This window comes from Erithacus rubecula (genome assembly GCF_903797595.1).
Source record: "Erithacus rubecula genome assembly, chromosome: 5".
NCBI classification, from domain to species: domain Eukaryota; kingdom Metazoa; phylum Chordata; class Aves; order Passeriformes; family Muscicapidae; genus Erithacus; species Erithacus rubecula.
In genome coordinates, this window is record NC_136687.1 from 22,850,005 (window position 1) to 22,921,936 (window position 71,932).

At 37.8% G+C, this 71,932-nt stretch overlaps 2 protein-coding genes across 9 annotated transcripts; one reads left to right on the top strand and one right to left on the bottom strand.

The window, feature by feature from the left end:
* The first annotated feature begins 503 nt into the window (after window positions 1–503).
* On the top strand, window positions 504–19,267 carry GUF1 (GTP binding elongation factor GUF1). 3 transcript variants are annotated; one of them, XM_079306716.1, is made up of 17 exons: window positions 504–667; window positions 2,174–2,285; window positions 3,144–3,292; window positions 3,488–3,568; window positions 3,907–3,984; window positions 4,638–4,721; window positions 5,164–5,228; window positions 7,010–7,213; window positions 8,680–8,819; window positions 9,946–10,069; window positions 10,444–10,576; window positions 11,933–12,076; window positions 12,831–12,964; window positions 14,771–14,872; window positions 16,867–16,986; window positions 17,854–17,890; window positions 18,912–19,267. In XM_079306716.1, the coding sequence occupies exons 1-17, from the start codon at window positions 533–535 to the stop codon at window positions 19,047–19,049; spliced, it is 1,980 nt and encodes a 659-aa protein (XP_079162842.1). In that variant the 5' UTR covers window positions 504–532; the 3' UTR covers window positions 19,050–19,267. The 3 variants fall into 3 exon arrangements, with proteins under 3 accessions (XP_079162842.1, XP_079162843.1, XP_079162844.1); XM_079306717.1 differs by lacking the exon at window positions 16,867–16,986; XM_079306718.1 differs by lacking the exons at window positions 504–667; window positions 2,174–2,285; window positions 3,144–3,292; ... (2 more) ...; window positions 4,638–4,721; window positions 5,164–5,228 and adding an exon at window positions 7,557–7,702 and having other exon boundaries at window positions 7,075–7,213.
* Window positions 19,268–22,232: 2,965 nt separating this feature from the next.
* On the bottom strand, window positions 22,233–29,999 carry GNPDA2 (glucosamine-6-phosphate deaminase 2). Of its 6 annotated transcripts, none has more exons than XM_079306923.1 (7): window positions 29,850–29,999; window positions 28,288–28,452; window positions 27,891–27,992; window positions 27,224–27,406; window positions 26,726–26,910; window positions 26,458–26,632; window positions 22,233–23,263 (listed from the first exon to the last, which is right to left on the bottom strand). In XM_079306923.1, the coding sequence occupies exons 2-7, from the start codon at window positions 28,409–28,411 to the stop codon at window positions 23,205–23,207; spliced, it is 828 nt and encodes a 275-aa protein (XP_079163049.1). In that variant the 5' UTR covers window positions 28,412–28,452; window positions 29,850–29,999; the 3' UTR covers window positions 22,233–23,204. The 6 variants fall into 6 exon arrangements, with proteins under 6 accessions (XP_079163049.1, XP_079163046.1, XP_079163045.1 ...); XM_079306920.1 differs by adding an exon at window positions 28,876–28,952 and having other exon boundaries at window positions 26,458–26,910; window positions 27,891–27,988; window positions 28,284–28,452; window positions 29,850–29,977; XM_079306919.1 differs by having other exon boundaries at window positions 26,458–26,910; window positions 27,891–27,988; window positions 28,284–28,452; window positions 29,850–29,993.
* Between the last annotated feature and the right edge of the window lie 41,933 nt (window positions 30,000–71,932).

Consider the following 71,932-nt stretch of genomic DNA (forward strand, 5'->3'; position numbering starts at 1 on the left):
TACAACTCAAATTCCATAGGATCATCCCAGCAGTGAACTGTGAGCAAATTCATTGCTGCACAATCCCAAGGTGATTTTACATAACTCATGCTGTTTGCACTGCTTTTTGAGACAAAATCCTTCTGGCTTAAAAAGGAGCATGAATTTCATACTGATACCCCAAAATTAAATCTCCTTTAAGTGACTTTGCCCTCAAAATTTACTATCCTACATTATTTGGCAGATTATTTGAAGCGCAGAGACTGTGAAGAGGACCATACGGAAAACGTATCTGAGAATACGGGTGATGACCCGTCTGCTTCCAGAGTTTAACACGGCACAGGCCCAGCCGCACGCCGCCTGCGCTGTCCTCCACCCGCATTGGGCGGCACCAGCGCCCCACGCCCCGCCCGGCCCGGCGGCGCTTCCGCCCCGTCACGGCGCGGCCCGCGCGTCCCTTCCTGGGCGCGGCCTGGGGCAGCGGCCCGTGGGCTGAGTGGGCTGAGGGGAACCGGGCGGGCCGGGCCGGGCTGGGCTGAGCTCCGCCAGCGCCATGGCCCTCGCCGGCCGGGCGGCGCTGCGCTGGGGGCCGCGGCTGCCGAGCCCCTGCCCCGCCGCCGGCCCGCTCTGCCGCCCGGCCTGGCTGCCCGCGGCGCGCTGCGAGCGGCACTACAGCTCCCGCGGCCAGGTGAGTGAGTGAGTGCCGGCACAATGGGATAGGGACACGCTGCTCCTTGGGAGAACTGCCTCGCTAAGGTGTAGGGCTTGGCTTGTTTCAGTGATCTCCGTTCTAGGGATCTTATAGCCTGGGGAGCGGGGCGCGCTGCTGGTAGAGGACACAAAAAATGCAGAATTCACGGGCCAGAAGGACATTTGACAGAACTCCCAGGGTAAGGAAGGAACTCAGCCAACCCGGCAGGTGTGCTGAAATGGGCTCTGACTGGGTAAAAAAGGTAATTATGGCAGGGGGGCATCACAGTCACACACCCAAGAAACCACCGACTCATGAGAAAGAGACCATGCATAACTAGCATAAGAAGTGAGGGAATCTTTTAACCAATAGAATATTGATTAATAACACAACTATGTAACTTCTAGGCAGTGAACATTAATGCCTTTGTTTGCTAAAATGTATAAATAGTATGAACTCTTGATAGTTGTTTGCTAGCTTTGTGGTTTTTTGACCCAGTGCCCCTTTCTGCTCAGAACAATAAATAAATCAAGTGCTTTGACTTTGTGTGTGAATCGGCATCTTGCACCCCGTGTGAACGAATCTGTGTTGGCACAGCACTCCTCCTGGAGTAGGGATTTCCTGCTGCCAGGTCCTTGTGTCCGTGTGATAAAAGCAGACCCTGCTTTTCCAAGCCAAGACACCTATGAGGGGTGGGCAGAAAACGCGGCTGAGAGTTGTGTACTGATGCTAGCCAAGAGCACAAGGCTCACTGATTCCCTGCTGGCCCAGAGCTGTGCCCAGAGCCCAAAGCAGAGATGTGAGATTCGTGTGTTGCTAACTTTGGTGGCCAGTTTTTCAGCAAAGTGTTGCTGATTGCTGTAAGAGGTCTCTTGGTCCCTGAAGCTCAAAGCTTTGAAAAGCAAGGAAGCCACTTCTATTCAAAATGTCTTATCACTGGGAATGAGCATGAATAACAAAAACAAAAGTTTATTAGTGTTGGGCCTTTTTGTGTCAGGCTAGTTTTCTTCATTTTTTTAAAATTTAGCTAAGGTGTTAACTGCAGCATTCTTTTCCACAGTCTGCTTGCTCCTTATGATATGGTCACTGCTACCATTACTCTTAGGTAGTGGCTCTGTATTCATACCATGCTTGTGAAGAAAGATGTCCTTAATGGTCCCCTGAATACAGTTTTCTTTATCCTTAAGTTTAGTAGTTTCACAAACATAAAACTGTAAAACAAAATTTTCCAGATCTCTGTTTATATAAGAACATAGTACCTTTCACACACTTTCCAGCATACTTTATGATTTTGTCAGAGATAAAAAAAAAATCCTTCTGTAAGACTGAAGTGAAATACTAGCATTTTAAACAATGGTGACAATTTAAGTTTTTGTATTTCTGTTCAACTTGTGCTTCTTCCAGAGAAAAATTAATTTAAGAAATTAGTTGTTATTTTAAAGGGGTCATATTGTATATAGAGACTGTAAGCATGATTTATGAAAAGAAATTCCTGTTTTCCAGGGAAAATTAGATATGTCGACGTATCCTGTTGAAAGCATAAGAAACTTCAGTATTATAGCTCATGTGGATCATGGCAAAAGTACACTAGCAGACAGATTGCTGGAAATTACTGGTAAGCATTCTCATACTGCCTTTTCTTGGCATAGAAGGAGGCATCTTAAGTTTCTGCACCTTTGATTGTTACAAAAATTTCTAATATTTTTATTCTTCTAGTGTTGCTTGTGCTTTTAGGCGGTTGTGTAGTGTTACAGATAGATGGTTGAGATCTGCCTACATGAAGGCATAAGGAAGTGTGTAATTCATTTAAAGAAGTATATGTTTTGGAAAGAGATTGAAAAGGAGTTTACTTGCTTGTTCAAGATGTCACTCCTGTCATTCCAGTTTATGGTGTTTACTGCTGGTGGTTGGGGTTGACAGAAGGGGTGGGACTGTCACGACCTGGGAGTTCTGGACTCATTTAAGGGTGAATGAAGCAAAACCAGGAAAGTTAGGGAAGCTTTGGTCAGTTATTTTTTATGATTACCTCCCATGTATCACAGTGATCACTGTTGTTTGATGCCTGTGATAGGATGGGATTTTGAATTCAGGTCTATCACTCTATGATAATGCTCATCTTGTACTTGAGAGTGGTCTGAGAGCTGTGGGCCACTCCTCTCCAATGACAGGAGGCAAAATTTCCTTAAATATCAGAATCATTTACAACTGAATGGAATGTTTGCTTCTTCTTAATCTCTTAGATGATGTTTTCTATCCAGCTTATTCAGGATAGTATTTTATGTAACTTCATTGTGTAAACTTTATTTGAAAAATGTAGAGAGTTGATGCACAGTTTTGCTTCTGATTGAAAATCTTACTTTAGCTTAATTGTATGGAAAAGCTTCATTTGTTCTTGGTTAACTCTTAGTTAATGGCAATTTCAAGATTTATGTAGTAAATTAGGTAATAAAGCTTTTTTTTTTCTTATTTTTAGGAACAATTTCTAAAACTGACCGCAATAAACAAGTGCTGGATAAACTTCAAGTGGAACGTGAAAGAGGAATTACAGTTAAAGCCCAGTCTGCATCTCTCTTTTACAATCATGAAGGAATAAACTACCTCTTAAATCTTATTGACACACCTGTAAGTTAAATATCAACAGTATTGAAATCACATAAATGTAAATGTCTTTGTAGTTAAAAGTAGGAGATTTATGGCTTCTTGTGTTTATTCAATTCCTCTTCTATAAGGATGTGAACATATATACAAATGAAAACAACATAGTACAGAAATCTTTGCAAAAATACCTGAAATTGTAAACACTTGTTTTCTCCCTAGGGCCACGTAGATTTCAGCTATGAAGTATCACGGTCACTATCTGCCTGTCAAGGTGTCATACTTGTAGTGGATGCAAATGAGGTGTAGTACTTGATTCTTGTTTTCTGTTTAGTGTTTCAGGATTTCCTTAAGCTAGAGGAAAACTAAGTTACAGGCTTTTTAGTTTTCCTGGCAGTGTTTTTGCCCCTGGTCTATCTCCATGAATGTATTATGTTGCAGAAAAAGAGTAATGGGATTTTAAAACAGTTGTATATAGTCAATTACCTTCTATTTATCCATCTCCTAGATGAAAGAGTTGATAGAAAAAGTAATAGATAGTAAAGTAATCTTAAATTGTGTAGTATGCCTAAAAATACTCCCCAAAACCACACCAAAACTGAGGAGGTTTCTATGTTAAACTTTACAATGTTATTTTCTAGGGTATTCAGGCTCAGACAGTGGCAAACTTCTATCTCGCCTTTGAAGCACAGCTTTCAATAATACCTGTCATAAATAAGGTAATAAAGTTTTTAATGTTTTCTATTAAATACTTGGGTTATTTAAATGTGTATAGTGCTAATGAGAAATGTAACCTTGAAGAGAAGTATATAACAAAGAAAGTTATTTATTATAATATTTACAGGATTTACATATAATACTACTAGAATGTAATAGGAATTTTCTGTGTTTGCTGTCTGTGTAAAATTTTACAGTAACTGCTGTGAAATTTTTAATTTCATGAAACACATTTAGGTATTTAAAAAATGTAGCACTTAAGGACATGCTTAGTGGTGGACTTTGGGTTTATGTTTGGAATTGGTGTTAAATATTGAGGAACATGAGTAGGAGTTCAGTATCTAAAAAGCAGAGTCAATTTTAAATGAAATTCCAAGTGTTATTTTCTATACAACTTTGAGAGCTGTGTTATTGGAATCACAAGATTAGTTACTGGTCAGCTTATGTTAATTGCTTCTTGTAAATTTATATTGTATTTAATATTTGTTCCTTTAAACAGTGTAGGTAATACTCCTGTAGAAAGGTGTTTTCCTAAAGACAGACAATATTTACTCATAAATATGTGAACATTCTTTGTTGTACTTTTGAAAACTACAGTACTGGATGATGTGGGAGATGTGATTGCTTGTGTATTTAGCAGTTTGTTGTTTTGCAGATTGACTTGAAAAATGCAGACCCTGAAAGAGTTGAAAAACAAATTGAGAAGCTTTTTGATATCCCTAGAGATGAATGTATAAGGGTGAGATCTCTAAGTTTTATAACATGGCTGATAATAAATCTACTTGGTAACTAATGAAATGATTAAGTGCTCTCTGTGTTTTTGTCTGATGTAAGAATTTCTTTAAAGCTTGTCTCCTGTAAGAGTGGAGAAAATTAACTTTCAGCTAAAAATTCTGGTATTTTTTGAGGAATGGAATCTGAGATTTTAAACAATTTCTCACTCTCAGTCCATAAATGATTTTTATTTCTATCATAACAATAATTTCCATTTACAAAAGAAAAAAACAGTATAATTTACAATCCAAGAAACATTTCTTAATAGTAGCATTCTAGAGTGTTCTTTTAAGTACTTTTATTGCCCATAGAATGGGTGGTGGTCAAAACTGTCTAAGTAAATGTGACACTGTTTAATTAATAAGTGTAAGACTTGTCTAATAAAATTGTTGTTGGATATGTTTTAGATTTCTGCTAAACAAGGAACAAATGTTGAAAAAGTTCTTCAAAAGGTTATTGAGAAGATCCCACCGTAAGTCTATATTTAATTATGTATCTAATTAACCTTTTAAGGTAATTAAGAAATCATGAGTTGCATTTATATAGTATTGGCAGCAGTTTTACACTTAATATGCATCTGATTTGGAGAAAATACTTTATAGGGAGATGTAGGAGAAACAGAAGGAAAATAGTGACTTGCACTTAAACAGGAGAAGTGAATTAGTCTCTAGCAAGGCCGAAAGGCAGAGGAACGTTTTCTTCACCTCTGTCTTTACCAGCACTGTTGTTGGGCTTTAGGCCTAGGGAGCAAAAATGCAGGTTGATGCAAAGACCCACTGTCAGCAAAGGAGTTGGTATGTGAACTATTGCAGGAGCCTGACCCCTACACATGCATGAGCCCTGGTAGTATCCACCTGGGGATTGTAGGAGAGCTGGTTGTGTCCTTGCAAGGTCTTCATAATTTTTGAGAAGTCATGGAGATTAGGGGACATCCCAGAAGACTGGAAGAATGCTAATGTCCAATTTACAAGGAGAGCTTAAAGGAGGATCCAGGAATATAGGCCCATCAGTCTTATTGCAGTCCCTGAAAATGATATGGAACAAATCCTCCTGGGGAATGTCACAAGTCAGATGAAGTAAGTGATTGGGAAAGGCGAGCGGGGATTTATTTGCTTGACAGACCTGATCGCCTTCTACAGCAGAGTAACCTGCTGTGTGGTGTGAGTGGTAGACATTGGCTACCTGGTTTTCTCTCTGCCTGGATCTTTAAGATTTTTTATAAGGTTTCTCACAGATTCCTGGAGAAACCACTGTGTTACAGTCTGGAGTGGTCTGTGTTGTGAGTGGGGAACTGTCTGACAGGCTGCACCCATAGGGTGGTGGTAAATAGCTCCTTTTCAGACTGGCCACAAGTAGGGTCTACTAGGGATCAATACTTGGCTCAATGCTGTTTCATATTATCATAAGTGATCTGGAAGTTGGGATGTGTACCTTAGTGAAGTTTGCCAGCAATACCAAACTGAGAGGGGAAGTAGACAATTCACAAATGGGCAGCCACTTTGCACTTCTATATAGGCTGGAAGAGTAGGCTAACAAGACCTTATGAAACTAAACAGAGGCAAAGGTTGTGCACCTGGGAATACATAATTAATGAGTGCAGCAGGGGCTGGAACCTAGCTAGTTAGGGAGCAGCACTGTGGACGTGGGCCCAGAGGTCTTTGCAGACAACAAAGTCAGTATGGGTGAACAGTGTGCTGCTGCAGCAAAGAAAGACAGCAGCATGCTGGGTTGCCTCAACAAGGATATCACCAGCAGAGATGAACTCATTATTCCTCTCCACTTAGTAGTGGTTGGGCCACACCTGAAATATTGTGTTCAGTTTTGGTCTCTGCTATGCAGAAAATGTGGTGAGACTGGAAGGGGCCACAGAAGGTCCACAGAGATGATCATAACACTGTCCTTTGAGGAAAGGCTGAGAGAACTGGACATGTTTGGACTTGAGAAAAGAAGGCTTAAGGGAGACCTTTTGCTGTGTTCTGATACTTAAACAGTAGCTACAAAGAGCCATTGGAATAATCTCTCCAGGAAAGTTGTGGATTCCCCAGCATTGGACACTCTGGTTTGTTTGAGCAGGGCACTGGGCCATATTATTAAGCCTGTGTTTTTGCCAAGGAAAGTTTCAGGTGATCCTTGAAAAATCCCTTCCAACCTGCTATGATTCTATGAAAGTGTTTGGGGTGGGCATGCTTGGTCATTCAATACTGAATGAAAACACACTGCATAATATATTGCTTTAAATTTTTTTGGTGACAGACCCCAGTGTAATACTGCTGATCCGTTGAAAGCCTTAGTATTTGACTCTACCTTTGACCACTACCGAGGTGTCATAGCTAACATTGCACTCTTTGGTGGGGAGATTGCAAAAGGACAGAAAATTGTGTCTGCACACACAAAGAAAAGATATGAAGTTAATGAAGTTGGAATTCTGACTCCAAATGAACAGCCAACACATAAGCTGTAAGTAAAAACTTCTTATGGTGAAACAAATTATATAATGGGGTAAGCAACAATATCCTGCATTTCTGTTTGATTTGTGCTTTGAGAGATAAAAACTGGGAGATGTCTAGGTTTTTGTTCTTGATCTTTGGTGGTGGGTTTTTTAATAATTATTATTTACAATTTAATGCTCTTTGTCATTTTTTATTTTGGGTATGCTGAGGCTGAAGGTTTTAGGGAATGCTTTTTGGGCATTGCTGTGGGAAGAATCCATTATCTTCTGTAGTACATGGAACATCTGGACAGCTAGGTGCTTAAAGTCTAGTGTTCGATATTCTTATTCAGCTGTCCAATTTATTTCTAGGAACTGCCTTGTTTGAGAGTGGAAGGGAATGGGGCTTCACCTTAGTTATTGCTGCAGCCTAATTGGAGGGTGGAAAACTTAAAATCCATGAATGCAACAGCTTCCAGAAACTGGCTTCTCAATGGCAGCAGAGGGAAGAAAATCAGGTACTTAGAAGCAGTGGAGAAGTTTTACCAGTTTGCATCCAAATACATGTTAATGACTTTACTGGGGGCATTCTTAGATTACATTACTGTGTCTGGTGGGTTGAATGGAGTCACCAACCCAGCCAGCCCCTTGCTCACTCCCCCAACCCTAGCAGCATGAAAATTGAGGAGGAAACTTGTGGATTGAGATAAAGACAGTTTAATAAATGAAGGAGTAAAAAAAAGAAATAAAAAGAAGTGATGCAAAGTCCATTATTCACCACCTTCCACAAGCAGACTGTTGTCCTGCTAGTGTACAAGTAAAAGCTACCTTGGAAAGACTACACTTCTTTTTTATTGCTAAGCATGATGTTTGTTCTGTGGTATGAAATGCCTTTTTGGCCATTTTGGGTCTGCTGTCCTGGCTGTGTCACCTCCCAGTCTCTTGCCCATCCCCAGTCTGTTTACTTGCAGGGCCTGTTCAGCAATACCTAAACATTTGAATGTTACCAACACTTGTTTTAGTCACAGTTCCAAAACACAGCTTCATACAGGGCAGTTTTGAAGTTACTTTATCCCACCCAAAACCAGTACACTGTATTTTACTCAATATTTGCCATGTATTCCCCTTCTATTATGCTAAGTGTTTGTCTAGTTTCATCCTGCTGGTATATGAAACTTGCTGTGATGGCAGCTAGGAACTGTTCTGGTTTCTTTGTCTTAAAAAGCTTCCTAAGGGTCTAGCTCCAGCTTTTAAACTGGGAGCAACACAGTATTCAAAATCCAGGATCATAAATGTACTGTTCAGCTATAACAGAACTAGTTGAGACCGTTCACAACTCAGAGGTGAAGCAACTTAAATCTCACTTCTGGGCTTTGGGTATGGGCTTTTAAGGGGTGATTTATTTGAATTTCTGGCTGAGCTAAATCAAGTAAGAAAATAGTAGAAATGCTGCTAATGCCAACAGTCATGTCCATATAATAACAATTTTATTTAGCTATGCAGGACAGGTGGGGTACCTGATTGCTGGAATGAAAGAAGTAACGGAAGCCCAAATAGGAGACACACTGTTTTTGTATAAACAGCCAGTGGAGCCTTTGCCTGGCTTTAAGTCAGCGAAGCCAATGGTTTTTGCAGGTGAGGAGTAAATCAATATAAAGTGGAGCTATGTTTTTTCAGTGACAAGAGTAAAAACTGGTAGATCTTTTAAAAGAAGATGCGTATATTAAGAGTTGGGAGGGTTAGAACTGTAGCTGAGGTGCATCACTTATGTAGATTTCTGGGTTTTCCCTGTGACTAAACAGGATTAGTAATACAAACAGTTATTTTTGCCTGTGATTATTGTTTCTAAGGCAAGTAAACTCTTAACAGCTGGAAAAGAAGGGTTGAAATAAAAAAGAAAGAGGGAATTCTTTGTCTTGATAATCAGGTTTCTGTAACTATTGTGTTGGGTTTTCTTCTTTTAAAACATAGCAGCTGTTTCATTTTTGTTAAACATGATAAGCTGCCAGAGCTAGTACTTACAATGATCCTGTAAAATGTTTGACTTTTTGAGCTTGAATAGTTCAATGAGCTGTTGCTACTAGCTTCAATAACTACTTCAAATGCTACAGAAGAAAAAAAAATAGAAAAAAATCTGTAAAGAATTTTCTAGATTTGTGAATCAGTGTGTAAAAGTCACTTGAACTGTCTTATGGAGACTAGGCAGCCACTCAGTGAGTGTCAAAAATTGTAATCTTTTAAATGATGTTTTTGTGTCTGTGTGTTGCTTCTTGGTGTAGATGACATTTTCTGAACATACAAGGATGTGAAAAGTGAAACAGTAGAACCTGTTTTGGGCAGTAGTTATACAAACAGCTGTTTTTAATTAATTTCAAAAGAACAGAGAAATATTTGCAACTTTGAAATGATGCTTTTTATTTTTTACTCACTCTTAGCTTTGAGGGAACATCTCACTGAAGTCTATACATTTGCACTGCAAAACAGTGGTTATACCTCAACTCCTCCATAAATGTGAAGGATTAAATGAGTACAGTGATCCTACCATTATGGTTTAGATGTTAATACTGAGGTAATCTAAAACATTTTTATGTTTTGATTAAATTTTTTTGAGGAATAAAGAATCCTGATGTTGTTTTTCACATTTAAAAACAGATGGAGCAGAAAGTAACTATTCCTGAATTTATTACAGTTAATGTAAGTGGCATATCTGAAAGCCATGTACACAGTAACTAAAGCTCTTCTATTTAATATGTTTTGGCAGGAATGTATCCAATAGATCAAACAGAATATAACAATCTCAAAAGTGCTTTGGAAAGGCTGACATTGAATGACTCCAGTGTAACTGTTCATCGTGACAGTAGCCTTGCCTTAGGAGCTGGATGGAGGTGAGGTTTTTGTGCTGCTTTCATTTTTGAAACTGTTCATAAGTTGAGAATACATCTTTAAGCAAACTGAAGGTAGAATAAAACATTTCAAATTTAGGAGCTGTGATTCAAATTAATAATAAAGATGAAAAACATTTGATTTTCTCATTTGATTTTCTCTGTTTGCACAGAGAATGAAAATTTTTGTGGTTAATAGTTTTTGTTCTCCAAGACTTACACTATTCAACTGTAGGGTTACTTGGTCCATTGGAGGTTGATTGTTTTGCCTGATATTGCCATACTAGCACTGTAAACATGCTGGAGGGTGGTAAAGACCACTGGGAAATTCCAGGGGATACACAAATCCTTTTACCAACAGGGTATTTATTTTCCAGATTAGGTTTCCTTGGTCTTCTACATATGGAAGTCTTTAATCAACGCTTGGAGCAAGAGTATAACATGTCTGTTATTTTGACTGCACCTACAGTTCCATATAAAGCTGTTCTTTCCTCAGCAAAGTTGATAAAGGTATGTTAAATTCATTTAAAAATTATGTAAATAGCAGTTTAAAGGTCTCCTATAATAAACATCTAGAGTCTCTTTTTAAATGTAGATTAGTACTGTATTTTATAGTAAGCATTAGAAATGCCAACATATTACTTAAATAGTTTTTAATTTTTTTAAAGGATGTTAACTGCTCTTTCCCCTTTTATTTCAAGCACTCTCTTTTTATGTCTTATACTTTTCCTTGCAAATGGGAGTATAGGACACCTGCCATGCTGTATTCTTTTAAGTGCTTACTGACTGAACTGCATTATAAGCAGGTGAAATAATCTTCCAGGCTTTATCCATCAGAAAACATGAACATTTCTTGGAATAGCTTGTAATGATACTGTAGATTGGCAGGGGCTGGTGTAGGAAAGTGAGATTTTTTGATCACAATTAAATGGGCATGTGCTAACTTCATTAAACTGAATGCAAATAGAATTACTGTGTTTGAGTTTTAGAGAAAGAAAGAGGTGGACTTAGAGCATCTGGTGACAGAGGAGACTGCAAGTTTACTGGCTGATTATTCTGTAAATTACTAGAAACTTATGTAAGAAAGGTTGTTGTACTTGCAAGGTGTGAAGTATAGACCTTTTATCTCTCTGGTTGTTTTGGATTCTTACTCAGGCAGTATAGTAGCTATGAATGAAATAGTCAACACCTTGGATGTCTCAGTGATTCTGGACTGTTTATGGGGGATTATTTTCAAACAGTACTGGAAATTGGGTCCCTGTCAGTGGAAGTGATGTAATCACTTGCTTTGGAGGAGAGGGAAGTTGCCATTTACACAATAAGCAGCATAACCTTCATTTTACCTCAGGTTGGACTGGAAAAAGTTGGTAATGAAAGTACTTACACAGGAATCAAAATCTTCATTTCTAAATCCACTTCAGCATGTGAGGGAGCCTGAACACAAAGTTCTACTTAGAGAACAAAGTTCCCACCACTGAACTCTAAAATGTTTAGAGCAGGTCTTATGTTGAAATTGTGTAATAGTAACTGAGAGGATCAGGACGAGAGGAAGAACCTCAATTTACAAGGGAGAGAGAGACCTGGAAAGATGGATAGAAAGGTTTTTTGCATTTCTATATTTCCCAAGTAAAAACCTAATTTCTGTACGATGATATTTAAGGATATACTGATAAGGGACTTCTGTATGTGTTACAGAAATCTCTTCTGAAATGATCCTTGTTTTAAATTTGGGTTGCATAATGCACCAATGTTTTCAGGCAATTGAAACATTTTTTAGTAATTTTTTCAATGCTATATGTGTCTCCTTTGCTGTTCATTTTACTTACTTCTAAAGTTACAATATCTGGTTTATTTGCTTGTTTTCAGGAGTATGGAAAAGATGAGATTACTATTATCAACCCTGCTCAGTTTCCTGATAAACTTTCAGTATCAGAATATTTGGAGCCAACTGTTCTTGGTACTATTGTAACACCTCATGAATATATTGGGAAAATAATTACTTTGTGTCAGGTTGGTGTATGGTTTTAATTTTGTCTTTTGCATTTTTAAGCTCTTCACCTCATAATTAAAGACACTAGACAGTATGATAGTAGATATTAATACTTAATGGTAACAAAAAGTCTGCAGCAGGGGTATAAGATGTATTGGTTTTTTTAGAAGTATATTCATGGAAATTCAACTTCTGCCAACACTTCTGACTATGTGTCCATGCATTTTTTCAGTATTTTGCTGAAAGTAAATTTAGGATAGTGATGGCCAAACACATTTGCCTAACTGTATTTGGAATACTTCTAATTGAAAAAGTTTTAACTGCTATGCATATTGTGTTTATATTATTTATTCACAATATTTTTCTTAGCTTATAACATTCCAAAATGCGTAATACAAAGCAGTATACTACTTGTATGTTGGTACAGTGAAGAATAAAATTTATCCAAAAGAATTATAAAATAACTTTAAGAACATGCTCCTGGGAGGAAAGAAGATGAGCCTGCAAGTCCTACTGTGGCAGCAGTAAGGATTTCAGAAATCAGCTTTTAGAGGGGAAAGGCTGGAGTTGTATGTCTAGTTAAGTAATAACCACTTCATTTGTTTCAGTGCTGCAATTTGTCCTGGGACTTCAGCAAACTACCAATAAGAAAGTGACTTTGGGGCTTAAATACAGGAATTCTCTAGTGTAGTTTGATTGCTGTTTATTTTAATTTGCTTTGTATTTTTTTGTAGAAAATTTCAAGGGAAACTAAAACGATTTTTATTTGTCTAGGATCGTAGGGCAGTCCAGAAGGATATGTTGTACATTGATGAAAACAGGGTTATGCTAAAATACCTCTTCCCACTGAATGAAATTGTGGTGGATTTTTATGATGCTCTTAAGTCTCTGTCTTCTGGCTATGCAAGGTAACTACCTCCCCTGCTCCCCCTTCTCCTTTCCCCACCCTGGACCCTGAAGAGGGGTGGCATAATGAAAACAGGCCTGAGGAACAGCTGTAAAAGGGCATGAATGAAGAATATTCCTTTATGATGGTGCTGCAAATCTAGTCTCTCTTCACATTGAATGGATTAGATTCACTGTGAAAATGGGTAGAAATAAGTGAAAAACATAAAAAGTGTGTTACTACTTAATAATCATTGTCTTTGGCAGTGTGTGTATCTTTCAAGGGCACCCTCTGGAGTGGCACTGGCTCATCTATATAAGACCTAAATGGTCTGTCCTTGTCTGAAGTGACACTGCCCAATTTTTTTTCAATAGAATCAATGAAACTGTACTTTCTGTATGAACTGTCTCTTGGTGGAAAAAGGAAAGTAACCACATTGATTACTTAAAGCTAGTAAAAACAATGTGATACTTAAAACAAACAGTACTTCACACACATGCTTTATTACATGAAAAAAGAAAATAATGTGTATTTTGAGACAAAATTTTCTGTTTTGGATGGCTCCTATGGATTCAGAGTCAAGTACAGTGCTCAGATGTTGGTGCAGAGTTTTTGTGAGTTTAATGGAAGGGAAAATGTTGCATGGCAATGAGCTTGTGCCCCAGGAGGCTCAATAGCTGTCACAAACCTGGTATGTTGAGATCATTAATGAGATGTATTACACAATAAGAACCTAATTGCATTATTTATTTTATGAACATAAAAATGAATTTTATTCAAGGACTAAATTTGCTTTACGTTTTCTTTAATTATGTCTTATAAACATAAGACATGTTTTGCCCAGGTTTATATATATGTATGTAGTAAAAGCCTAAGTGAAAGTGGAGAAGCAAGACAGAAGAAACAGAGGGATGGAAATTTTTAATTTCCTCTCTGGATCTACCTCCCCACTATATAAAACCTATCCTGTTATTTAAGGACTGATCTCATCAGCAAAATTCTGCTGGGTTTCCTTTGACTCAGGGGTGATTGCCAACGATGCTGCATTATCTCATTTCTTTATTTGTTTTCAGTTCCTAATTGACTCCTTAATATGGCTTGTGCATATGGTGCTCTTGGTAATCTTATTTCTGTTATATGGATCTGTTCACACGTGGGGTTTATTAAGTTAACTAAGATAGAAGTTGTTTGAAATAATGTCAAATGATTTTCCCCCTCTCTTCTGGTATTTCAGATTTGGTCCAATTACAATGGTATTGATGATATTCCACATTTATACTTACACACAAGATCGATCTATCTATCATCTATTGCATACATCACCTGTGCATCTCTTGCATTTTAAGAATTTTTTGTAAACTAACACACAGACAGCAAGGCCCACACCTACCAAAGGAGAAATCTGCTTTGGAAACTAAGTGAAAAACTTATTTGTCAGAGACAGTGATAATAGGGGGTCACATAAAATGTTTGTCAAATGAGAGGATGAAAAGAAGATAATCCTAGGTTAGTGTTTGATTCCTTTGACATTCAGGACATTGACTGTTCAAAAGCTGTGTTCTTTAGAGTTCTTTAAGACTGCATTAAGCATGTAGATTTCTAATTGCCCATTAAATTGGAAAGATGTCCTCAAAGTCAAGATGATGTCTTTCTGCATTGCAGTACATTTCTGTATGTACTAAGAAACTATTAAAACTGTACTCCCATTTTATTAAAAAGTTCAAGTATTTTATTAAGAAATGTGTCTGTGAAATTTATGGAACAAAGAATGCAAAATATAATTTGTACAATATCATGACTAATTTTTTATTTGCTTTTATTTTTTTAGTTTTGATTATGAAGATGCAGGTTATCAATCAGCAGACCTAATCAAAATGGATATTCTTGTGAATGGAAATCCAGTTGAAGAACTGGCAACTGTCATACACAAGTAGGTTGACTGGATTCCTTATTCAAAATAAATAAGACTTCCTGTTATAAGTCAATGAAAACATTGTCTATTAATAGGACTTGTTGCTGTTAAGGTCTTTCTGATCTAAATGATTATATGATTCTAAATGACTCTAGGAGTATGTGTTACTCTTAATATTACAAATGTGTATGAGCATTGAAGATTTTTCCATATGAGACCTCCTTCATTACCACTGAAAAAGAGAAGCATTTTGTACTATGAAATTAGGAAATACATACCATAATTAATAGCAATCTTTTACCTCCCTTTCTCAGCTTAAATACTGGATATCATATTTTTGTGGAAAGAGCAAAGAGAAATAAATGTAAAATGCTAGTCTTTGAAAGGGCTGGAAAAATTTAACTACAGACCAATCTCAGAGATGCCAGATGAATAATTTATGGTGCTTAATGCTGACAAAAATCTATTTTGTTCTCCCAGTAATTCTTGTTCCGTAGAAGTTTGTTGTTACCTTGTTTCTAGACAGAGTACCAGGAGAATGTAAATATTTACTGCATGCAATTACCTCAGATTTTTTTTTGCAAAATGGTTCAATATTTATGAGTATCTCAGGCATTAGAGGTGAGAATAAAGCCTTTCCTATTTCCAGCCTGTCCCCTGTCTTCTCACAAAGTTTTTACAAGGCTCCCTTCTGTAACTTCAGCATGCCTTTCCAGTAATGCCTAGATAAATTTTTGTGGGTTGTTTGGTTTTTCTTCTTAAAATACTCATTTGTAGTTGCTAAATATTTGTATATTTTCATATTTTTTTACAAAACTGCAATATTGAAATCCATGGGATTCTGTAACTCCAGAAGGCTGACATTGGAAAATAAACCCCTTGCTTTAGGGGTCATAGGGCTGAGGGGGAGTAACTGTCTGGCATACAATTGCTAGTTAATACATTTCTCATAAGCCTGCAGTGTTTAGCTTCTACCTGAGTGTCCTACTCTGAAAAGATGCAAAATGTAGTGGGACACCTTGCAGAAGTTAGTTACTGCTTTAATATGTATTTTTTTATCAATTTAGCCTGTACCCTGAACTATTCAACTCACTAAAACTGACAACCTTTCTTTTGGCTTTAGATTTCAGTTGGTTTTTTTTTTTTTTTTAACTTGTAGCTGCATTCATTGTGCTCTTGCTGCAGGTATTCTCAGTCTTTCCAGTGTAAAAAACTGCATCTGTAAGAATTAGGCTGAATTACATTTATAGAGACAGCATTACAGAGATTACTGTAAGCTCAGTACTACAACAGTCATCATTTGTTCTTACTGTGCTAGTAAATATATGGACCTCTAAAAACTATAATGCTCATATAACATGACTTAGGTACTTCATGTTTAAACTGTTTGCTCTATACAGATAGCAAGGAGTCACAGTCACTACCTGAAAACATGTGTTGGTAAAAAATATCTGCTGAATATGGGTGTTTTTGTAGAGAATAGATCCATTCCTTTCTAGTGGCTTATGAAAGTATTTGTTAATAGCTTCTTTAGACCTTTTGTTATGTTCTCTTTCCAAAACCTGAAGCATATGCAAATGCTGAATATAGTTGGATAATTTTTAGTAGCAGATGACAGGAGTATGTTAGTTTATTTTTTTCTTGTGATATGAAACCAGACTTTGAAACCATTCTGTAATATGTATATTTTCATAGTTTGGGCCACGATCAATGAAAATTCTCCTTGACCTGCTTTAAAATTTCACTTGAAGCTGTGGTAATATTCAAAATGTCTTCAGTGTGATGAATAGTCAGGGTGTTTTTTATAAATACTTTATATGATGTTATATACTGAGATTAATACAGTCTTATCACCTGTTAATATAAAATAGGTAACATACAGAGAACACTTATTAGATATATTATTTGATATGATCAGTTATCTTCTGAGTTAAGAAGAGGAAAACCTCTAAAATCCTTCAAACAGTTTGATCTATGGATATATTTTTAGTGTTGCTGACCTTTTGTTTCAGGGATAAAGCATATACTGCTGGTAAACTCCTGTGTGAACGTTTAAAAGAGACTATTCCTAGACAGTTGTTTGAAATAGCCATCCAGGCTGCCATTGGCAAGAAAATCATTGCAAGAGAAACGTAAGTAAAGCCCTTCTATTCCCCTTCTTTTTTTTTCTGTCCATATTTTAAGAAATGTAAAAAAAAAAGACTTGTAAAGTCTTACCTAGTTTTATATATCACAGGACTTTCATTGTGCTATAAAGTTTTTTTCTTGTATATGCTACTTGAAGAAAGAAAACACATTTGAGCAGTGACTATTGACTAAACATTTTGAATTAAATGTATAAAAAAAAATTACTTTTATTTTAGATTGCCTGTGGTCAGAATTGCACTTAGTGGATAAAATGTAACTTGCAACACCCATGTGTCCACTTCCTCTTTGGCAGTGGAAAAAGTTTCTTACTACTGAAAAAGTTAGTTAGTTGTGGAATACATTCTGTGAGAGTCAGCAAAAAAATAACTGATTTGTGCTATTCCAAAGGAAATATGTTGCAGCTGAACACAAAAACATTTTTCCAGCACACATTTCTTTAAAGCAAACCATTTCCTTGTCACATTTTTCTCTTGCTGTTTAAATAGGATTTCAATTGTGGTAAATAAATTAAAAGTCAGAATTTAGGCAGAGGTGCTGTAAGAATTTGTTTATATGTGTGTGTACATATGGATGTAACACTTCCTGTGAATCACAGCAGAAATTCCAGATAAAAAAGCAAGACTGTGATTTCTTTATGTACATATTATACACCCAAAGGGATGTCTCTAGAACTGAAAACTGTGAATTACAACTTCTGTTTGAAACTTACATCTTTTGTATACAAAACCTGAAAATGTTATGATGCCAAAGTACATTACGAAACTAGTAGAAAAACAAGTAACATTTTGACAATTCAAGTACTTAGCTTTACATGCAGATATTCTTATATGTTGTGTTATTTTACTTTGCAGGCTGAAAGCTTACAGAAAAAATGTTGTGGCAAAATGTGTAGGTATTTTTTTTCTATTTTCTTCATGTTTCTGACATTTGTAAACCTTAGAGTCCTGCTAAGATGATAGGCCAATCTCTCCTTAGAAGCCCAGCAAAGACGTGTTCTGCTTGTGCTCCTAAGTGTGGAATTTTAGCAGATACTTTAAAGCTTTTACTTTGTAATAAAATAAGCTTGTAGCCCTTTGCTGCAGCTTGAAGAGTGGGTCAGATAAAGTAATGGCTTTTTCAGTCACAGAGTGTGTCTGTTCACTCCCATCTCCTCATCATTTTCTAATAGTTGTAGACAGAAAGTAAATGTGTGTGTACAGAGCCATATAGGTTTCATGTCTCCTTTTTGTTTCCTAAATTGTTTTTCAGGCTATAGAAGGAAATATAAATGTGTTTCTTTAGAGACTTGATTGTGATTAGACTTCTACTTAGGTTTGCAGTTATACATTGTAATAAAACTTTGAATGTGCAACAGTTGACTATAGGCAAGACTCTAAAAAGCTATTGGAAAACTGTGACGCCTCTTATTTAGCTTGTATTTAACTCTCTCAAGTGAACATATTGGAAAATACTAAACAAGTGTCCCTTTTTTTTCAATTGCAATAGAATTCTTCTGCTAGGCACAGCTGTGGGATGGTGTCTGTTCAACACTGCACAAGGGTTTATTTCATTTTTCTAGATGTAAGCACCTAATACTAGTCAAGATGTCTCAGTGTATCTGAGCTGGCAGCCTGCTGCTGCTTGAAGAGGTTTGGATCTTATGTGTTGTCTAGTGTCAGCCAGACTTACAGGAATGCATATTTAGGTGACAGAGTTCAACACTCACTTGTCCAAATTAATGTGTTTATTTGCTTCCTTATTATTTTTAACTTATGGCCTTTAGGCCAAACTATTTGAAGTATAAAATAATCTTTTTGTCAAAATATAATGAGCCTTTCTGACTATTTTCAAACCCTTGAGTTTTGTGTTGCTGGAATGTACTGTAGCTGCAGTTGTAGTTTGGGCTTAGTAATTTATTTTTTTTTCACAGTATGGTGGAGACATTACAAGAAGAATGAAGCTTTTAAAGAGGCAAGCTGAAGGCAAGAGATTGATGAGAAAAATTGGCAATGTTGAGGTTCCAAGAGATGCCTTTATACGTGTTCTAAAGAAAGAAACTGACAAATAGAGATCAATGACATCTGATCATTCTAATCATGTCACGATTTTGTAGACCAGTAGCCAAGTGAGTTAATAAGTGATTTATCACTTTGAGAGGGAACATGCCTAACTTTAAATGGTATGAATTCAGTATGTGTGGGAAGATGCATTGAAAGGACTTAAAAATGTACATATATTTGTAGATTATTATGAAATTAAAGTTACTTGATTGCATCTAAAAGCTCACATGGTATTGGTTTTCATTTTATTTCACTGTTTTCATACTTTTAACACTTCAAATTAACACAGTTTTGAAGTCTTTTGTATTGCAAGTCTCTATGAGAGGAACTATATGGCAGAAAGGTTATAAAAATAATTTAAAGGTAACAGTGCTGTGTTGGTTTGTTTTTTTCTTTTAAAGTTTGAACTGTTGGCACAAAAGTATCAAGCTGTTTCCTGTTTTACTTCTCTAAAGTTGATGTTGTCAGGAAAATGTGATGCTGGGAAACCACATCAGATGAAAAAAAATCAAACTTTTAAATTTACCACACTGCTTATTTTAAACCAATTGCAGTGTGTACATTTGCCATTAGTTCAGCATAGCTATGCTTATCTCCAGACAAATGACAAGTTGTAATATATTAAAACACAGGATCTCTAACTGTTCCACTAGTTAGACCAGTTCAGGCCTTAAAAATTTATTTAACATGAAGTTTTGGTTACAGCATGTCTTGGTGTAGTTGGTGAAGTTTTACTTTTTGTTTACATACTAAAGTTTGTCAGTGTGTCCTCAGTTAAATGCTGCAGTGTAGTGTGTGTAACTTTTGGAAGTGTACACAAAGAATTATAAACATAAATTAATGACCTGTATACTGTATTTACACCTCCAAAAGCTTTAAAGCTGCATTTATTTATTTATTTATTGATCTTCAGGGACTACTTTCACTCTTCACAGACACTAATTTCTTGTTATTAAATATATTTTAGAGAACAAATTGCTAGTCATACCTACTAAAGTACTCAATCACTAGGGAAGTCTGCTCTTAGATTAATGCTTGTACCTACACTTTAATCATAAGCTAGTTGTTTTATTTCAGCCTGCATACAAGGAGGAATTGAGAAAATCTTTGGAGGGATGGAACTGAACTTGGTATGTTCAGGACATATTCCCTTTCAACCTGTGTTAGTTTCAGAGCACAAAAAAAGGGGAGGGGGAATTCTGATATTTTAATGGTTTGTTGGGTCTTTTTTCTGTTTGGCTGTGGTTGTTTAGTGGGTTTTTTTGTTTGTTTGTTTGTTTGTTTGTTTTAATTTGAAGATGTTTCAGGTGCACTACAAACCAAAGATCTGGATGTTAACAAGGTATCTGTACATCTAATAAAGGTACCTAAGCTGCTGCTACTCACCCTGAAGGAAGGATGCTGTGGCTAAAACTCTCCAACATATTTATTATTCCTGCCCTGTAAAAGCTAGTATTTAAAGAACTACAGATGCAGGGATACATGCTAGGAGCAAAGGAGCTAAAATGAGGTCCTCCTCCCCTCCTTGAACTACACCTGTAAGAAAGCACTGGTTCTGTACTGAGGAATAAGGCAGAAGCTAAAGGTAAGCTAGAGATTATCCAAACAGTAAATCATATACTTGCTGAGTGACACATCAAGTGTATGTTACCTACTTAAATAAATTAAATAGATGCCTAAAGCTGCCTTGAGAATCTGTTTTAACCTTGCTATAGTCACCTATAGGCAAGAAAAATATATAAATTGTAGTCTTAATTCTGAGAGGACTTATACATACATCAGTTTTAACAGCAAGAACTGTAAATGAACTGGCTAGTACTTGTACAGTACATGAAGTATTAGTTTTTGACACAAAGTACCTGATTCTGTGGAGTTACTTTCTCTTTTACCCTTTTCCTTTGAAAATACCTTAAAATGAGAAAAAGAATAAAATGGTAACCTTTATGTGCTAGGCTAAGTTAGAATTTATTCTTAAGACCTACTGAACTTGAAAATACTCGCTTTGCCATTGCTGCAGAGTGACATGTTAAATTTTATGTAACTGAAAGGTTTGTTATTAGTATTTGACAAGTTTGGAAGGTACTCTCCTGAATAAATGGTATTTTAAAATGATTGAAAGTATCTTAAGCAATTGAATAATGGAAATAATGTGGTAGTACTTAAAAAAAAAACCAACTAAAAGTAATTTACTGAAACTTCTTGAAATCCTATAGCGCTCATAATTAAAAAAATAAAACAGTGTAACAAGAGAAACAAGCTGGAGAACAACCAAAAAACAAGAGGCATTCAAGTTCTTAAGAGGCAGAAACAGTCCCAGACCCACTCAAGGACAAACAGGTTTTGCTGTACCAGTATTTAAAGTGATGTGTGTTTCACAGGTCGAGCAGTTAAAAAGGGAGAAAATATACTAATTCTGTGATCTCACATGTCTTAAGAACACAAAGGGCTTTAGTGGGTAAGATTGCCAAATGATGCACATGACTGAAAAATGTGCTGGAATAAAGAACATGAATATTGTTGCAATAGAATTCTACATTTTGACACATGAAGGATGTCACCTGAAGTCATTACTACTTTTAGTTTCATGCCTTTTGTAATAGAATTGTTTATAAACTCGCTTAGCTGTGAAGGCTAATGGCAAACCTAACACTGCATTTTGAATCATACATTACCTGAAACAGCATTCTCCTGAAAGGCAGTCTTTTCAACTTTTTTCTCCAAAATGTTGCTTTGGGCTTCAAAAAGACATGTGCATAAACTCAGCCTTAAAGCTGAATGCCTGTTTTAAATGTATGGATGGTCAATGTACTATTGAGAATCAAAACACTAGGCATGGCTTATACACTGCTATAGAGAGATTCTTCCATGCTTTTGTAATGTCACAGAATAGTCCAGATTAGAAAGGACCCTGTAAAATCATTTATGAGAAAGGTGAGCCTAGATTAGACTCTGCAACATCCCTGGGGATATAATGTGATTTTGTAATAAAGACTACATTCCTGTAATTTAGGTAAAAAGTAAAATTGCTGAAGTTACACTTAGTTGCACTTTTTGCAGGGAGTATTTTATACAAGGGCTTTCCCAAAAACTTTACTTCATCAGTAATTTTTTATTTCTCCTTTGGTGCCTAATCACTCACTGAAATTCTGAGTTATTTACTCATGACAATTTATATTACAAATGAAACAATCTTGAAATTAAGAGATTTATATTTAAGTTTTACTTACATTTAAAGTAGGAAATGACATTCATTGTAACAGCTCAATGTTCATAATGATACAAAGAAAAAGTGATTAACAGTTGGCTTTTAATGATCATTTGCAGATATTATAGCCCTGTAAATTAACCTCTTTTCAGGCATTTAATTGTAACATCAGTTATGTAATTGACCAGGTACCTGCAGGAAGGAACACTGAGATTTTTCCTTATGTATAAAGCTTGATTACCAAAAATACAAAAATCCTAAAGTAATCTGAAATACATGAGAAGAAAAAGTGCTATTGTAGAAGTTTAATACTTTTATCCATGGAGCAAGTTTTAACTTCGAAGAATTTGGTGCATTTTTAGGCACTGTTTTTGTATCTTCATTTGCCTGAAATATACAGCAGGACTTGAGATGCCCAAAAACTGTTTAAGACAAATTTAAGGCAACCAAGTGCAAAAGCTCAGTGTACATTAGATATATGTAAACAGAACATTTCATAGTAGAAATTGTACAACTATTACAAGTCAATAGTATTAACAAAGGCCAAAACCATTCTGCCTAGAGACACAAATGCAAAATGTAGTTATACTAACCAAGCCAAAAATAAAGAATTCTGGGAAATGAAGTGTCATCATCTCTACCATGAGGCAGATGCAATACATTGCTGTGCTAAAGTGCTCTGCTTTTCAACTCCCTACATAACATGCAGTCTCTCCCAAGTTTGTTCTGTTCCATTCAGTGATGTACCAGCCAACAGCAGAGCTCCAAATGTTAAAACAAAATGCACAACACAGCAAACAGATGGAATGTGCATGTACGGATATTGGACCTTTTTAAAAATACAGTACCTAGGATTTCCCATTTTAAACAGTTTTCAGCATATTGCATAGCAGTGAACTCATCTGCTACCTAAAACTGTTGCTGCTGACCCACATGGAGCTCCTCTTCAGTCTTCTTTTCAGTTTTCTTTCATACTGTACAGTGGGTCCACAAGCTTATTGTGCACATGCATTAAACCTTGGGGGGAAAGCAACAATGCCAGCTTTACATTAGTTATACTTTGTTAACGTTAGTTATACTTTGTTAACATGTCCTTCTATCCACATTTTTATTTGGAATTTGCTTCAAAGTACGCATTTTAAATAGTTCATTGAAGGGAACAACAATGGCTATTTAAAGTAGTTCAGAGTCAGAGACAGCAGATACATTCCTGTATCACTTGCATACTAGTGACATACTCAGTATCAGCTGAGCAGGGACCAGACAGTTCTCTGATAACAGACCCAAAAGCACATCTGGAATACTTCCATCTGAACTGAATATATCTTGGTTTTTTGTGTGTGTATTAAAAACTGTGTAACAGCAACATAATTCACTCACACCACAATTTGCCATAAAAATCAGATGCACACTTAGTGAGGCTTCTACAGCTAGAGTACTTTTGCAATGTTCTAGCATTGTGGTAATACTGTCTTTTGATAATAATCATGCACTCGAGGTCCTAGGCAGGCAAAATCAAATCAAATTATCCACTCTTAGTGCAGACTGAATTTCAGCAGTTGAACTGTTTTCTGTTCTAGCTGGGCTTTTTCTTGTCATACAAAAGTCCTCCATAACTATGATTAGGGGGTTTTTCTCTCCAACTACTTTAATTCTAGAAAATGCTGAAGTGCAATTAATAAAAAGATGCTTCCTTCTTAACTTTGCTATAACTTAGTAAAATGTTACCTATATCTAGGTATGTATGACATTGGATCACTGGCAGGTTTTTAACCTCATTTCACCTTGAGGATTAATAACAGTAATGATCACTGTTCACAATCCAAAAAGTAAAAGTCCATTTTAGTACTGAACTAAAAGATTTTGCTTCTAAAATTAAAATACGCAACACTAAAAATAGTTTTCTTAAAAACCATGAAAGAAATTTCACAGCACTGCATATTTTAGCCATTATCTATGACAAAGAATATTCAAATACCTTTGCTACATGATGCAGCTGGTGGCAACATTGTCACTGCAGCAACATGAAATTTGAGTTAACTATACAATCTAAGGTCATTACTCTAGGTGATCATAAAAAAGGCATCTTATGCAGCATCTATTACCAATCACTATGTGATTATTTAATATAAAATACAGATGTTAGATCAAGTCAAATATTTTTTCAGTTTAACAGTGAAAAAAACCCTAAATATACATTTGACATAGAAGTCATTTGTCCAGAAAGAGTAACAGCTGCATACACTATGCAAACTAGAAACATGTTTTGAGCTTTAAAACATTTCACTTCCTACCAATATTTTCCTCTTCTAAAAAGGGGAAATGAAAAGGAAATAGTTACCCACTTCCTAGATGCATGAAAAATGGTTACAAAGTATTGCTTCTGTCATACTTAATGAAGAATTTTTAAATCCTGTTAGTGAAAGTGTTACAGGAAAAACAGTGAGAAACACAAGATATTTTTTAAGGAATGCACCAGATTTGGTAGATGCCAAAACAGTCATTTCAAAGGAAAGTCCCACTGTATATTCAAGCATGCTTTGAATAAACAGATTTCTACACACAGTTCTAAGAGGAGCACATATAAGTATGTAAATTATCCTGAACTAACTTATCTGCAGACAAATTAGGAAATTCAAAATTGATTTTCTGTTTCACTCTTCAAGAAAATTATTTCCCTTTTACAGTAAGGCCATAAGCACACTTCATAATTTTAACCTATTATAGGTTTTCAGAAAGTTAAAAAAAAATGGAATAGGCTAATCTTTTTACCAGCCAGTGTGGTACTTAATTATAAAACAAAAAATTTGTAGTTTCATATTGCAGGTTTTAAGTGGTGAAAAATCTCCATAAATCATGACCATAAATAGCAGTATTATGAACTACTGAGCTTCCCTAAGAAGTCTAACCTGAAGATCAAGATTCAGAAATAATTCCAAACTTGACCCACACTGATTTCTCCTCCATCTTATAAGGGGAAAAAATTCTCACTGATTTGAAAATAGGTAAAATTAAGTTTAGAGTATACCATTTTTTAAAAAAATTCTATTGCTGTGTATTACAGGGTAATTAAATACAGTGACACAATAGCACACATTCATAAACTGTAGCCCTTAATATTTTTTGAAGCAATGTTCAGTGTCATTTATACCTAGTGATTCTACATTAGGTGTGTATTTCCCAAGCAAAGCCTCTGCTTATATAAAATACAGGATAACGTTTAAAACTTATCCAAGCAGTTAGAGAAGTTTATCTTTGAAAATAACAGTAAGTACTGTCTAGCAGTGTGATACAGGAAAAGACTAACCCTCCTTCCTACCCCACAAATACATAACAGAGAACGGCATAATGAAAAATCCAAAATTAACAAGCTGGCCACAAGAGGTATCAGGATTGAAATCACAGAAATGTCTGAACTGCAATCTAATACATATATGAGCACTGGTGATATAATGCTCTAAAAAAGAATTTAATATGTAACAATCTTGATCTCTGATACCTCAGCTATTACAGGTACCCATGCTAGTGAGACAGACAACTGAGTCACACAGTTGCAGGTGCTGTACTAATACAGTCAGGAGAAAATTACTTTTCACACTTTCTACTGTCTCAGGGAAACAGAATTCAGTCTAGGAAGTCTCAATTACTATCAAATATCCTGACTTGCTTTATCTCAATACACCAACTACAAATATGAAAAACATACACAGTAAAAGGGTGCTATGTTTTCAAAGGCAGTATAGATTATTATGCTAATTGCACATGAAAAATGTTCTCAGGTTGCTTCAAAGTCAGTATCACAGTTTACTAGACATCACATTACAGCACACGGCAAAAGCAGCATGGAAATGTATCAGGATTAATAAATGTATTAAGTTTTTTTTTAAACTAAACTTTCCAGTATACTTAAGACCTGTATTCTGGAACACCAGATTGCTGCTGTTTGAAGTTAAAGATTACTAAACTATTGTTTCAAACTGGAAGCAAAGGAAATAACTCTTCCCAAGTAGATTTGTCTGGAATGTAGGTAGCACAAGTTATGCCTCCTGGCAATTTCCAAACACAAGAAATAAGTTAATATTTAATATTTTGACTATATAACATTATATAACATTAGTGACTGCAAAGTGTTGGAAGGCTCAGATTTAAATCAATATAATTTCAAAGCTGTCAGTTTTGTGTAAACACGTGACCCCTGGTTCAGTGCTCACCTTTAAAGTACTTCACAGTTTTAACTCTTAGTTCTAAAGTAGCATCTTCATCACACACAAAGATAGTGCGAGGGTGTTGCTGGAAAGCAGAAACTGTCCACATATGATTGACTCCTTCTTCAATTGCTTTGTACAGTGCAAAAGCCTTGTGTGCACCTGTTATAAGAATCATCACCTGCAAAACAAAGGTCTCTTTACTTTCAATCCCAGTATCAATATGAACTAATCTTGAAAACACACATGCAACTAGAACTAAATGAGTTCTTACTTCTCTAGCATCCATCACTGTACCCACACCAACTGTTAGCGCCATAGTTGGTACTTTAGATAAGTCTCCATCAAAGTATTTAGCATTTGCCAAAATGGTGTCCATTGCTAAAGTCTTTAATCTTGTTCTTGAAGACAAACTTGATCCGGGTTCATTGAATGCAATGTGGCCATCTGGACCAATGCCTTTTCAAAGTTAAAAAAAATAAATCATTGCAGACCTCAGAGTCAACACATATCCTCAAACATTGTAAATAAATAAAAAAGGGCTCATACTTTCCTTTTGGTTCTCCATTTTCAAAGAAAAACTTACTTAAGTCATTAGAAACTTGGACACCAACCAATCTGTTTTGGAATTTATATTGATTCTTTGTTAGTTACAGAACTTTCTTAGACAATTATTGAAAAAACCTGGGCTTTAGTCAAGTTATGAAAACAGTGATTAAAAAATTGGTGTGCATGCTGGAATTGTAACTAACCATAGAGCATTTCCTCATACCTCCAACAAACAGATCAATCCCCCCTGCTTCTTCAATTTTCTTTTCAAATGCATCACATTCCGCCTGTAAGTCTGGTGCATTCCCATCAAGGATATGAGCATTATTCGGATCTATGTCAATATGCTTAAAGAAGTTATTCCACATATAGGAGTGATAGCTCTCTGGATGATTTCTGGGAAGCCCTGAAATCATTTAGAGTGAAATTATCATATGACAAGATTTAACCAAACAGCCTTAATTCTAGTCTGTATGTAACTGATGCAAGGCATGCAAGGCAAAGCTGAGTCAAATAAACCAAGCAAACAAAGCAAGATTTGAAACTACATTGAGAAGAAAGGTTTCCTGTTGGCATGCACAACCTTGTTCCCTCCACACACATCTTATCCCAGAGTGTAAAGTCTTCAAAAGAAATGCAGTCCCAATATTAAAAATATATGACAATATAATTTACATAGAAGTACTGTGAAACACTGAATTTAGCCCAGTGTTTAATTTTGCATTTTTGTAGATAAAGGAATAGCAAAAAATGATTGGACACCAGTCTAATACAGGAGTAAAAACATACTAGACTAACCTGGTTCTTTGACAAAGTATTTAATAGTTTTTTATAAGGAGAAAAAAACCCCAAAATATTATAGTATGTTCTCAAATAATAGCACATCTTACCTACATATTCATCCATGTTGAAAGTCTTTACATATTTGAAAGAGAGATCTCCATTTTTGTGATACTCTATCAGCTTTTTGTAGCATCCCAAAGGTGTACTCCCTGTTAAATAAAGGTTTTCTACTGTTCTGTGTATCTGCACAACATTTTCAGTGTATTTAAATGTCTTCACAGTCAAAGTTTGCTACAGTGCTTTTCAACATACAATCTGCTGATTCCCATTTAGCATTTATCCGTTTCTCAAACTATCACAACTTTTCACAGAAATAAAATCCATATTTAAAAAAGAATATTAACAAAAATAATACTTATGTTCTTTAAAATACTGTATCTTCTAGCAGTGATACAAATATTGTTCTAGACTAAGTTATTTACAAAGACTTTGAATAAAACTTGCCTGTTGGTAGACCAAGCGTGAAGTATCTTCCTTGACTTGGCTTGAACTGGATAATACGATTACAGATGTATTTGGCTGCCCATTCACTAGCCTGATCATAATCTTCAAGAATTACTAGCCTCATTATGGCAGTGAGGAACTTGTAGGATAAAACAAACTTAAAACCTGGAGAAAATGTTGAAGTTTTAAAAATAAACACCATGCAAGTAGTTTACATTATCTTAGATTACAGGGCAGATTAAAAAAAAAATCATCTTTCATACCAATGACTTGCATTAGCATACCACACTCTTGTAGTGCTAGTTCAAGCTAGACAATCAAGAGAAAGGCTACAGAATCCAAATTATAAGATTGCAATAAAAATATTTATTAAAATCCACAGGTTATTTTAAAGCAATTAATAGGGAAAAGCTAAAACAAGATGAGAACAAGTCATTTTGAACTTCATTATTTCTGTCAAGTGTTATTATCAGAAAAGAGGAAATACTCAAATACCAAGATTAGTTCCTGTTTCTTAGGACCAGCTGAATGTCTACAACTTCAAAATAAAAGACCCAGAGCAATCCCATGTTTCTATAATCTAAATACCTAATTGAGACTAAATAATTAAAGCTCCTTTCACTCCCATTCTAGCTCCTTAACAGTCCTTCAGTAAGTTTATTAATCTGCAAAAAAAAAAGTTAAAGCATTAGAGATATTCAAAATGTTTACAAGTCACAGGAAAAAAATATGATGTTTTTCTTTGCCACATAAACAGCAATTTAAAAGGCTTTTCATGCAATTGTATCAACTTTAAAGATGATACAAGAAAACAAGCTTGGTTGCCAGAAGTATACAAGCATCTCTTGCATTTAAGTAAAACTCATTTTTCCATTTATTTCTGTTTAACAGAGTCCGGTAATTACTCCAGAAAGACTGATGCTCTGTCACCAGTTTGGGATGTGTTCCTCTTCGTTTCCAGGACTGGGAATCAGCATCATCCAGAACACAACACACTTGCCAGAAGCCTAGGGCCTCCTGTGCCACAGACCATACTACTTTTAGCTGACCCCCAAGGTTTCAAAGCAGATATGAATTAAAGTACTTAACAGGGTACCACGTTTGTCCCCCTAAAGAAGGAGGAAAGCGATCATCACCGTGCGCTGCCTGTGCCGCTCCATCTCCCGGGACAGAGGAGTCGTGACAAGTCAAACTCACCTTTGCCGAGGCCACGCTATCGCACACACACCCAACAGAGCTAACACACATCCCCGAGAGGAAAAGCAAGCCGGCAGGAACAGACCCGCGGCTCTCGGGCGGTGTCATAAAATCCCAGCACTTTTACATTGGGATACGCAGATGCTCTCCAAGAGCGGGGACCCACGGACGGCAGCAGAACCACCGCGAATTTTCGGCTAAGGACACATTTTTTGGTTTTGTCTGCTGGAGCAGGGGTGATAAACGTACACTGGCAGAGGAAGAGACCCTGCAGCCGGAGCGCCGCCGGCACAGCAGCCCCGGGCCCGCGGCCTCCCCTTGCCCGCCCGCCGGCGGCGCGCCCGGCCCCGCCCGGCCCCGCTCACCCGGCACAGCCCGCGGCGCCCAGCGGAGGCACCACGACGAGGAGGAGGAGGATGAAGGAGAGGAGGAGGAGGACGGGAACCGCCGCCCGCCCCGCAGCTCCCGCCCCGCCGCCTCCAGCGGAACCCTGGCGCGACCCGGAAGCGCCAGGCGAGGAGGGGAAACGGGCTCCGCTGCCCGCCCCATTTCCGGCTGTGTCCCGGGCACGGGGGAGCGGCGGCGCCTCGTGGAGCCGCTCTCTGCGGGGCGCTTTGCAGCCTAATAAAAGAGGTTCCCCGGTAACCTCAGTGTTTACATGATGCAGCTGCCCAAGGAGGCGCGCGTAGTTACTGGAAAAAAAATTAGCGATGCGAAGCATCAGCGTCTCTGTGAATCACAGGCTGGCCATAACCCGGCAGTGCCCTGTGGCCCGGAAAGCCTGCGGTATAAAGCTGGTGTTATAAATTACTGGGGTGCATCGGGAACAGTGTGGCCAGCAGGTCCAGAGGGGCCTCTGCTCCGCCCTGGTGAGGCACTTCTGAAGCGCTGGGTGTAATTCTGGGATCCTGGGGACAAGAAAGGCAAGGAGCTACTGGGGAGGGTCCAGTGGAGCCGCAAAGATGAGGGGTGTGGAGCATCTCCTGAGGAGAGACTGCAGGAGCTGAGCCTGTTCAGCCTAGAAAAGAAAACTGGGAGGGAGTCTCATCAGGGAATGTAAATATCTCAAAGGTGGGTGTCAGAGGATGATGCCAGACCCTTTTTGGTGATGCCCAGTTACAGGACAAGGAATAATGGCCATCTACTAAAAAACAAAAAGTTCCACCTTGACAAGAAAAACTTCTGTACCTTGAGAGTGGCAGAGCACTGGAACAGGCTGCCCAGGGAGGTCATGAAGTTTCCCCTGTCTGGAGATCCAAACCCCACCTGGGCACATTCTTGTGTCACCTGCTCCAGGTGACCCTTGCCTCAGCAGGGGGGTTGGAGCAGATGAGCTCCCTTCCAACCTAACAATTCTGTGACTCTCTTTTTGCTTTAAAAGCAGTCATTTATTTCCATAGCCTTAGCTAAGCTATAATTAAACAGGTGTGGGGCAATAGATCCTGATGTGTGTAAAGTGATAATAGTCTGAAAGGCTTCAGAATTGAGTGGGGAAATGAGTAGGGCAGTGAGCATGCAACATCATTCTGAATATATGTGTATGCCTGTACTGTAGGCTTCAGTGATGCTTTACCATAATAAAAGACCAGGATAAATCAATTTACTGGGCACAGAGCTGGGGCCAATGAAGGAAAATTACTCAAATGGGTGTTGACATGTAGGAAAGACTGTAAGAACAAAAAATGTTGCAGTGAAAATACTTGCCAAGGCATTAAATGTAGAGATTGTGAAACAAGTAACTGTTGAAAAGACTTTTTTAAAAAAAGGACTCACTCTTATTATTACCTTGCTGAGTTAAACACTTCTCTTGAGTCTGGCTGAGGTGGGGTAATTTTCCCATAGCATCTCTCACAGTGCTGTGCTTTGCATTGGTAGGTAGAAGGGTGTCAGTAAGTTTGCTGCTGAGTAGCCCTTCACAACATCAAGACTGTCTCTCCAACATTCCCCCTGGCCAGGAGGCTGGGGTGGGCAAGATCTTGGGAGGGGATGCAGCTGACCCACTGAGCAGAGGATATTCTGTAATGTACGACACATTACTGCTCAGATACAACATTTAAGAGAAGGCTGGGGAGGGAAGTGTGTGGGGAGGACAGCCAGGCCTGTGTTATTATGGTACACACACTGAAGCCCTGCTTCCTGGGAAATAGCTGAATATTGCCTGCTGATGGGAAGTAGAGAAAAAATAATGTGTTTTCGTTTGCTGCCGTGCACAGCCTTTTTTTAAAAATCAAACTGCCTTTATCTTAAGCCACAATGATTTTTGTCCATCTTATTTTCTCCCACACAGTCCTGCCAAGGCTGGGAGTGATAGAGTGGCTTGGTCAGCACCTGGTGTCCAGCCCAGGTCAGCCCACTACAATTTTGCTGTGCAACACCTGTGCAATCAAACGTAAGGATACAAAATAATATAACAGCTGAGACCTTTTAGAATGTGGTAACTGTGAGGGGAGAAGGGGGAAAGTTGCAGTGAAGATTTTTTTTTTATTCCTAATTTTCAGAACTCTGAAAGAATCTGAAGACAGTGATTGTTACCCCTGGTATTTCATTTAATGCTGCAAGGTCAATAGCCTGCTGTTTTCCTGCCATTAAAGCAGAATGAATTTTTGGTACCTTCATTTTGCTTCTGGATGTAAGCCTGAGAGGACCAAATACACTTGGCAGCTTTGCTAATTTCTCACAAAGACTGAAGATAGTTTCACATGTGCATTACATCTCTGTAGTTCTCACTTTCTTCAAAACTTCCCTGGTTAGATCTCACAACATTTCTATCAGCTGGAGGGTACATGGCATGGGATGTCTTTTGGATTATACTTTATGCAACCAGCCCAGGGGAATCATTTTCCAGTGAAATAGGAAGCAAGAGATTTTGTGATGTCAGAACAGTGTCAGCAGACACAAATGAAGCTAATATTTAGCACTATCTTAATTTTCATAGGCAAGGCTTTGAGCCAGTTTGTGAAGCTCTACATAGTAACAGATAAGCATCCTATGTTTTTGTTTCCTGTTTTTGTTCTTACAATGTGTTGGTGCTTCCCACATGGTTTCTGGTGGAGTCTTTAGCAGAACAGACACTCAGTACCAGCTGATTCCGAATGTAAGAGTTGGTTGCTACGGAGTAAACAGTAAAGGTGATGAGAAGAGTTTATTGTGCCATCACCCTGTTGCCTTTTTGCAGGTGAGCTCTTCAGTTCTTCTGAGAGTTGGGGTTCAGTGTGGGAGTTTGCTACTTGGTACTACTTCATTTTGCCCACGTAGACAGAGCTGATGCTGATAATTTTCCTGTGTGGCTGAAGTACCAGGAAATTTCTCTGCAAGTCTCTCTGCCACAACAAGTACGCAAAGGTGCCTGCTACGTTCCCTCTGGATCAGATCCCTCCCTTTTTTGATGCGTCAGCTGTGTCACAAGAATGGTTGCACGTATCGATGGTTGGCTGTGCCCCTGCAGTGTGGAACATTCTTGATGTATGCAAGGCTGGTGAGAGAAATTTCTGATAGTGCTCTCAGCTGTTGGTAAAGCATGCTCCTTTCAGAGTACACACTTTAGGCTGGGCACAGAAATATACAGGATGTGTTTAATACTCCACGCTACTCCAGACGTGCAGATGGGAAATAGGTTCCCTGTTTTTGTAGCCAGGCCATTCTGTGCCAGTCAGCTGAGTGCCTGTGCATGTGTCTGGCTATAGGTTATTTATGAGTACCAAGAAACTTTGTGAGTCCCTAAGGCTCATGAAAGTATTCTCATTTGACCGTGTTTGTGAAAAACTAAGCCAGAATTTAAAGTTTCATGCTAAGTATTTGCAGATGCTGGGAGCTAACCAGAGAAGTCATTGAGTATCAATAAGTGTTTTTTATTAGTATTTGAACAGAAAATAATGTTGCGTCCCATTTAAGACCGTTGCTTTTTTGCGCCATGGACTTTGCTTTTTGCATTTTTGTTGTAAATCTTGGAGAGATCAGAGTTATCAAACATACTCAGTTCGGACCTGTTATCGGTGCATTGAGTGGAGGTTTCCGGTGCCTGCTTTGGGTGTGTTTTTTAGATTTTTTGGCTGCCCGCCAGGTGGCAGCAGCGGCCCGCGCAGCGCCCCGCAGCTCCTGGCGTTCCTGCTCCGGCCGCCAAACGCAGAAATCACCTTTAGACGGCTTGGAAACATGGATAAATTGGTATCTATACCTATCCAAAAGGCTCCACTGCAGTGAGATTCGTATTTTACAGCTATTTACTTCGCACCCATAGAAATTTATTTTTGGGAGCACTGCCGTGGGGCCACGCTCTCTGCCCAGGCTCGGGCACATCAGAAATGTATTTTCACCTAGTCGGCAGAATGTACAGCGAACTGCTGATGGGTGTTTATCAGGAGTCACTTGGTGTTTTCTGTGCTGCCATTTTAACTAGAGACTTTTTCAGTCTGCTCACACTTGTCTGCAGCAGCCCACGATCAAGTAGAGCTTAGAAAATTATTATCACACCGTGCAGCTGCTGCAGTGTGGGTCCTGCCTGGCTCACTTTCCTGAAAGGGAAGATAATGGTTCTTGCCTAACCTGGGGGTGTTACTAAAGAGCTGAGAAAACAGAGAAGGCTTGAACAAATTCTCCCAGGAGAATTTTTTTGTTGTTGTTTTTTTTTTTTTTTTTTTTTTTTATCCCAACGACCAAGAGCAGCTGCCTGTCACCAGAGGGCAGGGTTCTCTGCTGACTGTAGCATTTGAGGTTGTGTATGTGCCTGTTTCAGAGACAAAACAGCTGATCTCCAGGTGACTCCCATTACAAACCTTTTTTTCTCTCTTAGTGCATAACTGACTGATTTTTTTGGTGTGATTTTTGTGTTTCTACGAGGAGACTTAGGTATCTCCTTAGGAATGCAAATGTATTGCTGTTCCCACCCATTCTACCCCTGTGACAAGTCAAAACTTCCATCAGACTTTGGCAGTCGAAAGTACTCACCATTCTCATCAACTTTTTAGTGTAATTTTGAACTTTGAGAGAGATAAATTGTAGCAAAATTAAATATTGCCTTCAGAAATATATTTATATGTCTTAAAACTACCTTAGCTTTTGACAGTTATGTGATAAAATGTGGGATGAGAACCTATTTGGGTGTGACAAAGTATCCAGAAAGTATATTTTATTGTACCAAACTAATGGTTTGGTATATATATACATATATATGTAGATATATGTGTGTGTGTGAGTGTAAAATAGTTTGTTATTGTATTTGACTTGTCAGATCTCTGTAACTGCCTCTCAAGCCAAGAGAAGGGTGATCAGCAGTAGAGGAGGTGAAAGACCTGAGGCCAGATTTCCCTGGCTCTCTAACCTTGTATCCTGTATTTCTTTAACAAGGTCCATGTAGAGTCAGATTTTCCAAATACATATTCCTTTCATAAGATCTAAAAATATACAAAATGCAACCCATTTACTTCAAAACCTATAAAATCTATTTGTACTCTAGGTGGGATAATGCTGGCACAGAATTAAAAAAAACGTACATGTCTTAATTCACCTCAAGGTTAGTGCAGTGTGTGAAAGGAAATACATTTTTGGTTGACATTACCTTTGGTTTTAAATGTGTATAGCAGACACTTGGGCAAGCTTGAAACTGTGTCAGGATCTGACTTAGGCAGGCAGAGCAGGCAGATAGTATCCACCACTCCAGCATCTCCTGCATCTTCCAGGAGCACAGGGGGACAAATCAAATAGTCACAAAGTAGAAAAAGCTGGAAAGCACAGGCAAATATTTAGAATGGCTACCATTTGCTGAGCTTTCCTGACACTTGGAGTTGCACCTGCAGACAATTTGACAAAAGGAGTTTACTTCTCTCCCTGTGAGTGTAAGGGTGGCACAGGGATCCCACTTCCCTGAGCAGGGAGTTAGGGTGTCTCTGCTCTTTGGTTAAGGGTTTGCACACAAGGTTTTATGAGTTTGCCTCTCCATGCTCAGTGTGCCATTGTTAAACATCACACTTTCCCCACCTTCCTCTCCTACTCTTTCCCTGCCGCGGCTTTACAGTGCTTGATGTCCTTCTCTGACAGGAAGGATGGGGCTTCTCCTAGTCTTGGTTTGAACAATGTAGACAGAAGCTACAGAAAAGCTCACAGTTTTCAGTGAGCAATTTGCCTAGTTACATATAAAACTAGTCTTTTTCATAGGCAGTGTTTATGGCAATTGCCCATTTCAGTTAATTTGTATATTATCAGTGATATGAATGTTTTGTCTCTTAGTGGAAAACATGTACTTTGTGCTGAGCTCTTTTCAGAAGTTTGGTAGATTGCTTGTGTGTAGTGGGACAACAGCCAGTAAGTGGAGAACTGTTTTCTTCAGGCTGCCCTAGCACTCCCCCAGGATATTTAGATAATGCAGGCTGTGTATTATCTGTGGCTTTCTCTAGGGTAGAAGGGGTACTGTGAGAGAGCACAGGATATACTCTGTACTCTGGGATGACCAGTGGGTTTGTAAAGTGTTTAAAGAATTTGTAGGCCCGAGTGTGACTTGTGCTGCAATGTAAGTTATGTGGTAAAACTCACTCTCCTGTGTTGATCCTGCTCTCACCTTAGGGGCTTTTACCATGGAAGGACAGGGGACTCTGCTGGTGGTCATAAGATTGAAGAGAAAGCAAGGTGGGGCAGACAGGCCTGTACTGATTATTTGGATAAGCATATTCAGCATTTTAAAGATTTTTCTTCCTCTTCTCACCTATGCAGAGCAGAAATAGGAATTATAAAGGATGCACATTTATGAGTGAAAAAAACCCTTTCATTTATGAGTTAGCAAAAACTTTCAGAAACATTTCTTGGCATTTACTTTAAAATTCAATAAATTAAAAAAGAATGTTTTCCAGTACAATTAATCTCTAAATTTTATTAGCCTTATTCCTAGAATGACTGTCCTCCTGCAATAGCAATGAATCTGTGTTTCTAATTGCTTGTTGTCACATCTCCACCTCTCTACTTTTCATACCTCTGGTAAGGTTAAAAGGCCTTAATAGGAAATAAAAAAGCATCTTAGTGCTGTGGTATGTTTGTGATTCCATGAGGCAAATGAAAGTAGAGCTTGCTCTTAATAGGAATGATGGTTGCAAATTGCAGCTTCTAGGTGGTGTCCGATTTCTGGCTGGACCTGTTGGAACTTGCACACAGCACCTTGGGTTGCTTGCACTCTGAAATTCAGTCTCATGCCTGTGTTGTTACAACTGACATCTGTTTCAATAACCTGCAGCCAATGTTCCCCATGAGTTCCTGTAATTGCTGTTGGCAACTGACACAGCCAGATTATGTCTAGGAGTAGGTGCTCCTGCTGATTTCAATTTAGGCAAGGCATGAATCCACAAACAAGAAGCTACAAACGGTTGGAAGGAGTCAGCTCATAACTGATTCACTGATGATGGTAAGGGTGTACTGAGAACAAATCACATGGATGTTTTTTTCCATACAGATGGTTGCTTGCTTAAAGAAGATTTTTCTCTCCGTTCTGGAGATATGTCAAATGCTCTTTGGCTAAGGGGCAGTTGCTTCCATCCTTTTAGCTGTTTCCAATTAAAAAACAAGTAGCATCCACAATGCTAAATTCCTCTTCCCATCGTAGAACCTACTGGGCTAAATGGACCTTTGCTTTGATCCATTGCAGCTGTTCTTGTATTCTTATAAAGTATTTAATTATAAAATTAAAACCTAATTATAAATATTACTATACAAATAAATATTGTTTTTATTAGATTAAATTAATATGATTATATAAAGTTAAAATTTAATTAGGAAATTAAAATTTGGTTTCCTTGGAGTTTATCTGCAGATGGAGAACATTTCTGACACAGAAGAAGCCAGCTGAGAAGAGTGTATTGTTGGTTAATGCTGTGATAAAGCAACATAAGCTGGAAATACAAAGAAAATCTGAGAGACTAAGAGAAAAGTGAAGATGGGCTTGTGGTACAGAACCACTAGAGATAGAGAGAAGGTGACACAGAGATACAGAGAAGGTGAAGAAAAAGTATGGTTCTACTGCCTCCAAAACAGAGAACCCATCCTGCATGAGTTCTGTGCACAGTGGTCTGAAAAAAAAAATGTTGTCAGTGTTTAAGTTACTTTTTGCAGGTCTTCAGTCACACACATTCATTTAATTTACAAAGCCTTTTACCTGTACAAGTTTAACTGTGCTTATTAAACTATCCCATGTCATTTAATTAATTTCCCCAGAAGACCTCTTTTTCTTCTTTACCCTTCTGTTTTTCCATCATAGCCCAAAATGCAGTGATTTCCTTTCCTTCCTCAATTCCCAGCTTAAATGCCTTGTACCTCCACCTCTCTCCAAATCCATAGGGCAGCTGGTCTGTCTGGTTTTTGGGGCAGTGCGTGCAAACTTCAGTAAGAGCGAATGGGTTGGGTCAGTGACCCTCCAAATCTGAAACTCCTCACTTGAGTCCCAACTGCTGACAACTTGGTAAAGCAATGGATTTAGGGCAAGCAGCACCTAAACAGTTACACATTTCACTGCATAGTTATGAGGTTATTCTGAAAGGCACTGTCTTTAACTTTTGGCTCAGAAATTCCTCTGAGGATCCTCCAGTGCATAGGATCACAAAGATATGTTATGCTGTGCTATTTAAGCATGTAAGTTTAATTTGGACATTAATTGTGAAGTAAAATTCAGATTCAGAAGATGGATTGTCAAAACATTTGTAATTTATATTGCCTACCTTACATTTCGAATTTATCCATATTGTTTATATGGAAATAAGCAGAAAAAAAAGACAAACAGGAAATATTGCTGGTTTTATCTATTTTTTTTCCCTTTCAGTCTAATTATTGTTATCTGGGAAAAAATTGCATTTTTCTTTGTAGTGAAGAGAGAAATTTCTTGTGCATCTTATTTTTCTGATTTCTTAATTCTGGCACTTGATGACCTGAAATATGTTCCATGAAAGACCATTTTACTCACAGAATCATGGAATCACTAAGGTTCAAAACCTCTAGGATCATCAAGTACAACCATTAACTTGACACTGTCAAGTGTACCAGCCACTAAACCATGTCTCTAAGCACCACATCTATGTATTTTGTGACACTTTTAAGGGTGGTGATTTCATCACTTTTCCTGGGAAGCCTGTTTCAATGCTTGGAAACGCTTTCAATGAAGAAAATTTTCATGATATCTAATATGAACCTGCCCTAGCACAACTTGAGCCTGTATTCTCATCTTACCCTTATTCACCTGGGAGTAACCTCCTTTCAGGTAGTTATAGGAAGTGATAATATCCCCTCTGATCCTCCTGTTCCCCAGGCTCAACAACCCCCACTCCCTCAGCAACTCCTTGTCAGACATGTTCCAGGATGTTCACCAGCTCCACTGCCCTGGACGTGCTCCAGCACCTCAATGTCCTTCTCGGAGTGGGGGGCCCAGAACTGGCTTTGAGGTGTGACCTCACCAGTGTCAGGGGGACACCACTGCCCTGGTTCTGCTGGCCACACTATTTCTGATACAGGCCATGTGCCATTGGCCTTCTTGGCCACTCGAGCACAGCAAACTCATGTTAAGCCAGTTGTCAACCAGCACCTCCAGATCCTTTTCTGCTGAGCAGCTTTAAACCCACTCGTCCCCAAGTCAGTAGTGCTGCAGGGGATTGGGAACCAAATGCAGGACCTGGCACTTCACCTTGTTGAACCTCACACAATTGGCTTCACCCCATCAATCCAGCCTTTCCAGATCCTGCTGTAGATCCTTCCTACCTTCAACACTCCCACCCAATTAGTTGTCATCTGCAAACTAACTGAGGATGCCCTTGAGACTCCCATCTAGATCATCAGTAGAGATGGTGAACAGGACTGGCCCCAGCTGAGTCCTGGGGAGCATTTCTCATGATTGGCTGCCAGCTGGATGTCACTCCATTCCCCACCAGATCTGGCCCAGCCTTCCAGACAGTTTTTACCCAGTGAAAGTCGGTAAAAAGCAATGAGCAGTTTCTCCAGGAGAATGCTGTGGGAAATGGTGTCAGAGTGCTTGCTAAAGGCCACGTAGGCAGCATCTACAGCCTTTCCTCATCCACTGAGCATTCACCTTCTTATAGAAGGAGATCAGGTTGGTCAAGTAGAACCTGCCTTCATAAACTCATGCTGGCTGGACCTGATGCCCTGGTTGTCCTGTATGTGCCGTGTGATCTCCTGTAGCCTCTTGCAGCAGTCAACTGTTGTGTCATGACACTTGCACAGAAGGAACTTGTTGAAAACTTCTCCTCAAAATCTCTCTCTCTCTTTCCCTCTTCTTATCTAACTCTTCAGCTATGCAATACCTATCAAACCAAAGACATTTGATCGACCATCTGCAGAAGAATGGTGGTTTTTGCAACTGAAATACCTCCATAATTGTTTTAGGAGTTTGAAGGCTTCAGGGAGCACATGTATTTGCATACAGGAGGAAAACATTCTTTGGCATCAAATGTACAATGTACTACACTGTCAGGAGCTAAGATTAAAGGGTTTGCCCTACCATCTGTCAGACTATCATTTTCAATAAATGCTATGTCACTGTGATATTGCTGTGGCAGAGATACTGCCATAGCAATATCACAGTGACACAGTATCTATATATTATCACAGTAAAAGTAGAATGCACACATCATCCTAGGAGGATATTTCTGAAGTAAAAAGAAAAGGAAAAGTATGTCAATAAAAAAGACTGGAGGTTTTTTTTTGTTTTTTTTTTTTTTTATTTTTGTCTTCTCTCCAACAGCTGTTGGAGAGAAAAAGGGCCAGAACTTGAGAATTTCTGTGGAAGCCAAATACTGGACAATGAGGATAAAAACTTTCTTCTTGACCCAGTTACACATTATTCATGCTATATCACATTCATTTGAGGCCATCACATATGACATAATTGATCCAAGCCTTGGTCTTTTTTCTGTGTTTACCTGTGCTCCTGGCTGGGAAGGCATAGCCTAGTGAAAACAGTCACGTAATCACACACCACTGTTGCTGCTGCTTTGCAGGTAGGAAGGCAAAAGCATTCCAGACACTCTGTTGCTAGAGGGATGTTTTTCATGGGAACTTACTCATACTTCTAGAAGGTATGGCCAAGTTAATATTGGTGTTTTGACTGTGTGTTGGAGAGGTAGCAGAAATTCTAAGATAAGATCTTTAATTCATAAAGTAATTATTTTTCCTTGGAAAATGTCAAGAAAGAAATTACAGAGGTTGCTGTGGGCAGCTCCTCTCAAAATGTCAGGTGATCTGTGCAAGGCAGTTTAGGATTTTCACCATGACTTGACCTGCTGCACCCACACTTCTCTGTCTTCCTGGAGCCCACATGGTCTGGGATAATCTCTCAAAAATATTCTATGCTCCTTTCTGCAGCTGGGCAAAATTAAAGCACCTTTATCAGAAATAATCCCTTTGGTTTTGGTCTCAAAAGTAGCCAGGTGGACTTTTCTGTGTGTGAATGCTGGCCAAGACTCCCTCAGCAATGCAAAATGCAGACAGAATGTGCCCAGCAAACTGGGCACTTAGGAGATACAGCTGAGATGCACTTCTGAATGCTGGCTTTCTGGTTCCAGCCAGAAAATGCACACCAAGACGTTAGAAAGCTGTACTTGACAGTTCCTGAGACCCAAGGCAGGAATTCCAGATATTCACATGTTGTTCTTGTGAATATAGGGGGTTTTGTTCTCTTAAAATGCTTTTTCTACCTGTAATTTTTTGTGTAATCTCAGTGCATGAAAGCTGCATGTTTATCTTTCAGAGATTTTTAGTTCACTGTTTTCTGCTGCCAGTGCTAGCTTACATAACTTGCAGCATGATCAGGATCCATTCAATGACAACAGCAACCCAGCCATGAAATCAAGATCATTTGATTATCTTTAAAGGAAGAGCTTGTTTTTCTTCTCCTATTGTACTGGGCTCTCCTTTCTTTTGTGGTGTCATTGAAGTTAGGCAGTCATAAGCACAGTTGCATAATACATGGGATGAAGCACTTGTATAGCATTAATAAAATGACTAAATTGTTGACCGTTCTGCTGGCGTCTTTGCCAATTACCTCATTTCCATTCTAGAAACAAATTTGGACCACTTTGGGCTAAATGAGACATTCTGGACAGCATGGTGGTCGGTCTTTGTGCCAGAAGAACACAGCAGACTGTAAAACACTGTAGGTGCTATAGGTGAGCAGCAGGAGTAGAGATGCTTGATGCTACCTCCAGAGGCAAAACATGGATCAGGGTTTCCCACTTACATTTTGGATCAGGAGGAAAAATATAATATCTGTTATTTTGCTATAAAATACAGATGAATCAGTTCTGGGTGTTTAGGTTTTTTTTCAGGGAATAATTGAGAGCGTAAATAGGCCATAAGTCTATAGGGAATCACCAAGTCATTAAAAAGCACTGATCTTAAATAGAGCATTTTAGTCCATTACTCAGCTTCAGTAGTAGCTGTATCTTTTCAGGCTGTTTCTTGTCTAGACTGTTTTTTAAAACCTTCTCTGGTGGTTATTTCATAGTCTCCTCCAGTGCTCAATTATCCTTGCTATTGTAATGTCTGTTCTAATGTCTGACCTAAATTTCCAGCTTGTGTAATTTGATACAATTACATTTGCTTCTTATGCAGAGGTCATGGCATCAAGAATTCCTTTTGTCATTGCAGACGCCTTTCTTCTTTTTGAAGACCACTCTGATGTTTCCTCTCAGTTCTCCCATCCCTAGACAAAACAGCCTTTCAGTCTTGATAGATCTTTTTTCTCCTTGCTTCTGTGTAAGGGAAGAAAACAGCTTGCTTTTTCCATTTTTCTGACTAGCTGCATGTTCAGAATATTAATCATGTTTCACCTTTCCTATTCAATAATAATTTGGTATAATTTTCTGAGTGGTTCTGAAACCCATCTAACAAAGACAGGATAGAGGCAGAAACTGCTCTAAAGTCATAGTAAAAGAAAGTAGAACATATAAACTTTGAATGTAGGGTTTAGTTTAACATCTAAGAAGGAGTTGTGTGTGAAATGAAAAGAAGTGCATGGGATATCTCAGAGGGAGGTAACTACAGCCTCAGCATTCAGGTTCTCTTCCCCATTCCTCTTCTGCCTTCTGTTGGAACCATTCTGGTTCTTGCAACATTTCTGCAAGAGAATTATGATTAAACTACAGAAAGTTACAGTCACAAATTATTTGCAATTATCTTATAAAGAATTGGACAAATATAGGACTTTTGACCTTGTGATGAAAAGCCGCAATATTTTTTCTTCTTCTCCGACTGTTGAAGAATTAATAAGTGTATGTTAGAAAGACAACAAAGTCAGAGGGGTGGAAGAAAGGGAAAGAAACTTTCTGCCAATTCCTGACAAAGAATTTTCTGGGAGTGCCAAATAGAGAGGAAAGTTGTTTTTCCAAGCTTCTTAGCAGCAAGTGTCAGTGCAAGTGTGTTTAAGTTTGATCCTTCAAAGCATTTCGATTTCTCTAAACTTGGTGAAAGCACAAAATGGAAGGAAATGATTCAGGATAGCTACAAAGCTAGGGAAAGTAATGGGTGAAACTCAGATAAGATGAAATCACTCTTTCACACCATCAAAAAAGGAAGCAGAACCCATTTCCAGGTCTTTCCACTTCACTAGCAGTGAAGATGAAGATGATCATGATTGAATACTGAAAAGATGGAACAAATGTTTTATTTCTACACAGATAGTGCCCTTTCATCAACTGTGTTGTTCTGAAGGGCAGAGCTAAGGTTTCTGATGGAAGCCTTTACCTTTAAGTCCTTTGCTAAAAAACTGCATTGAACTGAGTTTAAGATCTATCTAGAAATAAGCAAATTACAGTATTTCTAGTATATTGATAGAAATGAATCCTCCTTGAAAACTTAAAATGTGAATTACCTGTACATATTGGAGGACTGATCAGAGATTTGTTCTAAAACACAAGATTAATAGACCACTGACTTCTGCAAAAAAAGGAGAAAGTAGTATGTGCCAGTTTTTCCCAGAAATCTACCAATAATTTTCTCTCGGGTTGCCTATCTAAATAAAGAAGTTGAAATATTAACTGTTCCGTGCCCTAGAAATGATGTATGAATGCATGCTGCACTTGGATTAAACTTCTGTTCCTTCTGATGTGTTTACTTCAACTTGTACTTCTAGAGGAGTCCTATCTATTTAAAAACAACCCAAAAATCCAATATTTAAAGTAAGAGTAGAGTACTAAACAGTTGGCAGTGTATCATAGAGGGTGCATTGGGCAGGGGAGTGACCTGTGTTCAGTTATGTGAGAATTGTTGTGATCTGAGGACTTTATGTTCTCCTCACACATTTTTCAGCAATGAAGTGTGTGCCAACAGCTGCCCTGGGTGCACATCATGTGTTTCCACGTTAGAAGCAATGCAGAGCAGTCATCTGTGTGCCTTGCTCAGAGGCATTCAGCCTCTGACTCATGTCTCTCCAGCCAGAGCTTGTTTTTCTTTCTGGTGTGTTCTGCAGTCTGTTCAGTCTCTTGAGAATTAGGAAAACTAACCTTTGCTGTCTTCCTCACTTTGATCTTATTATGTAGGTATTTAATGGCTCCCATGTGCTCAGGACAATGCTGTGATTAGAGAGACTCAGAACTGTTATAGAAACACTGGCAAGAGTTTTTAATCGAGTGCCATGAATAATATTATGGCTTCATGCAAACGTGTGTCTTGGAGCAAGGACTCCATATGGCTTGAATATATGGTCATACAGCTTGCTTAATCTTATGTGAACAGAAAAATCTGGGCCAGAACTTCCAGTCTGTGCAATGCTTTAGGGCAGGAGGTGGGGAGCACCAGAATTCAGTATGAGAGGGCAATACATACTGTCATCAGGACAGTCTGCTTCATGGCAGCGCCTGCATATCCACTTCCATGCTGGATGATCAGGCTGTATGTGGACAGTGGCAGACTGTTTACAGCAATTTGACATCATCCACCAAGATGCCTCACAGACTTCTCGAGCTATCAGCAGCAGGGAGGCATCTAAAGATTGCTGAGATACCAACTGGACAAGGACTTTTGTCAAGAATATGTACTGATACAACAAAGGATAATGGCTTTAAAATGAAAGAGAGTAGATCAGATAGTAGAAAGTCTTTACTGTGAGGGTGGTGAGACACTGGAAAAAGTTGCCCAGAGAAGCTGTGAATGCCCCATCCCTGGAAGTGTTCGAGGATAGGCTTCACGGGGAGCAGCCTGGTCTAGTGAAAGGTGTCCTTGCCCATGTCAAGGGGGCTGGAATAGACCTCTAAGGTCTCTTCTAACCCAAGCCATTCTATGATTTGGCTTTGGTTTAGAAGTTCAATAAACTACTAACTGATCATGACAAAGGATGAGACATTTCACGTCTCTTTGTTGTAAGTCAAAGCCATTAAAGAAGTAACTGGACAACATCAAAGCCTGAAATAGAAGACAAATCTTTATTAAGGTGCTATTTTAACTACCTTTCTACAGGAAAACCTCTTGAAAAAGGAAAGGAAAGGAAAGGAAAGGAAAGGAAAGGAAAGGAAAGGAAAGGAAAGGAAAGGAAAGGAAAAGGAAAGGAAAGGAAAGGAAAGGAAAGGAAAGGAAAGGAAAGAAGGAAAGGAAAGGAAAGGAAAGGAAAGGAAAAGGAAAGGAAGGAAAGGAAAGGAAAGGAAAGGAAAGGAAAGGAAAGGAAAGGAAAGGAAAGGAAAGGAAAGGAAAGGAAAGGAAAGGAAAGGAAAGGGAAAAGGAAAGGGCTTGAATATGGCTGGAGCAAATCCAATCTGAGTGTAACATTGCTGTGCAAAAATAATTACTTGGCTATTAATGTCAACAGAGTTGTGTGTGGGAAGAATCCCAAGCATGGTCTATCAGTGCAGATACCAAGATAATCCAGGGTAAACCAGAAAGGCTGACCTTCCTTGAGTCCTACTCTGGATATTTCTGGTAGCTAGGGGCTTAGTAATTTACACTTTTTGGCATTTTAAACGCTAATTTTTGCTTTTGAAAGCTTAAATAAGAACCAAACAATGACAGTATATGCCAGCAACTTTACTCTTAGTCTCTAATGAAATCCAATTGTGACTTTATAATAGAAACTGAATCACAGCACTAAATCTACTTCTAGTTCAATATGCATCTATCCTACCATTATGCTAATGAAGGTCCAGGCATGGAGCAAAAACATATTTCAAAGCACTATAGAAGCATTAATTTTTAGAAACATTGAAGATGAAGATGTCCCATCAGGGAGAGAGCCAAACTGAAGAATGGAATAATACATTATGTGGATGGCAGTTTCTATGAGGCAGGGAAGAAAGCAAAGAAACAAATAGGACTAAGAATGTAGGGGACAACTTTGAAAGTCTGGTTCCAGTGCAGCACTGATATAGCAGCAGCATTTTAGAAGGCTTAAAAGGGTAGCAAAATAAGACCTCAGAAAATTTTTGAGGAAGAGAATGAATTTAACAAGAAAGGAGATAAAACTGAAGACTTTTTTTACTTACAGGGACTGCATACAGCTGAGAAGCCAAGAAAAAATATTGCATAGTTGCTGTTACCCCTTCCCATTCTGTCTGTCAGCTATGCCAATCCTAAATTATAGTTCAGTTAGCATTGAGAAGCACTGTACACACTCTCTCTCTCCAGAGTTACTGAAGTTATGTTTTAACTTCAGGCCTTAATAACTCCCTCTTCCCTGCTAGAGAGATCATGCCACAGACCCCATTGTGTATTACAAAGTTTGGGGCTTCAGTACAAAGTGATTAGTGCAGTAATGGGATTCTTCCTCTCTAGCCTTGGTGGACTTTCTGGCACTTAAATGAAGTGTGAAGCCATTAAATTTGAAGCACTTTCTAAGCCAGACACCTGAGTTCAACTCACAGCATTTCTACACTGTTTCATCACGCACTGAAGAAGAAAACTGCATAGAAGTATTTTGTATTATGAAGGACCTTTAGAGAGCAGCTTGCCATTTCCTGTGGTCTTGTAAGGTTATTGCTATGTAAAGATCACACTTTAACAGCACAGAGCGAGCAGTGTTGCATCAAAAACTGGGCTCTCTGACCTCTTTTGGTAGTCAGGTTGTCATCTGGTTAGGCACAACATACATGTTCTGTGTGAAAAAGAGAATTTTGAAACATGATAAGAAATAATCTCCACTTCCAGGTGCATGTCCTAAGAGGGTAGGAGTAATGTGAAATAAGTTTGGATCAGCTCTAGTTGCCTAAGTTAGGCAACTGTATCCTTTTCACTTGGGTTTTCCACATCAATATACACTGATAATTGCCTTTTAGCAGGAAATAAGGGCATTTCAGTGTTTTTAAGGGATTGTTCAGGTTAATCTCATGGTATATACAGCAGAACAAAAAAAACACATTTTCAGACTTCTGGGAGATGTCATTCTGCTACCAGAATATGTACCTTTAAATCTCAAAATAGAAATTGTTCAATTTGCTCTTTTGCATTTTTTTTTGCAGCTCTCAGCCACAGCAATCTAACACATCTTTGCTTGTAGAGGTGGATAATATTACAGTAAAAAAGTAGTGATTTCTTTAGTAATAGCTTCCTTACTTGCTTCACTTCATGCCATCTGTAAGCTGTGAAACTAGTTCCCTTAGAGAACCTATTTGCATGCCCAACTGCTTTTTGAAATGTAATTTATAGGGATCAGTGAGTGACTGACACACATCTACAAAGATGTAATAAAACCCTATGAATATAAATTACTGTTTTATCCATGATTTTTGTCTGAGGCACTGTTTCATTCCGTATTACAGAAGCATTAAAGAAACTGCAGATCCATGTTACAGCTCTTTTGGTGACCAACTTATTTTAAGAAGTTCCAGAGCTTTTTTCATCATCACTTCTAAAATGGTGTCAGTTCCTTCAATTGGGCTTGTTCAACTCCTTGATTGTACCCAGATTGCTAAATTATCAATTTAGAAAGTAAAAAAAAAAAAAAAAAAAGACAAAAAAAAACAATTACTGTTTCCTGTCTCACCCGACCTGTATTATTTTGCTCTTTTAACAGGCTTTCAGGGGCAGTTTTAACAGTTTTTTTCCAGGTGCAGGAGGGGGAGCTTGGCAGTGGCTGCAGCTGAGGGGCAGCAGCTGCAGGCATTGAGGGCAGGTACACAACACAAAAGGTGATTTAGAGCTCAATCTCACCTGCCAGGCTCAGATAATCTTAGAGTCCTTCTTCAAGTAGGACTTCTAAAGCAGTAGGGTCATAAATGACAGAGAAAAATGGATAAGTATACATGTATGGAGTAGAAGAGTTGAAAAATCAGATTAGTTGTTTTCACAATTTCTGCCTAGAAGTTATATTTAAGGTCACATATTAGAATACAATGACTATGTAAAAAGGAGAGGAAAAAACATTAAATTTGAAGCACTGTCCTTTGAATTAGGAATTGTACAAGGAGGAAGGTGTGGCACACAGTTTAATAAATGTGCAAAGAAGAATTTTTGCCTTATCATAAGACTAGCAAAATTGTTATTGCCTAATACTTTACACAATGATACAGCCTTATTTTAGAAACTCAAACTGCAAAAGTTTTTTGGCATCTAGAAGAGATTTTTTTTTCTTATTTTTTATCAATCAAATGATCCACAGGAGCAATATAATCTCAAATTTGCTAAATCCCTTTATTTCAGGCCTAAAAATGCATTAAGCTGTGGCTGTCCTGAATAGCTAAGCTCCCAGGTCCTGCTAAAATTCTTGTGGAATTTGCATGTGGGGCTATGTGATACAAGTGCCTACAAACATCTTATTTAGGGATTATATTCAGAAAATGACTAGCAAAACTGATAAATACTTCTTTAGTTTCAACAGCAGCCAGGCAAACAGTGATTGTAGAGATACATTTTTCCTGCCTGCTGTAGTACCTGCTGTAGTACCCAGCCAGTCTTTTTGGAGACAGAAAGCCTCAATTCACCACTTCTGTAATAAATGGGGCCCAAATCATACTCTCAAGGTTGCTTCTCTGGGTTTCCCTCCCTGGCTGTGTTGGCTGAATACATTCAATATAAATAGAAATTTCAAGTCTTCCATATACTACTTGAGTGAAATCCTAAAAATTGTACTGTCGCACTAGTATTTTGAGTATCATACATGTATGGCTCTGCTGTCTCTGTCTTATGTGACACCTGGGGCTTTTCTCATTCAGATTATTGCACACTAGCATTTTATCTTTAGTCCTCTAGACTTCTAGAAATACTGTCTCTACTCAAGAATTCCTTTGCCAGAAGAACTGAGAAGGGGATGACTTCTCTTCTTCCACTGCAACCTTAAATTTGTTTACATAGTTTTCTTCTGATAGCATCAGCATTAGAAAATGTGAGGTATGGAAACAAAGATCTATTTTTTAAAATGATTTGTTAGAAAACAGTAAGCTGCTGAATTCTGATCAATGTACGGTAGGGCAGTATATACTGTTTTTATGTTAGCAGAATCAGGAGATTCCAATTTGTGCTGTCACCATGACAGGCTTGAGTGAATCTTGTAGCAGCACTCTGTTCTTGCAGAGTCACAGAATGATTCAGGCTAGTAGGGACTGAACAAAAATCAAAAGGGTTAAGAGTTAGCTGAGGGATGGGAGCTGTACACATATAATGATTAGAGTAGAAGCAATGTGGAAAGTGGCTGAGCCAGTAGAGCTAAGACAATAAATCACTTGCTTGGCTTTGTTGTGTCAAGATGGGTGGATGGGATATTGTTAAAGTGAAGAAAGTGTAACTGCACCTGGGCCCCAAAACCAGCCAGAACCAGGTTGGGACCCTGAAACATATATGGCCAAGGGGCCCAAGAGCCTAGCAACAAGACTAAGGTGAAAGGTGAAGGTGAGGAAGACTCCCTGACTTCCTCCTAGAAGGTCACTGACCCATTTCAAACATTTCCAACACCCACTGACCCATTTGAAGGAAGGAAATGCACAAGCGTAAAAGGACTTTGAGCTGATTTTGAAGTGGGGGTAGACAGGGTTAGGTAATGCATATGTATAGGCATATTGGGTGATTGTATGAATGTATAAGAGTTTTGTGGGTAAAAGAAGGCAAGATCCCTGTGTATTTCACACATCCCTGTGGGAGATTTCTCCCAGACTTGCCCAGTAATTAACATACCACTTTCTAACTTGATTAGTTGGAGAGTCCTTGTTTCTGCATCAGGACCACAGTGGGTCACCAGGTCCAACCCCCCTGCTCAAGCAGGTTTATTCCAGATCACATGACAGGGTTGTGTTCAGACTGTTCCTGAATATCTCCAGTGAGGGCAACTCCACAGCCTCTCTGGGCACAGTGCTGTCACCTGCACAGTAAAGAAGTTCTTCCTTATACTCAGCTGGAAATTCCTGTCCATCAGTTTCTGTCTATTGCCTCTTTCCTATTGCTTGGCAGCACTGAGAAGAGCCTGGATCCATCCTCTGACATCCACTTTTCAGATACTTCTGCATATTGATGAGGTCCTCTCTCCTCTTTTCCAGACTGCAGGCCCAGCTCCCTTAACCTTTCCTTGTAAGAGAGATGCTTTAGTTACAGTAGACACCTTCAAGACAGAGCCACACTTGTATCTAAACTTCAGTTTGGAAAATGGGATACTTCACATCCCTCTAGTTCTCTGCAATTCAAGATTGAAAAAAATGTGACATACAAAGGGAGAATTGAACATCTTATTTATTAAGCAATGTAATCCAAAGTATTGAGATATTACCAATATAAACTTTCAAGGCCTGGTAATGCATATATTGATAAAGGTAGGATGGAATAGAATATTAGATATTAGAATACTAGAATATTTGTATAGATGTATATGTGTGGAAAACAATAACTTGTTTCTAATTTTATCACCTTTATATTTTGATACAAGTACTGATTTTATGTGTGGCTTTAATCCTGTTTTTAGGTTTTATTTTTTTATCAATATATATTTTAAAACTGAGCAGGCATTTTGTTATGGCAGTTGGCAGGGAAAGAAATCAGATCACTTAAAAAATCATGCCAAATCTGTGAAGGAAGAGTTCATCAAAGAATTGATAAAACATAGGTTAATCCCCTCATGAGTGAGCATGAAGAAGCACTTTTGAGAACCTGGCAGTGATTTGAACAGTGGGAATTCATCCTGCACCACAAAGACAGGAAAATTCCAGGAGGGAATGGACCCCTGCTGCCCTGCATTGTGTGACTTTCAGAATTTCTGTGAGTAAAGAATTTATTTATGCTGTTGATTTTGAGCATAGGGTAATAATTTTTCATCATAGTTTTGGAATGAACTTGACTAAGTCTGTAGGTGTACCTGCAGGTAGCCCTGGACATCTGGTAAGTGCGTGCTCCAATGACTAGCACTAATAAGCATGTGAATGATTAGCTTATTATTGATCACCACAGAGAAATGGTTTAGAAATTGATATCATTTAATAGTGTATTGTTTTAAAAGTGAAACTGGTTTCTTTTTTTTCTTAAGTTCATACAAGATCTATACTTCTACATAGATTGGTTGTATATGAACAATTCAGTTCAGTTGTTTAGAGCTCAATATCAATTCAGAGTTCAGATGCTGTCTAGAAGATGACAGTATGTCTTTCCTTAGTCTTTCAGTTCCAATATTTTTATTGTCATTCATAGTCCAGCAATGTGTGCTTTTAATTTAGCTGGTAAATCTACTACAGTCTGTGAAATAAATTACTATGCCCATTACCGGCATTGTAAAACAAAGCATTTCATTTGGGAACCATAAAATTTCAGTGCTACTGATTCACTTCCTGGATTTTTAACTGAACAGATTTTATTTATCAAGACAGAACTATGAAACTTTTTTTTTTTTTATGTGATGGCTTGAATAAATGATGTGACATGGCATGGTTCACTTACTAATGGCAACAGTTAAGCAAAGCTGATGCTGTCTTATACGCAGTACTTGGAACAGATGCACATGGTGTCTGTTTCTGACTGTCGGCTAGACAAAATGAGGCAGTAGTTGCTTGGCAGCACTTAGAAATTGTTTGACAGATAATGGATTGTAAGAACTCGGTCTCTGTAGAGCAAGAGGGCTTGGAGGTTATCCCTGCTATCAAATTACTGCAGGTTTAAGAAAAGCTTGCTACAGCAAATCATTTAGCCTTTCCACACAACAAAGTAACGGGCTGGTTGAAGAAGTGGAAGGAGATTAACTTGCACTGAATCTCATCCTACTAAGCTGTATTTAGATTGTTAAATATCAAGGTTTTTTTTAAAGGACAAATCATGCCAAAATATTTTGCACTTCCTGTGTTTGGATGCATTACATTTTAAATTATGTAGATTCTACTGCTTTTTCCCAAATCACAGATGGAAACAATGGACAGCTTGGTGCCCAACATTCTTTGTTCTGTTCTATTCAAGTACATAAATTGCAGATTGCTTGAGTGACCATATTAATTTTAAAAACAAACTAACTAACCAACAACAGACCCTGAAGCTCCTGTTTTTATGTAGATAATTACATTTTTTGGGTTAAATTATAGTTGCAACTTTCTGGGATTATGAAGGGGCAGTTTGCCCCAGATCAGTAGTATTAGAAGAACCATATAGAAATTTCCTTGGGATCACACACAGAGGTACAGTATTTATCTGTCTTTATTTCCACTGCTGCTGGGCTTGTGCAATTCTGGGTTTGGCAATTCTGGGCTTTTAATCTAGTCTGCCAGCATAGGAGAACCTACAATCAGGAAAAAGGGGGGATGAACAGGGTGTGTCACTGGGAAGTTAGGGAGGCAGACTGTGATCCCTGCTGGGATTCCAGTCCTGACCAGCACTTTCAAGGTAAGGAGGGAACACTACCCTTTCCAGTCTTTTTAGAATATCTTGTATGCTGAAAAAACAACAGGAAACAGAAATCCCTTGTCATTAAGGCTGGTTTTGTGCTGCATAAATATTTTTCAACTAGCATTGAGCTGAGTCTGAATGCCTCAGCCTTGAAGGATGACTTCTGGAGGACTGAAAATGTGTGAGCTCAGAGTCATCCTAACCTGATTTTACTGCACAGGGGTGTGCCCTTAATTGTGCTGTCAAGGGCAGAGCATTCACAAGTCTATCTCACAGCTACATCCAACAGGGAAACTTATTGTCTCTCCAGAGTATTTTGACTGAATTGAGGTAATGTGGATAATGTAGCTCTGCCCTTGAAAATCCAGCTTGCAGTCTGCTGTCCAAAGGTGTTTTGGGCATTCAGAACCCTGCTACTGATGAGTTAGTACCAGCTTTCTGCATCATAATTGTCTTCTTGCAAACAGGTTAAAAAAAATCCCCAGAAACAACTGCATACAGTGATGACACTTCTAATTCATTTCTACAGAAAAGATTTGGAAAAAACTAAGCAATCATGGCTTAACCAGCTCAGAAAGTAGTACATAAAGCTGTAAACTTGGCACAGTTCAGATTATGAAAGAGACAGTCAGTGTCTGGAAGAGAGAATGACTTCGCTTCTTTAAGAATTTATAACATACCTGAACTCCTTGAGACCTTTTCTGCAAGCAAGGACAGCTCACAGTGCTGACACATTCGTTTCTTTTAGTACTAGAGAATTAACTGCACAATCATACTTGTTCTCAGAAATGGAAAATGCTGTGGAGGAACCAAATGGGCACTTGAAAAAATGTGGATTTTTTTCTAGTGTGGAATGCCATCTTCAGTCTGTAGAGGACATTTCATCTTAGCATTGCTAGCAATAAACAGGAAAAAAATCTTCTGAAAATGCTCATCTGAAGATTCTGATGCTTCTGAGATCATCTAGATAGACATTCTCTTCCTCACTATATGGCAAGAGGTTGCAGTATATGGAATTGTATCATGAGACAACTACCTCAAATACCCAACCTCCTTTTCTCCTTCATAAGGCATCAGTTCCAAATAACTAACAGAATTGTTCTGGAAACTATGAACTGTAAAACTACCTGGATGAACCCCCTCATTGATCTCTGACACATGATCAGTCTTCTTACAATGAGGACAAAAGGATTTATGCCATTTCTGCAAAACTTGGATGATGCATGGAGCTCTTTGCTAGACTGATCACTGCCTTTTGAAACACAGGCTGTCCATCTTCTTCTGTCCATATGCCCAGACAGGCATCCATCAGGGAGGCTGATGCCAGCAAGTTCAGAAAGGGGCTGTTAGGTAGCCTAGCTTTGAGGGTGGCATTAGTGAGAAACTGGGCAAAAGATTTTGGTCTGATTCTGCACTTGTGCCCTAAATACTCATACTGATTCATTACTAGTAAAGAAGAGGTCAAGTATATCCTTTACACACTTGCTTTAATATTGTAGTCACTGTATTTTTCACTGCTCCATTAAAAACTCATGAAGAGAAATTTTACAAGACCTTGTATACTGTGATTTCATAAGACTTCAAAGGAAAGATTTGATTAAAGAGAGTCAAATATATCTACGATAAAACCTATATTTTATTTTATTTCTAACTTCATGGCACTAAAAATCCCTTTGTTATGCTTGTAGTAACACTTATGTTTTACTGTCCTCAGTGCAGGGTTACCCAGGCACATATTCCTCATGCACCCAGAAGATGATGTTGATACTGCAGCTGAGCAGAAACCCTTCTCAGCCACACTGCAGCTACAGAAGCTGCTAAAGAAGATCTGGCTGTAAAGGAAAAGTGATGTTTCCAGTGATTTTATTTTCTTTTACTGTTTACCCAAACTTCCAGTAAATTACAAGGCTCTCCAGGTTTGGATGTTTCACTTATAAGGTAAAAAGTATTCACATGACAACTATTATGACATCTTGTTTATCTGCACTTAGAAACTGGAAGGCTCAGCCTATCTTATGCTGTCTAAACTTTTTTTTTTTTTCAGACATAGCTATAAGAGCTCCCTGACCTCCTCCTAAAACATACCAACCTGTTTTTCAAGATACAGATAATATGTGTGTCTAAAGTCACCATTCCAGTACCTGTGAGGTGACTTTAGATACAGCTATTAGCAGGGGAATTCATTGGAGAGCATGACACACTTTTAGAGCCAAACAGCGAGAAAAACTAACTCAACAAAGCTCAGTAAACCTCAGGTAACTATTAGAAATTTTTGTACTTGGTGAAATAAGATGTAAAGCTAACACTGAACTCACTGTCAATCAATGTGTCATCTTCTCCACAGCTGTGCATGCACACAATAAACAGATGCCTTTTCCTTGTTTTGGGACTGAGGAAAAACCTGACCTCAGGTATTGAAGTCAAATGTGTTGCAGTCAGTTAATGTCTATTTTCACATGATCATATTCTAAAGTTGCTCTTTTAATAAACTTTCAAATGTCAGGAAAAGTTGGGGAATAATTACAATTTTAAGCAGAAAACACCATTCCCTATGCTAGAGGTAATTGAGTTTAAGTAAAATTTAATTAAAGTCATGTGAGTAAGAAGATCTTAGAATCTTAGATCTTCCAACACCCAGGTTGGAAGAAGCCTCAAAAAATCATTCGTTTCAATATTTGTGGGCAAGGGAGTCTAGATGATTATCTAACACCCTGTCCAGTTGAAATTTCCCTTTGATGGAGACTCCACCACATCCCTGGGGAAATTGTTCTAGTGAATAGTTGTTCTAATCATAAAAGATCTCTTTATTATATCAAAATGAAACTTCTCCTGAGGTTGGGTGTAGATATATGAACAATAAAAAGAAAGGCTGAATACAGCCAGCCATTGTGCACAGAAGCAGAATATGCTCATTAAAACTTAGCTTGGAGGTGGGTTTTTTTAAAGTTAATTTAGGGTCTACTGACTTCTTCACACAGCAGGGTATTGTACCTCAAAAGCTATCTGTGCAGGTGAAATTGTTTCTTTCTCTACACGCCACCATGAACTTTTACATATTGGTAATCTGCTGGTATGTTATCTAATCACCTGTCTTTGTTGAGTCGTTCTGAAGTTTGCTCCATATCTCTGCTGGCTGGTTTGTATCATGTCTCTGCTTGGTCCCTCTTTCCAGGGTGTGAACAAAAAGTCATTCAGGCTTGTGAGGAAAAACCTGCTCTTTGCAGGCCCATGCTGTTGCTGTTTATTTATCAGTTGTCTGCCTTGTGTTTCCAGATTAATTTCCTTATCATTTGGTCTGTTCCTTTTGCCACTACTGTCAATTAAGTGGTAATGTTCTAGATGTTGCCCAACTATATAATACCATATTTGCCCTCTTGGTTGTTTTGTTTCTAATGAATTCTAGCTAACTGTGTGCTAAAGGTACCTTCACTTGTCTGACAGGTCTAAAGAACCTAGCAGAGGTGTGATCTTGCTGCCTTGTGATAAATCATCTTGAGCAGAGGAAAGGCACACAGGTCTGAGGGGTAAGCATTCCCTTTCAGGGGATGATGGCACACATCAGCTAACATCCTTGGATACAATCCTTGCTCCATTTATTTTACAAACATACACATAAAATCCTGTCACCTCAGAGCATTATGGCCACATCCAGACTGAAATCTGGGTGCTGGAAAGGCGCCCAAGTCCTTTGCCATATGCCATGCCCCTGAAATGCACATTTTCTGTATTTTGTTTTGCTTAAAACCTAGTGTCCCAAATAGGCCCCAGAGGACACCTAGGGACTCAGTCTGGATTTTGTGTTGTATGTGCTCCAGCCTACAGTTATATATTGCCAGCAGTCAGTTACTCATGTTCATAATGGGAAAGATGTGGAAGAAACTAACAAACACTTTAGAGTAAGCAAATTTACTACCAGCTTGCATAATGATGGAAGGGAAATCCATCTTAAAGTTTAGCCTCTTATATTTACTTTTGTGTATTAGCAATCTTCTGAAAGTATATCCTCAAAAATGTCATACGTAAAACAAAATGAAAATCACAGTTACCTTTAGCAACAAATAAAACAGATGATATGTCTCAAAAACTTCAAGCTCATTAAAAAAGCTGCTTAGAATCTCTATTTTGCTCCTTAATAATTAGTGCATTGAACAAATATTGTGCTTTGCAGTGGTGGTTTGTATTTTATCTGAGAATTGAGCTGTGAGATTAAATCTCTTCTTAATTCCAAACTGACAGTATTTTCATTCTTTCTAATTGCCACCATGAAAAATCAACTCATTTCTTTTTCTCACCTTTGTTTTATATTTATATCTTCATCACCTTCCTCCCCTGCAATTTTCTTTCTCATACATTTTCTCCATTTATTTATGTCTCAGCATTATTTCCCTTCTGTGACACACTGCTCCTTCATTCCAGGTACTTTTTGTCAAAACATAATGATGTCTCCCAGTAGAAAACTGCATTAAGCTGAAGAGTTTGTGCTGCTTTATGATAAGTCAGATAAATATCTGAAAGAATTAATAATTGTATTCAACCCGGAGTACTGTTTATCTGTGTTCCTCAGGCACAGTTAAACTGTGTTGGATAAAGATATTGCACATAGATTAGAATTAGGGATATATTTTGCAAGGCTTCATTGAACTTCATCTTTTGATACCTGGAAAAAAAAAATCGATCAGTTGCATTTTGTTTTATGGGACATTCAAGTATTTGTGAAATAAATATATTTCCTCACAGATGTGACTGATGGCAACAGCAAGAACCAAGTTTACTGGATTTGAGTCTTTATCATCTCTGGAGTAAATGCATGACTGCTGCTCACCCTAGAGTCTTTCTAGTCCAGAGGAAGAAAGCAAGCAGGTGTTTGAACTAATACTGTTCTTTAAGAGCCAGAAAATATTATTTAGAGAAGAACTACAGATTGACTAATAGAACAGAAGAAATAGCCCTCTTATTTTCTTAGTGGTACTGGACTTAACATTGCAGAGGGGATATTAATACAGTATTGAAAAACAAGATGTATAAATCCTTATAATTTTTTGATCAGAGCTTAATAATTTTTTTATAGCCTATGTAAGTCACGAAGTACTAGTGACAGATTGGTACACTCATCCATGTATAGCTACAGACCTTTTTACCCAGTCTACAGAAAAGCTACAGAGAACTTGAGCAGTAAGAGAGATGGATGCCTTCATAGAAGACATATAGTGAACTGATTATCTTTGAAACAGGTACCTATTAGATAAGGATATTTTGTTTGGAATGCGTGTCTTTTAAACTCATTAGATTTCAAAACAGAATGTGAAAAGCAAAGTAAGCAAAAATGATTGCTGAGTCATCTTATTGGTTGTTTAGACTGTAAATACCTCAGGTGATTATCCATTGTTTCTTTTCTGAGGACCATCTGTACAGCACTACTACCAACACTTAACTTCACGAGAATGCTGTATTGCAGAAGTTGTGTCTTCTGCATCAACCCAAGATGTTTCACCTTGGTGTGAAAGTCAGTGGGTTGGATACTGAGGCCAAGAAGTAAATGTCACCTGAAAAGTGCCCATCCACTGCTCCTATCAAAAGCACATACCTGGTTTGATCTATTGCCTACAATGTTCCTGGTCTAGAAATTAAGGCTAAGGCAGGCCATCAGCTAGATATTATAAAGTGATAGCTATATGCACTGCATTTCAACTCTATCACAGTTTTTATTTTGGCTGTTCTCCAAGCCTTTCCAATATGCCTTCCATTTCCTTTGCCTCCTACCAGTCACACAGGCCATCTGTTTTCCAGTGAAAGTTAAAGAGCCGATATATGAAAAGCACAAGCTCCTTTTAAAATAACTTTCCCACATTTTCGTATTCATGTAATTTCATAATGATCAGACTCTGTTTCTTGTTGCTCTTCCATAGTACAGGCGAGATTTGTTAGCTATCGAGGGTGTTGTTGTTAAGTAAATGTTGTTTGAGGTTTTCCCTTCAAGTGCAGCTCTCTGAGAAGACATCAGTTGGGACAATCTGCTGTTCTTTCATGAAGATTTTCTCTCTGGTTTGAAAGTGACATATGTGTAGGATGAAAATTGCATATTTCTTCAAGAGTACGTGCTATTTTTGGCTATTGTGATCTGTACATTCTGTTCATGTTCCATAAAAGATGAACATAAAAGGCTTTTCTTTCTTTTTTGAAGTTCTTGGAGAAAGTCTGCGCTATTCACTGTGATATTACAGAAAGAAATTCTGTCCCAGAAATATATTAAAAAGTAACATGGACAGATTCTGTTGTGCAAGAGAAATAATAGATAGATCCCAGCTGGGTTCTCATACTTTCTTAATGTTCATTTACTTTCATCCGATCAATTCTTTGCAGTTCTGTCTGGTAGCTGATATAGTACATCAGGGAAATTACAGCTGATTTCTAAAGCCTATTTTACAGAAAGCATTGAATGAAACTAAAGACTCAGCACAGAAGTGACAGAAAGAGATAGCTTTCCTGCTCCCTCATCTATAAAGGCTGTACTGCAAATCACTATAAATGCTTCCTTCCTTAATTACTGAAATGTTAAGGATATTGCTTAAATAATCACACTGAAAGCAGGGGATTAGGAAAACAAAAAATCTCAAGTTCCTGATGTAACCAGCAAAACCTTGAAAATTCCCAGACTCATAAAAATAGATGAAATACCTTCTAAGGCTCTTTTATCAAATCTTGTGCCCAGAGGTACAATTACTCTTATAAAGATGTTGATGGTTAATTTCACTTTCCTTTCATATACATATAGAAAGGCACATTATAAGGGGTTAGTTAATCTGTAGAGAGATGGGTAATCTCTATGCCAGCTGGGAGAAATTAAAGGAAATTGATCTGAAAAATGGATTCTCATTCCATTACTGCCTTCTGAAGTGTAAGTTAACCACTCCCCTAGGTTTCATATTTTTTGAAGACAAGAATAAGCACCCAATTTCAGTAGAATACATGACACTGCATATGAAAGAGATGTAGAATTCAGATAATCAGAGTATAAGATCCCTCTTCTCAGTTTTTCCTATATTTCACACTTTTCCCAGAAATGCAAACCAAGAATTTGGAATAAGGTTTCTCCAGTGATAGTTAATCAGTTTCAAAATGGCAGTTGTACAGAAATTTTTATTGTTGCTGTACATTGAAGCAGTAGGTATCCTAAACAGCATGATTTGGCTTACTATAGGATACACATGAACATGAATAATTAATCTTTAATGCTAGGAAAAATGTTAATAATACTATCCATTACATAAAGAGATTTTTGCCTCTGATTTCCAGCTTAGACCAGTATTCATGCAATGAGGGGAAAATAAAATTCAAGATTGGATGAAATTAACCAAACTTTTGGGCAGGTTTCTGAAAATATAGAAATAGAAGCATAGTGGATAAAGTGAACAAAATAAAACTGCTTTCCATGGAGAACTACAGGACCTTCATCAAATCTCAGGGAACAGCAGGCTGTGATGCTGCTTCTCAATACCATCTGTTCTTTGGGTTTGAAATGGTTTGTGGGAATAGTTCATGTTTTCCTGTTGGCAGTTCAACTTCAGTAGTATGTGCTCAGGCAACAAATTAAAGTCTAAGCAAGTATATACTACCACTAAAATTTACTCTCCTGAAAATTAAAATATGTTGAGTGTAGAAGCCTCTATCAATAAAATGTTATTCACTTCAGTGTATGAACACATTGAAAAGAGGGTAATAGTCCTCCTTGCTTCCAACTCACCAGGGACTTTGGGTAGATATTCAAAGTATTCACTTAAGTTGTTTTAATATTACTGAAAAATTTACATCAGTCTTCATGGGAATGAGATTGAGCCAACACTGAGCACTTGCTAAGATCTCTGCTCCTTCTCACGTTTCTTGAAATTGTTTTCTAAAAAAAAAATATTGTCGCACATACTCTAATTTTATGATACTGGGCTCTGCAGTCTGCATTGTTTAAACATGCTTTTTTTGCTGATTGAGGATGGCTTTTCATTCAGAGCAAGTACTGTTTTCAGTCTTGGGTGTTATTTTCTTAGCTCAACTTTGGAGCATGTCATTTCATTTTCATGTATTCCATGCCACTGGCATACAGACAGATCTCTCCTGAAATGTTAGAGAGCAATAGGACTTTGTAGGAAAGACTCAGTTGGGGATTATAGTATTCAATTTCCCATCCTGAATTTCTGCCCATCAGGGAAAAAGTGCTGAACAGTTGGATCTGTCCAATTGCAATTTCAGTTAGGATCCACTTGTGAAGTTTCAGACTTCACACTTATTTTGTGACAGATCACCAAGCTCAACACACCTGTCCTTTGGAAATAAAACTGCATCTTCTTGGGCCCTGAGCCTCAAATCAATTTCCAGAAGTGTTTGCTCCACTTTCAGCCTAGTGACCAAGACATGAAACACTTGCCTTTGATTCCTTGCTGTAATACATTCATAATGCATCCATTTCAGTTATTTCCAATTGAGGCAGTGAACAAATCTGAGCATGAGCTTCCCGTATTGTCAACAGATTCTCAGTCACTTGGCTAAAGGATTCATAGGTTAGTGTTCATCCAGTGTTTATAATGATTTTCAGTGAGACTCCTACATCTACATAAAATGACAGATTGCAGTTGAACTTGGTTAACAAAACACATTAATAAAACCTTAGTTTTGTACTAACACAGGGCAAATCTTACTCAAATCAGTAAAAAAATTCTTTATGAGAATAAATGCCAAATTAAAAAAAAAATCACTTGTTGTCCCATAGAAACATATAAAACAATTTCTCAGTGAAACTGGGAGATGAAAAGTCTGCATTTGTCTTTCAGGCTCCTCAGAGAGCCAGGAGGATGCAATTAATGACATGTTGACAACATGCTGCAGTCCTTAGGGACAGGTTGATCATTACCCACCATTTCATCTTTTAGTTCCAAACTTGCCAAGATCTATTTACAATTAAATTTTATTTTTCCTATTAAATCCAATGTGTGGTCTGTGTACATTTCTCTCCAAACTTCATGAAAAGGACTATGCTTGATAGGTTTTTAGTATCCCAGGGTTTTGTTGCTTTTCCCATTGTTTCCATAAGCTGGATAAATGCCAGCCTCACCTGCCTTCTTTACAATGATTTAAACTCTGCTTTAGTGTCACACTTCCATCACCCACTTCATTGTTTCTCCATTTCTTTTACATCATGTCTTTTCTTCTTGAATCCATTTGGATTGTTTACTCAGGTATTCTGGAAAGAATACCCAGAGGGGGAAAAAAGAAAGCATTGAGAAAATGGAACAAAATAAATAACATGCCAATTACCAATGCATGTGCTAATATGTATATAACTGTTATTCCATAACCTAAATATAATCAAAATAGCTACCTAAATAATGCATCCATTTATGAGAGAAACAAAATGATTAATAGGAAACTACCGGTTTCCATCAATATTCAAAGTATGTCCAATTCTATAAAACATTAAGTATAAAACCCTTTTGTATGGAGTAAGAACTTAGTACATGGAATGGCTGTAGCATCATACCCTGGTAAAACACAATTGCAAAATGCTTAGAAAATATAAAGTACATTTGTAAGCATAATCATTTTGCAAGAAGTGGTAATCTCCCAGAATAAATTGCTGGAATTTCATTGTATTGATAGAAATCTATCCTTCAATGAAAATCATAGCTTCAAATTCTGCTTATCTCCAGTTGTCAAGATTAGTTAATGAATTCCTACTTTATTTCACTATGAACTTCCTACCAATAACAGATAATTTTTAATCATGCCAGGTATTTTTCCTTTTTGTTTATTCAGAGCACACAGTCTGAGGAGAGCACATATTTTCATAACATTTTTTTTTATACAGTGACAGATGATACTCATCTTTCCAAAGCATCAAATGTAACAGCTTGGTTCTATTTAATCATCTGGCTTTTTTTTGTTTCATTTCACATTGAATTGTAATTGCGCATTAGAAAAAATTCTAAAAAATTGACCTAATGTTCCAGTAAAAACAAATTATTTACTGAAGAAACACAAAACTTAATATTTGACAGGTACAAAAATGCATTAATTGTATGAAACATCATTTTTTTTGTTTAGCAACTGCCCCAGTCTATATCATCAGTTCAGAAGGAGCTGGCTTAGCAGCTTACAAGCTGAGCAGTGACATGTCTTCTTGTCTTCCCCAGTACTTGGAAAAAATTTTCCATTACTATCTATTGGTCCTTTCTGGATGCCTGCATTAATCATATTTCTTCTTTCCATGTTACAATAGCAAGAATTTCTGTGAGGTGGGATGAAATATATAGGAAATATGAAACATGTTTCTCAATGTGAGAAGATTCTAGTGTAAGTAGTTACTAGAATATAACCTGAAACATCTTCAAATGCCTGATACTCATGCTATACAATTGAAGAATGGAGAAGGAAATATGTTTAAGTAACTATCCAACATAGAGTAAGCTTTAAAAATAAAAAAAGCATCCAGGCTTATTCTGGATTCACTCTGAATTTAGAATGGTTCAACTTCTTAAATTTCTCAGCACACTTCAATTTAACAGGAAACACCTGTAGCAAGGCTCTTCACCATTATGTAGTGTAATTCAAATAGAAATCACTGAATAAGTTTAGTACTCAGAACACCTGCTACCTTAAAACATATTCCTTTGAGATGCTTTTACACTAATCTTTCCTACATCTTCAAAAGACTGTGAATAAAGCCATGGCTCTTTCAAGAGCTTTAATATTCCCTAACATAAAACTGGAAAATGCATAAATTGTTCTTTGTGAAAAAGGATGAAAAATTTCACAATTTACCACCTAAATAATTTCTGTTTGGATGTGGAACTCAGTTGTACATCCTGTGCAAAGAACACATAAATTTTTTGCAGATTTTTTTAGATTATGTTGGACAAAACAAGAGTGCCTGTCTTAAAAATAATGAATCCTAATTTTTCTGCCACTTTTTAAAGAGTTCTGGTGTTCAAAACTTTCCCAAATTCAGCAAAGTATTTTCATTCCTAAGTCCTGCCCTGTGAACAAAGACAGTGACTAATGATGGATATTTCAGTGGTGTCTTTCCACACCTTTTTCTTGTCTCAGTGATAATGGGATAACTTTGTGTAGGAGAACAAGCAGGGCAACTGTCTTATTAGCTTTCCATTTTGCTGGACTCAACTGACTAGGAAATAATTTTACAAGTCAATTGCACCTCTTAGAACCATTCAGATTTCTGGCAGAACAAGACATTGATGGCCCGTTTCAGCATTTCAGAAAATGTTGAACTGTAGAAAAATGCTAGAGGAGACAGTCCCTAGAGTCAAAGAATAGCACAGAGGCAGGCAAAGGTTGGAATCTAATGCCAGTAGTTGTAATAAATGTGAGCTTAGAGATAGAGGCAAAGGGGCTTTCAAGCTTTCTCTCTAGAGGACATGGCTGGAACATCAGTTCCTGGATGTGAACTGCCTGGATAGGAAAATTCTGTGCTCAACCACCCATAGGCATTCCAGAACTTCCCAGGGGGCAGTTGTGCAACCCTTGCACCTGGTCTGTAATTCAGCCTCCATAAAAACAAATGTTGCTTCAAAATCCTACCTTTTGAAAGCAAAAACTAAAGTATTCTTTTCATCATTTTTAAAAACAGCAATAAATGCAGACCACTGCTGCTTCTCTTTAGGGAAAAAAATTCCCAACCATGCAAGCACAACATATCCCACACAAACATAATGTTTCATATGGTTGGCTGGCACAAGAATGTATTCACTGAATGACAGAGAATAGAACTCACTTTGAATCCTACCCTTTTTGTGCATGTGGCCAGACAGCAATATGCACAAAGCTTCTTGGTTAGGAGCATGTATTGAAATCAAATAGCAATCAGAGAATGTGTTTAAACAGTCAAGATTTTTAATTAATGAAAATAAGGTATGGGAACTGGAGAAGAATTAATTTCTCGGGTGGCTTAGCATCTATTCTTTATATTCTCTAATTAAATTTTTAGAGTTATCCAATGCTTCTTGCTTCTTTGGCTTTTCATTTTGCCTTAATAAATAATTTAAGCATGGTACAACACATCAGCTTTACTGATTCTCATGGATCTTCTGTGCATCTGAAAATATTTGAGTTTGTTTTGGGACTGTATCCCAGGAACAAGAGCCCATGGCTTACCTCTGTGTAGTTGCATATATTACATGCTGCACTAGTCACAGAGCATTATTATTTAAGTGATACCCATATATGTTCATTCTCCAGACACAGACTAGTGATTTGTAAACTAACACTGCAGATTAATGTGATTCTGCATAGCAAGGAAGGGCTTTTGTCTCTTCTGGCTCTTTGCTCTGTTGGGGCTCCCACTCCAACTGCCAGAATCCCCACTCTTCCAGCAGTTACTCATTTCAGCTGCTCACTGCCTTCTGTCTTCTCTCATCCTTTCCCAAGCATGGAGCCTGTCTCCTGAACATTGTTTTTTGGAAATTTTTAAAGAATTTTCATTGTTCATATGCGTTTTCAAGGTGTCTGTTGCTTATGTTTTTCCTCAGAGGAGAAAGACTGTGCTTTAAAGTTGTGTAAGTTCTCTCTTTCGGGCTGTTTGTTGCAGAGAGTGACTAAGAGCCCAAGAACTGGACAGAAGACAGAGATACAGATTTATATTCTGCATTATGTGTGCCTGTCCAGCATGCTGAGTCAAAAGGATCAGCTTAGAGTTATAAGAATTTCTAGACGAAAGTATTTTTAGACTCTGGCATAAAATAATACACTTAAATAAAAATAAAATTTTGATGTGGAAATACTGACATCAGATAACCAAATACTCTATTAAGATTGGCTGTGAATATTAAAAAGGGCTCTGGGACTAATTCTTTCTGGATGTTTCTGGAGGTTTTAATTTCTTTTCAGTCATATTTTTGTATTTGTTAGGGACCCAACTGCTAAACTGTTTCAGCAAAGTGTCTTAGCAAAGTGACAGTGGTTATGATAAATGCAAAAACGAAAAAATAATGCTCTATTAATTAACAGATGGAAGGAAAAAATAGGTTAAGCAAAATCATTGTCTTCCATTAAGAGAAGAACATTCTGTGTGATACAGCACAGCTTTGAAGCATTGAACAAGTCAATCAATATCTTCATTAGGAAGAACAAGTAAGCCAGTGAAAATCAGTATTTCACCATCTTCCTTGGCTTCCTCTGCTCCTCAAAGTGCTGTAAGACAAACCTGCTTGCCTGGAGTTGTAGCAGAGATAGATAGGAGCACTGTGATTTCTGTTTCTAGAATATATTTATTTGCTTCTAGAAGATATTTATTGTTTTCTTAGTATTTTGTGGAAATCTATTTTACTTGGTTCATCAGATCTGGGATCTGAGGAACTAGTGGATTCAGAAACAAGATGTGACAGTAGAGCTTCAAAGTGGTGTGAATTATGCTGCTTTTTCACTGCTTTAGTTATTTCAATTTTCATCAAAGTGCTGTCTGTTACTTAAAATCATATGGTGTATGCTACAAGGGAAAATTCAGAGGTATTCCATCCACTGTGTCAGACTAGCTGCCTTTTGAACCCTAAATACTTCAACAATGAAAGTTTGAGTCTTAGTGTTGTTTCTTCTAGGATTATGCCTTTTTAAAATGTGAGGTGATTTTGGATTTCCTAACTTGTTTGAAAATACTTTAATTTGCCCTACTAATTCTGCCTTTAACACCAACTAAACTACGTTGAACTGTTAAAAAGACTGTTAAAACTGTTAAACACTTCCTTTGTTAAGGAAGCACATGGAAGTCTAAAGTTATTCCTTGAAATATGTTTTACTGTACTAAATAAAACAGAGTAATGAGGGGTAAAAATACATTGGCCACCACTCCTATAGATAATGAATAACAGCAGAAAACTTTGCATTTTCATGATTAATTTATATCATAACAAATATTATTGGAATGTTATTGCATCAACTCCAATAATGCCACAGATTCACTGTTCTTATATCATATACTTGGAATCAGGAATCGGAGAGTATTTATTATTTATTAGGTTGCAGTCCTGTTGTGGTTGTGGTTTGGTGAATGCTGCCTCACTACTTTGCAAGTCTAACAGCTGTCATAAATCACCGCTATTAGCTTTTATTTCACATAACCAAATGGATTTTGCCTCCCTTCCACCATTAGTGTTATTCCTATGAAAAATTATTTATGGTTTTAAAAAAACTGAATTTTTAGAACTTTTAATGTACTCTTTATAATCTGATGTTCCTGGTAATTTACATATTAAAATCATTATTTATAAAACAAATATATGCTATTCTTATCCACAGAGAGAACATTTTATGATTAATTTTCACTCTTTTTTTTTGGCTTTGGCAGCCTAAACTTGATTGCTTTGTATAAATTCTAATTATTGGAGAAAGATAACAGATTTGGGATGGAGAAGAGAAGGAAGAATCCAAAAGCAAAAGGCTATTCCCAGGATAAAGAAGTCATCAAAATGCTAATAAGCCCTGTTCCAAAAGGGTATTATTGTTTCTTTTTTTCAGCTTTATTTATAAACATAAACATCTGAAGTAATGGTTCCATCTGCACAGACTAAAAGCTCTATGTCCAAAATGTACATTGCTTCAGAACCAAGGGAGAATAAAAATCCCTGCTCAGTTACTCTGCTTTCAGAAAATAGCACTGGACCAAAAATTAACAGAAGTCTCTAGAAATCAAAAGTTTAGGTAGAAAACCAGCTTGTACAGAAACTGTTTTGATCCAACTAGAAAGAAGAGGACTGATTCTCTGTATCATCTCAGTCTGGTGGATGTTCCAATGTGGGTAATTAGTAACCTAACACGAGCTTCTAGGAGTACTCAAAAGGAAAGAGAAATGTCTGATTTACCTGATTATTTGACTGACAGGTTGGGTTGCATTTGGGAGAAGGGAATGGAATCTCTGCAAGTTCTTGATGTATCATCACAGCACTTCTTAAAAATTATAAGGGAAACAGGAGAAAGGAATGGATAGGACAAGAAAGAAAAACAAAACCATAAATAACCCAAATTCAAGGAAAATGAGGAAAGGATAACTCTCAAGTGAATACATGACTGAGTTGAAAGAACACTTCTAACTCTTGCCTCAAGGAACGTTCCTTTAACTTTGGTTGCAAAGCTAAAAAGGCAGCAAGGTAGTCTCACTGTTTGTTACAGTGGCAAGCTCACAGCAGAAGCAGAATTTGCTGTCTGAGTCTTATTTATTCATTATACAGGTCAAAATAACATAATTATCAACACAAATCTTTAAAATAAAGGAAAAATAACTAACTGTACAAATGAATATTTTGAGAGATGGCTTAATGAAATATAGTTTTTAACATTTGTGTAGGAAAACGGCAAATTCACCGTCCTCTTTGGTGACATATTTTCCTTGATGTGGCAATAGAAGGGGTTTATTTTTTTTTTAATATTTAACAGAATAAATAAAACTGGAACTTAGGGACAGAGAGACATGAGCAGGTGTACATGTATGTAAGTTTGTTCTTAGGTAAGTCACTTCAGCAGAATTTGTGTCTTCTTGGAAAGGGACAGAGACGTTTAGCTGAAATGAACCAAGCAATACATTCTTTGAGGTATAGCACATAGACATGATAATTATAATGTTATAGACAAAGAACAATTATCATGGCTATATGCATAGATAGATTATAGATAACCTGCTTATAAGCAGTCCTGCCTTATTTTTGTGGTGGGTAGGCATGACAGATTTCATTGCCTAAAGCAGCAGTATGGAAATGTTATGAGAACTTGATCTTAGTCTAAGGCAAAGAAAAAATGATAATGGAATTTTGACTTTATTAAAATAGTGAGCCTATGAAAATGAAAAACAGTTACTGCAATGCAATTGACCTGAAATGTATTTGTTATATTGAGGAAAAGTATATTTCCCTTCAAGTTGTTCACATCTGTAGAATTGATGAAAATAAATTTAGTTTTAGTGTTTTAGGGCATAATTTCTTCACAAAATACCCCAAACAAAACAGCTTCCAACCATACCATAATGAATGCTTCTAATAATTAAACTTCCTCTGATTAAGTTTGGCATATATCTTTTAAAGAAAGTGTTTATTTTTATTTCTTGCTATCTTCTCTCATCTCTGCATTTTTTTTGCTATACGTATATATAGATATGTATGTGTATTTAGCTATTTATTCTACTATTTATGTTCCCACAAACTCCACTATTGCTGTTGCTCTCTGGTAACTGTGTGTCATTTGAAACTGGGCAAGACATTGAAGAAGAAGGGCTTTGACAACATGGGGTTTTATTTATTTATTTATTTTGCATGTGTCTATTTCATTTTACTTTCAAAAGATCAGCCAGTGACATTTTTTATTTGTTGATTTAAAGGATGAGTTGTCAGAGTAGGAAAAAGATGTATGGAGATTATAGTTGGCAATGGCACAGTTGAGAGCCTCTGGGTAAGAATCAAGAGACAGATAAATAATGTGGATGTCATTGTGGGAGTTTGCTGTAGACCTCCTAGACAAGATGATGACATCGAGGAATTATTCTTTGAGGAGCTGAGGGAGGCTTCCAAGTCAACTACCTTTGTCTTTATGGGGGACTTCAGCTTGCCAGAAACTGAGACCATCACACAGCAGGTAGATTCCAGGCCAGAAGATTCTTACATGACAACTTCACTTTTTGGAGCTGTCTTGGAAAGATGCCCTCCTGGATCTGCTGCTTGTCAAGAGATGATCTTGTGAGCAGAGTAATGATTGGTGACCTTTTAGGGCACAGTGGTCATGAAGAGATTCAGTTTAAAATCTCTGCTGACAGGAGAAGCGTCACCAAAACCTCAGCTCTGGATATAAGGAGGCAGTCTTGAGGGTGCTCAAGCAATTAGGTAGTAAAACATTTTTGCAGGTACTGGGGTCCATCAGTGCTGGTCACTTTATAAATATTCCCTCCTAAGGGCAGAGGAACAGCCAGTTCCTAAATGCTGGAAGCCAACTACACAAGGCAGAAGGTTGGCTTGGATGAACTGTGACCTTCTCTTAAAAATAAGGCTAAAAAGGGAGGTCTATGCCCAGTGGAACATAGAAAGAATACACAGAATCTGTTTGCTGCTGTAGGGAGAAAATTCGTCTGGCCAAAGTTCAGTTGGAGTGGAAGCTGATTGGTAACGTGCGAGACAATAAAAAGAGTCTTTTGAAAACTATTAATAGCAGAAGGCAGTGTAAAAGTAACATTGGCCCATTAGAAGATGAGAATGGTCACCTCACAAACAGGGACATGGACAAGGCAGAGGTGTTTAACACATTCTTTGCTATCTTCAGCACAGGTGACAGACCAAGGGAGTCTCAGTGCCCTGAGCTGGAGTACCACAACTATGAGAACAATCAACTCCAAGCCAGCCTTCAAAATGGGGGGCATCTGCTACTCCAACTGGATCCCTGCAAAGCTGTGGGGCCTGTTGTGATCACATGACCTCTCTTGTAAGTTTTGAGTGATTTTGGGAATCCAGAGAGGTCCCAGCTGGAAGCTGGTGACTGCTGTCCCTATATTGCAGGAGGGTGAGAAGGAGGATCCTGAAAGCACAGGAAAAGGGCAGGTCAGTCATATTCCTGATTGACAGAACAGTTAGGTCTCTAGTCTAGTCTCCTGCTTACCTATTGACACATGGAAAATATCATAGAGGAATAGCAGAAGTGAGAGGAAGTGACAATCCTCATGTGATAAAGAAAATAGCACTGTAAAGTGAGGTATAAATGACTATTTAGCCACATTGACTGCAAGGAGACGAAGAGAACTACAGCAATGCTCTCTGGAATGTGATAAAACCACATGCAAACTTCTGTTTCTGCAGCTTTTCAATTTCTTCTGGGTTTGACTGTTGAGATAGCATTTTGTGTACTTCTCCCTCTGGGTTGTTATGTGCAGATCCTGAATTTCTTGTGCTTACTGCCACTGAGCTATAGAAATTAATATGAAGTGCTCAGAAAGATAAATTCTCAGAACACCTTGGGATTACCTGTACCAGCTGAACAACAGGACAGGGCTGTGAAAAGAGGTTGTGTATGTTTCAGGGGAGAATGTATTAACAGGCCAAAACTGACAGCAGTGTTTGCATGGTCCCAGAGCCATCAGGTTTGGAAGCACTTAAGGCCTATAATTTGTATTTAACACAGCTTTCCTTGCATGGACCTCTGCAGGAACTTAACACCTTCATTTAAATAAACTGAACAATAACATATATATTACCTAGTTAAAAGAAAACCCCAAAAAACAGCTTGGGGACTAACACCCCTCTACAGATGTTTGCCTTTCTGGAGAGCTTTTGACCTTACTTTTGAGAGAATTACTAAACATGATGTATTCTGGATGATTTTTTTTTAGAGAAAAACACCTGTGTTCTCTGTTCACTTCAGAAACTCCCAAGGCAAAGTATGTTCCAGCCAGTCCATCCAATGGAACTTGGCATTGTGTCACATCACATTCTGATAAAGTGTATATCCTTTGAAATTAAATGGTTATTTTCTGCTTTGTTTTACTCATTTCTGTTTAACCAAGCATTACTGGAAGAGCAAACAAACAGTGGAGAAACTTTATAAACTTCTTTTAAAGCTGAAGTGTTGTATGCAGCCTACTTAGATTTTGTATAGCGATTTTGAAAACAGAAGAATTGGAGTTTTATTGCAGGAAAAAGTGTCCATAATATTTAGCCTACAGACCTGTACTGGAGCTATCACCATGCTTTGAGAGTTCCTTACTTTCACAACATCTTTTTCCGTGCATGTCTATAATTTTGTCATGCATCTACATATTCAGGTCCTGTTTATTCCATTCTGATCCTATTTTGGAGGATGAAATGTCCTGTGTATCATCTATCTGTCCTGTGACTGAATGTAATGCTGTTAGAGCAAGATGATGGTCAGGTATCTCATTTCCATTTACTAAACACATATTACAAGAGAGACCACAAACCTCTTCACCTTCCCTGTCTTCCATCTGAATGCTTAAGTAGTGGTTTTACTTCAATAGCCCCAAAGAATAAAAAATAGCACTGTGAAGTGCTTAGTTAGATATTGAGACAATGGAGATCAATATGAGACAGCTGCCTGCTGCCCTCATTCCTGCTGAGCAGACTCTTTTTGTCTGAGGTTTCAGAGAAATTGCAGATTGCTCAGCCAGTGACTGATGTTCCTTGAAGAAGTGAATTATTTACTAGCAAATATATGACACTGATATTTTTAGTCTATTTCTATTAATTGTTGAGGGAAGAAGAGTGTTTTTCCTTCCTTAAAATGTAATAAAATAATAAAAAAAAGACATCTACAATAGCAACAAAAATTATATTTTATGCTCAATAGGAGGATCTAGGAGCAGATACATCTGTCAGGCCTGTTCCTTCCTTCCCAGTAAGGGTGCTAACAGGGAAACTATTTTGCAAGTGCTCCTGTGGCCTTTGTAAAATACATTGTAGGAGAGAAACATTTGCAAGGCTTATCTTGCTTGAAAGAGCTTTCCAATGTCTGTATTAAGAGTAATTTTGAATGTTTTGATGAAGCAGTGTTTGAGATCTAGTCTTCAAGTGCAGACTTAGCCCCAGCAGGGTTGAGTGTTGTTGCAGACCATTGTCCCTTAACGTGGAATCTCAAATTGCCACATGGCTATTCAGGAAGCTGCCTTTCTGTTGCTGCTTCCAGGCAATGGAGAGAATTTTCTCCAATGCCATTCTCTAAAGACCTAAGG

Excerpts from the sequence above, each read along its gene's own strand:
- GUF1 (XM_079306716.1), top strand. The coding sequence starts at position 533 with ATGGCCCTCGCCGGCCGGGCGGCGCTGCGCTGGGGGCCGCGGCTGCCG. Across the intron at positions 8,820-9,945 it reads GAAGCCAATGGTTTTTGCAG|GAATGTATCCAATAGATCAA; the intron begins GTGAGGAGTAAA and ends ATGTTTTGGCAG. Across the intron at positions 12,077-12,830 it reads AAATAATTACTTTGTGTCAG|GATCGTAGGGCAGTCCAGAA; the intron begins GTTGGTGTATGG and ends TTATTTGTCTAG.
- GNPDA2 (XM_079306918.1), bottom strand. The coding sequence starts at position 28,489 with ATGGTGTTTATTTTTAAAACTTCAACATTTTCTCCAGGTTTTAAGTTT. Across the intron at positions 26,911-27,223 it reads GATTGATCTGTTTGTTGGAG|GCATTGGTCCAGATGGCCAC; the intron begins GTATGAGGAAAT and ends AACTTTGAAAAG. Across the intron at positions 23,264-26,457 it reads AACTGTGAAGTACTTTAAAG|GTTTAATGCATGTGCACAAT; the intron begins GTGAGCACTGAA and ends TTTCCCCCCAAG.